Source organism: Chiroxiphia lanceolata, chromosome 5 (genome assembly GCF_009829145.1).
Source record: "Chiroxiphia lanceolata isolate bChiLan1 chromosome 5, bChiLan1.pri, whole genome shotgun sequence".
In the NCBI taxonomy this organism is placed as follows: Eukaryota; Metazoa; Chordata; class Aves; order Passeriformes; family Pipridae; genus Chiroxiphia; species Chiroxiphia lanceolata.
Window position 1 is genome coordinate 3,661,218 of NC_045641.1, and position 70,789 is coordinate 3,732,006.

The 70,789-nt window shown below is 44.3% G+C and overlaps 4 protein-coding genes and 1 long non-coding RNA gene across 7 annotated transcripts in view; 4 read left to right on the forward strand and 1 right to left on the reverse strand.

The window, feature by feature from the left end:
- The first annotated feature begins 3,024 nt into the window (after nt 1-3,024).
- Nucleotides 3,025-14,007, forward strand: LOC116787591. Of its 2 annotated transcripts, none has more exons than XR_004357341.1 (2): nt 3,025-3,037; nt 13,356-14,007. It is a non-coding gene; the product is annotated as an uncharacterized LOC116787591 (long non-coding RNA). The 2 variants fall into 2 exon arrangements; XR_004357342.1 differs by having other exon boundaries at nt 13,364-14,007.
- Nucleotides 9,702-12,683, forward strand: LOC116787590 (endonuclease domain-containing 1 protein-like). The gene is given in 3 exon segments (XM_032689337.1): nt 9,702-9,870; nt 9,873-9,982; nt 12,011-12,683. Coding segments are annotated over 3 exon segments (822 nt in total). The 3' UTR covers nt 12,554-12,683.
- Nucleotides 14,008-22,620: 8,613 nt separating the features above from the next.
- Nucleotides 22,621-23,257, forward strand: LOC116786779 (nuclease EXOG, mitochondrial-like). The gene has a single exon (XM_032687744.1). The coding sequence runs from the start codon at nt 22,621-22,623 to the stop codon at nt 23,203-23,205; it is 585 nt and encodes a 194-aa protein (XP_032543635.1). The 3' UTR covers nt 23,206-23,257.
- A 7,232-nt stretch (nt 23,258-30,489) lies between these two features.
- On the reverse strand, nt 30,490-45,451 carry LOC116786781 (interleukin-2 receptor subunit alpha-like). The gene is made up of 6 exons (XM_032687745.1): nt 45,271-45,451; nt 36,435-36,620; nt 36,102-36,224; nt 35,221-35,448; nt 34,285-34,321; nt 30,490-30,502 (listed from the first exon to the last, which is right to left on the reverse strand). The coding sequence occupies exons 1-6, from the start codon at nt 45,344-45,346 to the stop codon at nt 30,490-30,492; spliced, it is 663 nt and encodes a 220-aa protein (XP_032543636.1). The 5' UTR covers nt 45,347-45,451.
- An 18,664-nt stretch (nt 45,452-64,115) lies between these two features.
- Nucleotides 64,116-70,789, forward strand: part of RBM17 (RNA binding motif protein 17) — a 13,597-nt gene continuing 6,923 nt past the window's right edge. Inside the window, exons 1-5 of one of the 2 annotated variants that reach the window (XM_032687539.1) lie at nt 64,116-64,220; nt 66,245-66,385; nt 67,555-67,671; nt 68,555-68,721; nt 70,561-70,658. In XM_032687539.1, coding sequence (XP_032543430.1) covers nt 66,263-66,385; nt 67,555-67,671; nt 68,555-68,721; nt 70,561-70,658 — 505 coding nt within the window. In that variant the 5' untranslated portion in view covers nt 64,116-64,220; nt 66,245-66,262. The remainder of the gene's footprint in view (nt 64,221-66,244; nt 66,386-67,554; nt 67,672-68,554; nt 68,722-70,560; nt 70,659-70,789) is intronic. The other variant, XM_032687540.1, reaches the window with a different exon arrangement.

A 70,789-nucleotide genomic window follows, 5' to 3' on the forward strand; every position in this document is an offset into this window, starting at 1 on the left:
GCCAACCGGCACTGATGTCAGTGCTTGTGCAGGGGGGTGTTATGAGGAGCAGCTGGAGCAATTGGTGGCAACACTTGGCATCTATCAGAAGGCAGAAGCTGTCGCTCCTTCCTGGAATGATTTTTTCAGGGAAGTGGTAACCTGCAGCACAAAACCAGCCTCAGCTGCTGAGTTTAGGAAGAGAATTAGATTGGTCAGACATACTGTCAAGTTTCCTTGTGTTCTTTTGACTTTTTTCTTTGCCTTCTGGAAACAGAATAAAGCAGCCCAGTCTAATGTTGAAAGCTGCAGTTGCTGTGTGTCCAACTGAGACTACCGGCTGCTGTCTTGTGCCTTGTGGAAGTGAAGACGATAGGGAGAACTCTGGGATGACAGCCTGTTCTGTGTCTCTCCCCACTGGGTGCTCTCCCCTCCCCCGTCCCTTTGTGGCAGCGGCAGAAACACTGGGAGAGACCAGAAGTGGGAGTCAGAGTTTTACTGAGAAAAACAAAAATGCCTCACAATAGAACACAATAATAGAGAGGAAATGGTTGATCCACAAAGAGGGGAATCCACCAGCTGCTTCCTGTTGGGAACACCCGGCTTGGATTCCCCACCTGGCCTGGGAGAACAAAGAAGCCAAGTGGCAAACCCTCCTCAACCAGGTAAACAATGGCAAAACAGGGACAACGCAAAACGTGGAAAACTATTTCATCCAAAAGGAATTTTGCTGCCGAGAGGCTGGTTCCAGGTTCTGGCATTAGTGGTTGTGATTGTTTTTGGATTTGGGGCATCGCCAACAGTGACTGGGATTTGTGGAGCAGCTCCAGCAGTGGCTGGGACTTGTGGAGCAGTTCCAACAGCAGCTGGGACTTGTGGAGCAGCTCCAGCAGTGGCTGGGACTTGTGGAGCAGTTCCAACAGTGGCTGGGACTTGTGGAGCAGTTCCAACACTGGCTGGGACTTGTGGAGCAGTTCCAACATGCAGTGATGGGCAGCAGTGGCTCCCTCTCCTGGGAGCCAGGGAAAAGAATGGCCCCTTTCTGCTTCTACCTGTGGTTTTTTAAAAGGGGCCAGTCCACCCCTGTTTGAAGAAGGGAAGAAGAAAACCATTCTGCTTCCAATGCCTTTGAGTTCCCTGACAAACAAAAACTTCCTCCCCACAATGATAACGTGTGGATAATGGGTTGTGTGGATAATGGGTTGTGTGGAATAAACATCTCTCCAAACTCCACCCCTACTGTACCTAGGACATTATCCGCCCCTTATTCTACACCATCCACATCATGCCCAAATGTCATTCCTTTCAACTCTATACATATACATCTGTATACATATGACTAGACACAAGCACAGGTGTTACTTCAGGTGTCACTGACCCTCCCCCAAGATGTGTGTTGCGTTCCTTTAGTCCATGACTGGAGCAACCGGATGAGTCCGTACTCATTGTCCATGGTATTTCCTGGTTACAGTGGCAGTTTCATTCAGCAACCAGTATTAGATATGCAATCCACCCTTACAGATGGTTCTCACCCAAAATCAAATCCCCCTGAGGTACACATCGCGTTTCCCCCACTTTCCCCAAGTGCACTCAGGTCCTTGAGCAAAAACAATCCCACAGGTGGGTTTGCCTTTGCCTGAGGCAGGACTAATCCAAACTGTCTTTCCTAATGCATTTCTCATAAGCACCACAGGGACTTTGTCTCCAGTAAATAAGGGTTGTGTTTGGGTAGGGCCAGCTCGATTGGTAGGTATTGCAATGTTGTTCCGTAGCCCGACTCCTCGGTCCATGTGCATCTCCCTGACATACTTTCACAGGCAACATCTCTTCCTGGGCAGTGATGTCTTCCCATAATTCAGAATATGCTGTCCTTAACATGCAGAGGGAATTCAGTGTTCTCAAAAACTGTCATAGCAGACCTGAAGGAAGAGAAGGGGGTGAAAGGCTGGGAAAAATTGTCCTTTCCTGTTCTCCCCACAGACTGGGGGAGATTGGTTAGTAAATCCCTAGAGGCAGCAGTCAAGGCAAGGGCAGGAGAACAACACTGAATACACAACCCCAGTGACCCCCATTACCTTTGATGTTATAATGTCATGGACTGTCATCACAGGGGACCTGAGTAAAGCAATCCTGACTCCACTGCCTGCTGTGGAAAAAAGCATTGTGAGGAACACATAGTTGCAGGAAAAGGTTGGATCCCAAGGAGAAGAGTCAGCCCAGAGGACGCATAAACTTTTGACTTGCTCAGTTGCGTTGTCATGGTTTGAGAACCCCAAAAATCTAATTCCCTAGTCCAAGCCCCCTCCCACATCTCAACCCAATGTGAGATGGTTTTTCCAGACATCACACGAGACTCAAAATGGGGGAAAGGGAATATATATGACAGTGACAAGGGGCGTTATCACCATGTCATATCACAAAGCGCAGGGGGCTTTGTGACGGTCCTTATCTTCAGGGGATTCAAGTTCCCTACAGAGCTCTGTACTCTGCCTCAAGCAGTGGGGGGGGCCAAGGTCACCCTCTCCGCATTCCTTTGGCCGTCCCGGTCCAGCTTTCCAGGGTGCTTTGAGCTTTTCAGCTCCTCTGCAGTGCTGTAGCACTTCAAGACTCTTTCAAGTAAGAGTTCATCATCTTCCTCCTTTCTCGGAGGTCTCAGAGGGGTATGGGGTTTTATTTCAGTTCTTACCCCAACTTTCTCTCTCTCTCTGCTGGCTCTCCCTCAGCTCTCTCAGACAACTCTGTGTCTTCCTTGCTCAGCTGCATGTTCGTTTCTGCTGCTTCTCCAGTTCAGTTCTTATCTGTTGGCTTTTAGCCGTAGCCTCTGTTCACTGCTGCCTCTGCCGCTGCTCCGTTTGCCCACTCACGGTGGAGAAAACTTCTTTAGCTTTCAGCCACAGGTACTTAGCCCAGCATTACGCTGTTCCAAGTCCCTGTAGTCCCTGGCTGGGGGCTGGTGGGGCCCAACCCCCAGTGGGGCTGCTGCTGTTTCTCCTCGTGGCTCCTACAACATGGCTACTTCTCCTACAACAAAACTACAACTACCTTCTCTTCCGTTCTGGTTGTGATATGTTTATATTTTGCAGAAGCGCTCATTGGCTAAAACCTCAAAACTTCAAGGGTCACCACCCCCTGGGGTTTTACCATTTTATAACTGCAGGGGGAAAACTTTTTCCCCCCACCACAACTCTCCACCCCCCGCTTTTGCGAAATATCAACATATCACAACAATTTAAAAAACTCTAATCAACATACAATCTTCAACAAACTAAAAATATAATCAAAATCTCTCTACTACATGTCAATGTAACATCATCATAAACTTAATTCTACTCTTAGTACTTAACTTACATTACTATAGTCTTACTTTCTCTACAACGGTACAGTCTGTGTTTTGTCTGGAAAACTCTTTCTGTTATAAAGAGCATCATGGCTCTTATCTCTTTTTATCTCGATGGATCACAACCATCCTCTGCTACCAAATACATACTTATGTCATGGTGGAGATAATTAAGATTGTATATAATGTATTGTAGTATTTATTTTGTACAGTCATTGTAATATATTCCCTTTCCCCCATTTTGAGTCTCGTGTGGTTGTCTGGAAAAACCATCTCACATTAGGTTGAGATGTGGGAGGGGGCTTAGACTAGGGAATTGAATTTTGGAGCTCTCAAACCATGACAGCATCCATGAGCTGGCCCTTGGTCTAGCAGGAGGTCTGACTGAGAGAGAGTCACCTGCACAAAGAGCTTTTGACTGCACTGCTCAGGAACCAGAATTTGAATCTAGCCCATGACTAGTTTACCTGAGCTCATCTTCATGCCAGGTGATCTTTGGTGCCAGCAGCCCTTTGGGGATTGAGTAAGACGTAGAGCACAACTGTAACCCCAGCCAACCCTGTCAAGAAGTAGGAGAAATAATCTCTGATCCTCACCGCCTATTGTCTTTTACAAGCACATCAAACACCTGGATGTGAGATCATTAAGACAGAATTGCATGAACTGCATCCTTCCCTTCTGTTCTTGCTACATTGATTATTTATCTGTTGTTCTCTCAGGAAAACATCCTCCCACACAGGGAAGGTGCTGTGACTGCAGCAGGTTAGGACATTCCCTTGAAATTCCTGCTGGATTGACAGGTCAAGGTCATGACAATGAATGGGGAGAGGATGTTTGCATCAGAGGCCTGCCCATGAGGAAGGGAATTGGCAAAGGATGGCTTTTGTATTTTGATGGTATGCTTTCTCTGAGTAATGGAATACAGACATCTTGGGTGTAGGGATGTCAACACAGAGTGGGACTCACCTCGTGTAATCTGAGAGGTGTCAAGCAGAGCTTGTCCCTCTGGGAATCCTTATGGTCATCAGAGAGAAATGAACACTTCTGTAGTGTAATTGCCTTCATCTGCCTGGTGGCAGCTGTGCCCTGGACGTGTGTATTCCTCTTGTCTTGACTGCACAGGGAGTGCTGAGAACCAGCTCTTAACAGGGCAAATCCTGCTTAACCAAAACCAGAGCTGCTGGGACTTCAAGTCCTTTTGATGGGGGGAGGTAGGAGGGACTTCTTACAACTGTTTTCTGTGTTAGTCTGTCTCCAAGAGCCAGTTTCTTGTGAATGCAGTTTAATTTTGGCATGTTCCTGATCAGGCCAGGCTTTGAGTCCTGGCTGCTTTCTTCACCCACACATTGTGATGCAGCAGTGGGCCTCAGTGTCTGGGAGTCATCTGTCTATTCCACTGGTGCTCAGCTTTATTCCAGATGTGAATTTTAGGTAATAGGTTTTGTTGTGTTTAGGTGTATCCACTGTCTCTAACGTTTACATCCTTGAAATGCACTTGGAAAACATTACCATGTCTTGGGCATTCAAAATGCAAAGGGTTTCCCACTGACCTCCCACCGTACCTACCCAGCTGAAGTGGTTGGCTCATGTCCTTGTCCACTGTAAGACAAACCATCATCCTGCAGTTGGGGAGCACAGACTGTTTGCTCCTGCTCTGTCAGACACAGATCCTGACTTAAACTTACTAAGTTTTCCAATGAACTCCTAAGATCATCTCAGTGCCATTTTAGCACTTCACACCCAGTGGTGTTATCACCATCCCAAAAGGTTTTATCTCAGGAATCACTGAGGGTGAGCATTTTCCAAGATTCAGGAACGGAGGATCTGTTTACTCAGTGTTCTGGATTTTTCAGGAGTGACGAGAAAATCCAAATCCACAAAATGACAGAACACCTCCTCACAAAGATGGTGAAGGGTGTAGAGGGGAAGCTGTATGAGGTCTCTTGGCTTGTTCAGCCTGGGGAAGAGGAGGCTGAGAGAAAACCTCAACCTCACTGTGCTCTGCAGCTTCCTCATGAGGGGCAGTGGAGGGGCAGGCACTGATCTCTTCTGTCTTGTGACCAGTGACAGGACCCGAGGGAATGACCTGAAACTGGGAAGTTTAGGTTGGATATTAGCGAACGATTCCTCACTCAGAGAGTGGTTGAGCACTGGAACAGTCTCCCCAGGGGAGTGGTGACAGCAGCAAGCCTGTCAGAGTTCAGGGAGCATTTAGAAAACACTCTCAGGCATGTGGTGGGATTGTTGGATTTTCCCATGTAGGGACAAGAGTGACTTGAGGATCCTTGTGGGTCGCTCCCAGCTCAGGCTGTTCTATGATTTTAGGATTACACTTAATGGGAACAAGGGCTCTCCTGTCAATTTCAGCATCTCCAAGTGCTTTCTCTTAAACCACAGTTTGAGTCTCTTAACAGAAGGTGATGGCTGTGTATCAGCAGGATCAGCCACCTCCTACCACGCAGCATTGTCACCTCTCTCCTGGCTGGAGGCAGTGAGCACTGAATGAGTAGAGTTGACCCATTCAGAGGTGAAGGGTAGATCAGTGTTGCCCATGGCAGACAGCTGACCCAAGGCACAGCCCCTGATCACAAGGGCTGCTCTTCCTCAGGAGCAACGAGGCCCTTCCTCTGGAGTCTGGTCTGACATATTTCCACTTGCAATCAACCACCTCATTTCCATATGGAGTGAGACAACAGATAAACAGGAAATCATATTAATGTGACTGCTAATTACCCTTAGCATAATTAATGTCCACTAGCAAACAAAGCCTGTATATATTGAAGCGTGGCTCTTCCAGCAGTGTGGCTTTCCAAAGAAGCGGGTTGGTGCATCCAACGGGATCCATCTCTCCTTGTGGAAGAGACGAGCTGCTGGGATCTCATCTAGCAGTCTGAACCAGGATTCTGGGAGTGTGTCTTCCTCTTGCCTGTCTGAGGTATGTGGTGTATTTTTTGTGGCTTTGGGCTGTAGAAAGACTTAAATGTACAATTCTCAGGATCAGAGAATGGGGTAGAAATTCACTGCATGGTGGAAAGAAAAGGAAATTTCGCAAATCCAGGCTGCAGAGTTGTTTCAGTGTCTTGGGCCTTCCACTTACCTTGGGAATAACTGCAGGGTTTGAGACACTTTGCAGTCAAACCTACTAGCCTTTGAATTCCCTTGCTGCCAACAAGACCAGCAGTCAACTGGAGCAGTGCATCATCTTGCTGCTGCTGCAGCTTTTCTGCAGGTAAAGTTTTCCCCTTGGTGCAGATGCTGCCTGTAAAGGTGAGCAGAGCCTGGAGGAGGAGGAAGGGGCTGTTCTCCAAGCTTGCAGGGAAAGTGCAATTGCTTCCCATAAGAAAGATTTAAAAGTTTCAGTGTGCTTATTCCCAGTCCACTTACTGAGGATCCGATACAAGAAGGAATCTCTCAGCATTGAGGAGTAACTTTGAGAAGTGTTCCCTTCTCAAGGGGAGATGTGTTGTGAGTGACAGTGGGACTTTAGAGAAAGTTTATTAGAGAAGCCCTCCCGCTGAGTCATGAGGTGCAGAGAGAACCTCCTTAATTTCTAAACCCCTTCTGTGAGAGGAACCTGGATGGGGCTGAATCCAATCTCAGCCCCAGACTTTGTCAATGGTTTTCAATACAACTTTGTCCCACAGAGTTCAAGATGTCCACCTGGGTATACTTATATAAAATTCATTCTTTATTATGACAAATGATCAGACAAAGGATCTTAATCAGAACTATTTGCTACGCAGTATAAAAGCTGAAACTACCAGTAGTGGATAGGATAGGATAGGATAGGATAGGATAGGATAGGATAGGATAGGATAGGATAGGATAGGATAGGATAGGATAGGATAGGGTAGGATAGGATAGGATAGGATAGGATAGGATAGGATAGGATAGGATAGGATAGACTGGGATAGGCTAGGCTAGGCTAGGCTAGGCTAGGATACCACACAATACTAAAGCAATTATATTACAGTAATTATATTATAGCAATTATATCACTGCAATTGAGTTAAGACTAGCAAGAAGAAACAATCATTAATTAGGGATTGGTGTAACTCACCATACCAACACTTGTGGACAGATCTCTATCTCTTAACCTCAAGGAGTAACCTCAAAGGGGCATCTCCACTTCAAGAGAGAATCTCCACACACTCCAAGAAGAGGATGTTAGAAGAATCTGATGGCATGAAAGTGGGACTGGGCTTCTAGAGTAGAAGTATATTGACTGCCAGTCATATGTCTCCAGGTCAGCTTAGCAGCTTATCTGCCAAATCTCTGCTTGACTATCAGGATGTTAATTTGGGGGTGATGTGTCACACTGGTTTTAGCATAATTGAACACCAAAACCAGTACATGATGCCCCCTCTCAGCCCACCCTGACAGCTTGTAAAATAGGGTATTGTTTGGGTTGTTTGACCACACTGTAAAGGTAAAGTATCCTGCTACAAGACCCTGGTACACAGCCTGCAGCAGGCCCTGAACTGTCCACTGTTTCTGGAGTGAGACAATTAACTTACAGACACATTTGCATACTGACTACAGATTTTAGTTTCTTCCCAACTTGTCTTGAGCCGGACTTCGACTGTGGCTAGGTGGGCACGTTGCTCAAATCAGCCCCTGGCTATTGTGTTATCTGCCTTCCCTGAATCCACCCTGAGTCAGTGTATTCATCACGACCAAACCATCACTGGTGGTTGTCACTTGAGTAGAGTTATGGGAAAGAAAGGTCAGTTTTAGGGGGAACTCCCCATCACAACAGGCTGGAGTTGACTCTTTTGGGTACAGCAGCAAACCACCGCACTGCTAAGTAGAATGAGGGAGTCCTATGAGAGAGAAGCAAACAGGAGGGATGGAAGAAAAGGGTCTCCCGAGTCCTAGAAAATGCAAAAGGCAGATCTGGGTTCTGACCTCCTCTGTGGTGGTGATCTTTGATGACCCACACCATGGGAGAAGGCACTGCTGGGATGATCTAGTCCCGAGTGATCTCTGTTAACTGATGGGAAAGTGCATGGTCCCACCTTTTCCTCTCACTACCCCTCCCTCATCCCTCAGCCCCCAACCCTCACCTCACTGACAGGGTCTCCCCATCAGTTCAACACTTGCCTTTTTCAGTGCAGCACCATAAAATCAGTGGGAAGCCAGCCCTCCCATCCTGAGTGACAGCACTGAGCTTCTTGAACTTTGAGCAAAGTAATCTTTTTCTGTGGGGAAACCCATCTGCCTGACCTAAGCTGGACTGCATCTGCACCCCCTTTAGTCCACAAGAGGTGTTAAGGTGCAGAAATTCTCTGCTGATTTCCATATCACAGTGCAAGAAGTGAGCTTCTTCCTGGGTCTATGGGAAAGAGGTGCTCCAACCTAAAGAGGCACCTGTAAGCAAGCTATCAGCTTTGAGTGTCTTCATACACAAACTCGTTTCCGGAGTCAGCTTTTTCTCTCCTGTGAATGTAAAGGGCAGGTTTGGAAATTCTACTCTCCTGTAAGGGTTCAAAATCCCCCTGTTCCACTACTGCCATGACAAGAGGTTTTTCCATTTCCCTGCATTTGTTCAGCTACCTCCAAGTTTGCCCCGCTTTGAGCATGAGGTTGGACTGCTGCCTTTAGCATCTGATAAAAAGAAAATTAAGGCAGAAATCAGGAGAACCTTGACATGGAGAAGCCACATCTGGACAGGGAAGAGCTGCCCCTCAGTATTTGCACTGCAGCAGCCACAGTGCAAATAAGATAAAGGTGTTCTCCCTCGGGTTTGCTTCTCCCCTCTGCTTGGCCCCTTCATTTTCTGTATCAATGTGTCTACAAGTTCATAGTCTGGGGCTGGATACCGTGACAATGCAAGCTGAGCAGCAGGACAGGTTTCCCAATGTCAGCTGAGTGTCTGCTGTGAGAAGGTCCTCAGAGCAGAAGGGAGAGAGATGATGTTCAGAAAGAGGGGCTTCCAGGCTCTGGGTTGTTTCAGGCTTTTTTCTCCACTGCCAGTGCAAAAGCTGAGCTCTTGACTAACTCAGGTAGGCTGAAAAATGTGACCTTGTCCCACTGCTGTGCCTCAGTTTCAGATAACTTGGCTGTGAGAGCTGATTGGATACAGGGTAGGTTTGGATCCCTCCTCAGATAAGATGAATCTTCTGATAAGATAGGATGAATCTGCTGCCTCCTGTAGGCACCTTAACCCTATTTTAGATTTCACCCTGTTTGCCCTGGTGATTTTTCCTCAACCAGGAGGACAGAAGTTATCCCCTCCTTGGTCTCTCATAGTCTTCTCCTCTGCCAGCTCTTTCCCACCAGCACAAAAATGACTGCAGGCCGTGGTCAGTTCTCTCCAAGTTCAGTGTCCCTCTGCATTTGCCTTCCAGGGGAGCAAGAGCCCATCTCCTGAAATCCTCCTATGATGCTGTGGCTGCTGCTACTGCAGGTCTGGGTGAGCTGCCTCTGGCTGGGACACGGCGAGGTGGTGAATTCCTTTGCAAGTTGTCCTCAGTTCTTCTATGGTGACACCCCCCCAGATGCAGCAATGAAGCCACAGAACCCAGCCTGGATCTGCCAGACCTTAAAGGGCGAGCGTTTCTTGCCACCTTGTACGACAAAGACAGGCGTATTCCCATGTACTCTGCTTACAAATACGAGCCTAAAAATCACACTACAAACCACACATGGACAGTTGAGCCCCAGGTGAGTGTCCTCTCTTACAGCATTTCACTCTGCAGTCATTACAAGATGAACTGCAGCATTTAACCAAACATCTCTATTTTCTCCCACCCCCATACACACACATGCAAATGGACCCACTGGGTGGGATTCATCTCATCTCACTTCAAACACCTGCACCACTTGATTCCTCTGATGCATTTCAAACAGTAGCAGGAGGAGCAGGAGTGCTATCCCAAAGGTGTCCAGTTTTCTGCATTGACCTGAGAGCAACATCAAGGCAAATTCCATTCCATTCCAAAGTCAAATGACTTCCCTGTCTGTGCCCTGCTATGGTGGGAGACCCAGTGATGGGGAAAAGGCATCCAACAGCAGCTAAATTTGGGGGACCAAGAGTCCTGCTGGATTCCGATCTCCACTTTGCCTTGAGCTGTTTTGCATCCCTGACAGAGTTTAATTTCTCACAGTTAAGATTCTGTTTTTGTTAGTGACCTGAGAGAAGTGAGGAGAAACTCAGAATTGGGTCAGATGGCCCAGGGAAAAAGCCTTGGCACAGGCACTGAGTGGTGAGAGGGTTTGGTGAACCCTGGGGAATGTATTGAGTGATATTTCAGGCAGTGAAAAGTGAGGAGCATCAGTGTCAGTCCAGTCAGAAGGGGGTGATCTCCAGCCATGGCCAGTTGCCCCTGAGCACTGTTGCCTCAGGCTTGGTTCAGAAGGATCCACCAGACACTCAGATCTCCACAAACAACAGAGATCTCCCAAATGTCCTTCAGACCTCCAGTGAAAAAGACCAAGGGAATTATGGAACAGAAAGAGAGGAAGTTCAAGTCATTGCTAAGGACAAAGCAGCAGGGTGGAATTGAGGTGTTCATGAGTGACAGAAGAAAGCCATCTGCCCTGTTCCAGAGGGAGAAGAAATATGTGTTTCCAAAGATGAACAGAAAGGTGTTGGAGTTACAAAAAAAACCCAACAAACCCAAAACATATGCACTTTGCACTTATTGGAACTCAAGGAACTAATATGATATTGCACCACTGCAGTCTCCACATTTGGAGCTGAGATAAAAGCTGCCCTCTTTTCATGGAATCATAGACTCATAGAGGGGTCTGTGTTGGAAAGAACATCAAAGATCACCTCAATTCAACCCCCCTGCCATGGGAAGGGACACCCACCACTAAGACCTGGTTGCTCAGAGCCCCATCCAACCTGTCCCTTTCCCTTCTGGACCACGGAGCCAGGCCACCTGCAAACTCTTTGATTTTGGTAACTTTCTCCAGAGGTCCTTTTTCAGTACTTGGGTTCCTCAGGACTCTTTATGGATTATGAGCTCCTGGAAGAGGCTGATCATTTTTAACTTCTTTGCAGTGAGGCTGCTGAAGATGCTCCCTAGCCCAGATCAACTCTGAGACACATTATTAGGACTGCAGTAGCAGATCCCATTTGCATTGAGGTGGTTTTGATTAATGAACAAAGAACTTTCATCCTTGCAGTGATCTGTTGCCTCCCCCTTGGGAAACCTCACCTCTAGGACTGGTTTCTCAACACATCTCCCTGTGTCTGGGGTTACAGAAGGCAAACCCTGGTGTTCCAGGAGTGTGGTACACCTGTAGCAGCCACAGATGGAATCAGAGAAAGACAGACTGGGGGTGGGAGGATGTGGGGTAGAAGTGGGTTTGGAGACAGGTTGAAAGGGAACCAGCTGTGTCAGGGAAGGTTTCTCAACAAAGATCTCTCTTTTTTCAAAGCCAGAGTGGAAAATGCTCAGTATTTCATGTATCCAGCCACACTCCCAGCACAGGCTGCAGGCTGGATCACAAAAGTCACAAGTCAAAAGGAGAGCAGTCACATTCTGAGCTTCTTTTGTCTTAAAAACTGTTGTGTCCATCCAGGAGGGGCAGCTATAGATTTCTCTCAGATTCGTATATTTACATAGACTGAGAAGAGAAAAACTGTGTTCTTGACACCTGGAGACTTCTGCTCCAGGCAAACCTACTCCATTACTCCCATCCCCAATACTAACAACTTTTCTCTTTCTTTCCTCTGTCAAGCTGATACGTTCAAATTTGCCCAAAGAGATGTACACAATGAGGACCCTTGAACGTCAATACAACATCAGCAAAGCTGAAATCATGCAAAGCCAGGCTGTCTACACAGACTATACCAACAGCAGTTTCTACCGTGGCCATTTGAACCCCAATGGCCACCACGACACCCCGGACAGCAGGAATGCGACCTTCACCCTCACCAACATAGTGCCCATGAATGCAACACTCAACCAAGGTGCCTGGAAAAAGTACAATCAGCAAACGATGGCCAATAAAAGCAAGGACTGTCAAACCACCTACGTCATTGTGGGGGCTGTACCTGGGAACTCCTCCATTGCCAATGGGAGGGTTAATGTACCCAGCCACATCTGGTCTGGTGCCTGCTGCAAGACCAAGAACAACACCGTGAGTGCTTGGGGGGCCATTGCCCGGAACGACCAGAACCAGGTTGACGAACTCACTCTGGGGGACCTGGAGAAGAGGTTGGCCCAGCTGTATGGAATGCAAAATGTTTCTCTCTTCCATGACGACTGTCCCCGTACATAAGCCTCTCATCCTGGGCGTAAAAGGCTTGGTGGCTTTTCCCACAGATCACAGAATCACAGAATGCTTTGAGTTGGAATGGACCTCAAAGATCATCCAGTTCCAAATCCCCCTGCAATATAGCAGGGACACTTTCCACTAGACCAGGTTGCTCAGAGCCATGTCCATCCTGGCCTTGAACACTTCCAGGGATGGGGCAGACACAGCTTCTCTGGGCAGCCTGTATCAGTGTTTCGCCACTTCACAGGGAAAAATTTCTTTCTGATATATAGCCTGACCCTGTCCTCTGTCAGCTTAAATCCCCCTTCTCCTGTCACTCTATGCCCTTCTTCAAAGTCCCCGTCCAACTCTTCAGGAGACCCTTCAGGTACTGGAATGGGATCTCAGTTCTCCTCGGAGCCTTCTCCAGCTCAACACCCCCAGCTCTCTCAGCCTGTCTCCAGAGCAGAGGTGATCCAGCTCTCAGAGTACCTTCGTGGCCTCCTCTGGACTCCACCCCAACAGGTTGGTGTCCTTCTCATGTTGTGGGCCCAGAGCTGGAGGCAGCACTGCAGGTGGGGTCTCAGGAGAGCAAAGGAGAGGGGGAAAAATGTCCTGTGCAGTGTCCATCCTGCTCCCTTCTCTGGTGGGTTTCCAGCTCTGTCCCTCAGGGCAACTCCTCCTCCTGCTCTGATAAAAGGGAGAAGGAGGTGGGCAGAGCCTCCAGCTGGTTTGCTTTGCTGCCCATGCTGGCAGAGAGCTCTTAGGGGTGAGTCCTTGCCCTGGCAGTCTGGAGGGAACAGCTGGAGAAGAGCCCATGGACAAGGAAATGAGAGTTTCTCACTGAGACCAGAAGGGCTTTGCCTTGTTTCCCTTTTGCTCCATGCCCAGAGACGGGTCTTAGTTCCTTCCTCTCCTCATTAGCTGTCCCTCACAGTGTGCTGCTTTGTCCCTCACCTCCTTAGGAAGGCTGTGGGACGAGGGTGGCTCAGGTTGCCCACAGGTGTTGTAGAGTCTCCATTGCTGGAGAGGCTCAAGCCCCAAGTGGACATGATCCTGGACAACCTGCTCCAGCTGAGCCTGCTTGACCAGGGCTCTGGACTAGGAGATCTTGAGAGGTCCCTCCAAGCCTTAACAATTCAGTGATTCTGTGATCCTGGGACAAGGCTTTTTTTGCTTGCTTTTGAAATGTGCACCTTGTAGAAGCAGGAGCTGAGGTCTGAGATAGGCAGGCTCAGGCATCAGATCTACAGGAAACTTTGACCAGTCAGAGATAAATTTCTGTCTGTGATACACTGCTTGGATAACTTCATTTTCTGCTCTGCTTCTGAACTTTTTCTGCAGATTTATGGCTAAATGATTTCATAAAATGTATTCAGTGTATTCAATATAATCAATGTAATCAATGTGTCAATCAAAAGATCAGTGTGTGCTAGATCATGTAGTTCCTGAGTAGTTCACAATAAAAATCATTTGCTCCAGTACTGGATTGCAGAGTCATCTTATATATAAACCACAAGTTGCTTCTTGCTGAAACTTCCACAACAAGTGATGTCACAGTATTCAGAGCATCCTTGCAGGAGGAGGGGTGCTGCTCCAGCCCCACGAGCATCCTCCCAGGCAGCTTCCATCTGTGGTTTCCTCTGTTTTCTGCTGCCCCTGGTTGTGAATGGGGAATAATGATTCAGCCCTTTCATGAGCCCAAAGCCAGTCCATGCCCCCAGTGGTGCTGGGAAGCACCTCCATCCACTGAGAAGATGCAGCTGTGCTGACACGGGAAGGTAATTTTGCAGTTTGTTCTGTGCCTGTGCATCTCTGGGGAGAGTTGTGGACACTGGTGTGTGTCACATAAAAGTGGGGGGAGTTCGCCTGAACCTTAGAGAGGGGAGATTTTCTTGACCCACAGAGATTTATTTGTCTGTTAATGCCCCAGGGAAAACAAAACCATGGATATCCAACAAGTCTGTCAAGTATCCCGTAAGGGGACTCTTCACCAAACACTCTTCACAGGATGGGGGATGATTTGGTTGCCCTTTTCAGGGGGCTACCACCCAACAGCATAAGGGAGAACCCCTCAGTAGGCCTGCCAGCATATTATTCCACCGCCAGCAATCTGTCAAACCTTATAAAAGACTCACTTTAACAGTTTACAGAATAATATTCTTTATTCATACAAATTGTGACAGGTTAATAAGGTTTGTAGGTCGTTGGTGATAGTGTCTAACTGCAAAAATGTGTTTAAAGCAATCTAAACATACTACAAAGAAAACACAAACACAAACTCTAATACAAAACAATCTACCAACAGATTATGGAGCAAAAGCAAGCTCTAGTCCTGAAAGCAACACATAGAACAAATTTGTCACCTGATAGGCATCCCTAAAGCAGGGAGGGAAGACAGGTTCAGCTTGTCAGCCAATCCCAGTAGTTGAGGTGGAATCTTCCTCCAATTTCTCCCCATTTCCAATTTCCTTTCTGATTATTTCTTTAGATTTAGGTGGAGCTTCAGTGACTCTAGTCACAAGTATGTAATTGGGTAGTTGTCCTGGCATCTATCTTTCTTGGTGGGCACGGTCAAAGTGTCACCATGTTGCCCTCCCTGCAGGATGTTTCTGAAGGGAGGCTGCAGTACCTTCATGTTGCTCCCCTCTCTGTTGCCTCTCCCATAACAGGTGCTTAGGAAACCTCTGTGGGGCATTGTGACTGTGTTCCACGTGGGAAGCAGCAGCTGGGTCTCTTCCGTAATCCTTATTCTCCTTTAACTTCCAACCCTATCCATTATTCCACAGTGTGTCACTGGGATTTTAGACAGAAAGGAAAAATGATTTTGCCCGGGAGCTGTGAGGAGATGCTGGGAGCTAAACCCACTGCACTGCCAAGAGCTGGGCCATGCAGTTTGCTTAGTCCTTTTCCAAAAACACCAATGGTCCAGATTCCATGTTGGCACGTGCTGTTCCAAAAGAGAAGGAAACGAGAAAATCCAGACAGTACCATCTTCTGTCCTGTGCTTGAGAAAGCAGCTGGGCAAAACTCCTTTGCTCCGTGCAGGAGCACCTCTGGCTGCCACGTGGGGAAGGCAGGCTGGGAACTGCTTTACTGCAGTTTTGGCATCTCCTGGGCAAAGGAGATGCCATCTCCATCTGCTGGGTTGTACACTGGCAATTTCCTGTCTTCAGTTAAATGGTAATCTAGAAAAAGAAAAGAAAATGTTACTTCCATTCATCTAAGTCCTTGATCTTGCTGGGAGTTATTAGAAGAAGGAATGTTGCGTTTATCAAAAACCAATCATCTCAATTTTCACGTGTTATTTTCACACCCAGAGTTAGACTAAGAAATCAGGTCAATATTAGAGGTTTGTTTAACCAACTTAGCCTCTGCATACAAAGGCCAAACTTTCCTGTTATACTAGTTTTATAAGTCGACACCTTCAGTTTCTGAGGAACTGCTTATCTGCTGTGTATCTGGATAGGATTCTCTGAAGTTACACTCCACGTACACAAGAACCAGCAAAACTTTTCAGACAAATTGCGCAGTGGGAGAATTTCCCTACTTATTTTTTTACTGGTGCTCTTGGTTATTGTGTAGGTTCCCCTCCAATGGGATTTATGCACTCAGCTTTCACACAGCAACTGTGCAAACAGTGGTGCTCCAACAGGAACAAAAATTCCCAAGCATATGAAGTCTTTTGCAATTTCAAACATCTCTTTCCCTAGTGGATGGAATTCCATTTAAGAGCAGCTCATGAAAAACTCTACAGATAATTAGTAATGTCTGTGTAAACATCAGACCTGTTCTAAGCCCAGTACAATATGAGCTGCTTTAGACAATCCAGGTCACATTCAGGTTCCCTCTGAAAGCACCAACTACTTGAACAAACAAAATCTGATTTCACTTGAAATGATTCCCACGGAACTGCTAATTGGTGATTCATTGTAAACTCACAGCCTCGCAATGCTTCCTCATGCAAAGAACCTTCCAAAGAGGCAGATTAATTTAGTGAAAGGGAATTAAGAGAGAAAACACATTCAAGATCAACCTGACCTGTCTGAAGTGCCAGATGGATGGTTCTGCTGTGTCGGTGGATTTGAGGGGTTTTACATCAGAGGCTCAAGAAGTCCAGGAAATGCCAACCTTGTTCAGCAGCAGTGCAGTACCTTGGGAATGCAGGTTCAGCTTCCTCCCAACCCTTCCATGGCCCAAGGGAGGAGTCCTGACTGAGTTCCAGGCTGTGTAGATGGAATGCAGCTACACACTGTCTGCCAGACCTAAAGGTTTCCATCCCTTCTCCCAGGTTTTATTTCCCCACTGACTGCTATCACTTTGCCCTGCCAAAAGAGGTGGGAGATCCAGGTCCTACATGATTTGGATTTCCCCCAGATAAGCCATTTTAAGACAATAGAAATACTGGAGAAAACCATCTACCTTAAACGATCTCAGTCTCCTTCAGACATGGTCCTCACTTTATGTATCTGAAATGACTGGATATTTTAAAGAAAAACATCCTTTCTTTTTCATATGAGGTAACATTTTTCCCCTGGCAACACCCAAAGCTCAAAGTAAAGGAAACTGTGTGATATAAATAACACAGATAAACCTGCAAGCTCAAGAAGGCTGAACCAGTGATTTCTGAACTGGAAGTAAACAGGTTGCACTGCCTCCATCCATCAGAGAGTAAATGCTAGGAGAAGTGACTTTTCTCCATCCATTCCATGCTGGTTTATATGCAGGTGGAATTTGCTGACTAAGGCTACCCTCAAAGACTTGGTGTCTTTGCAAGTGTCTGGGTAAACTCTGGATCTTAGATATCTAAAAAGATTTGAAAGCAAGGGGTATTATCTTGCTTTTTGAACAAAAAAAATGGAGGCAAAAGAAAAAAACTGAGGAGAAGGTTTGGAGCTTCCTGTGTATTTGATGTGCTTGCTGTGGAGGGTAGAGCATTTCTGGGTAGTGACAGGGGTAAAGGTCCTGGGGAGTGCCCAGGGAGCTGATGGAGGTGGGACTCATAGGGGTGGTCAAGGAGCCAGTGGTTCAAGAGCCTGGAAAGCAGGTGCAGTGGAGCATGGGATGAGCAGTGGTGAGGATGAGAGTGGTCTCAAGACCCAGTAGGCATCAAGAGGAGGGTGAGCAAGTCAGAGGGAGCCCCATGAGGTACTCCAGAGATCCCATAGTGCCACCTCTATCAGCTCTGAGGGCTCTCCTTGATCCCTGGCAATAGCCAGAAATGCCCTCCCCTCCACAGCAAGCCTGTGAAATACACGGGAAGCCCAAACGAGGAAGGAATCAGCTTGGAGGTGCTAAAGGCGCAAATCCTCTTTTTGCAGTGCTGCAGTCACAAGCGGTTTTTCCATTTCCCTGCAGTTGCTCAGCTACACCCAGCTTGGCCTGCCTTGAGGATGAGATTGGACTGCCAGATCTGCTCCTTATCAGCCTTGTCCCTTATCTGCCTCAAAACCACTTTAAGAGGCCAGTCCCAGGTTATCAGGGAAAAAATAAACCACAGGACTCAATGACTTCCTTCAAACACACTTTGGTCTATCACCCTTCTTCTGGTCATTTCTACTTGTGACAACCAACTTGTTGTCCAGTATTCCTGGATGTTTGGAAGTGGATGAAAATGAGTCCAGTTTAGTAGTGAATGAATGATTATAGACTCATAGAAGACTCATTTTGAGTCTTGGAAGGGCCCTTAAGGATTATCTGGATCCAATCTGCTGCCATGGGCAGGGACACCTTCCACTAGACCAGGTTGCTCCAAGTCCCATCTAACCTGGCCTTGAACATTTCCAGGGATGAGGCAGCCACAGCTTCTCTGGGCAACCTGTGCCACTGTCTCACCACCCTCACAGCCAAGAGTTTCTTCCTCATATCCAAACTAAATCTACACTCCTTCAGCTCAAAGCCATTCCACCTGAGCCATCAACTCCAGGCCCTTGTGCAAAGTCTCTCTCCATCTCTCTTGCACACCCTTAAAGAACTGGAAGGGGCTCTAATGTGTTCCCAAGACCTTCTCTTTCCCAGGCTGGTGGCAGGAATAAGGGCTCTTACAAAGACTTGGCAATCCCGAAAGGGAAAATATGCAGCCTGGCCATATTAATTATCTCCTGAGAGGCTGCAGAAGAGCTGACTGTGGACATCTGGAGGTGCTCCGAGACAGGTTGGTCAAAGGCCACCAGAGATGTTCTACCAGGAACAGAAACCTGTGTGGGTTCTGCAGCAGCAGTGGCTGTGGCCCGTGGGGAATGAGGAAATGGAGAGGGATGTCAGCAGACCCAGTTAACTGCTCCTGACCTGTTGCTTCAAGTCAGCTACCTTTGGAGAAACCCAGAAGAAACTGCAAATACCAACTGTCACCCAATTTCTGTGCAAGAAGGAACAAATCTCCCCTGAGTAACAACAGAAAACTTCTCTTTTCTGTGGAATTCCCTGTTTATCAGATTTACAACTGGGCATATATTGCAGTGGGACTCCTGAGGGATCAGCCAACTGTTTCTCCAGGGAGAAGAGGCAAGGAGCGGTTCAGCTGCCTGTTCTGAGACTCTACTTCAAGGTAAGTTCTTGCTCCTTTCTCAGCATTGACTCCAATATTTCAAGTGTTTCCTTAGCTTTGGAATAAAGAGATCAGACAAAGCATAGGCTGGAGTTGCTGAGCTCCAACATTGGCCTTCCAAGGAGAAATGAGAGGTTATGCATGCACTGAATTGTGCAGCTCTTTAAGTTTTTGTATTAAGGAGGGCACAGAAGGATCCATTTGGGAGAGAAATTCAAACCAAGTCACCTGGAAAATTCACACCATAGTGTTAAATAAGAATGGAGGGAGAGGGGTGAGGTGTGGTGCCGAGCTTATGGAGTACCAAAATTCCACCCATGACCTTGCAAAAAACCTCTGGACAAACATAGGTGCGGGCTACACCCCTGGGCAAACTTAGTCTGAAACCTTTTGCGGGAGATGTTACAACTCTTCCTTCCAGGAGATCATATATAAAGAGCCAATCTCAGACTGCAGCAGAGACATTTCAAAGTCCTCTGCCACTCTGGGGCTGTGAGCAGAGTCCTGAGTCGATATTTCCCACGGTAAGTTGGTTTCTATCTATCTGATATTGAGTAAGTGGGATATATTTTAAGCTCATGGAGGGGTTGGTGCAAAAGGACCTTTAGGAACTTCCCTGCTTGATTTGGGGCAGAGATGGTCCTGCTCTGCAGAGCACTGTAAAAAGCCACAGCTTGTGGCTCATATTCTGAGTTTCCTCGTCACTGGTCCCCACGTTCCTGATCCAGGGCTGGTAAAGAGAAAAAGGACCAGATGTCTTGGGTGAGAGCAAGGGTGTGTGTAGCTCTATATCCTGAACTGATTGGATATGAAGAGATAAAAGTCAGAGCAAAGGGTCAGAAGAGAGCAAATGTGCAAGGTGCCTTGTCAAGTCTTCTGCAGTCCTCAGCCCAGACCCTTTTGCAGTGTCAGGTGGGCTGTGGCAGCTTTCTGTCCCATGAATCCTTCCAGCTGCCTCTCCTGCCTGCCTTCTTTCAAATGGTAGACAAAAGATGAATTCTCCCCCTGCTGCCTCCTGTAGTCACCTTAACCCTCTTTTAGATTTCACCCTGTTTGCCCTGACTGTTTTCCATATCCAGGAGGTCAGACAGCACCCTCTTCTTGGTCTCATAGACCTCTCGTCAGCCAGCTGTGTCCCACCAGCACAAAAATGACTGCAGGCCATGGTCAGCTCTCTCCAAGCTGAGTGTCCCTCTGCATTTGCCTTCCAGGGGAGCAAGAGCCCTTCACCTGAAATCCTCCCACGATGCTGTGGCTGCTGCTGCTGCAGGTCTGGGTGAGCTGCCTCTGGCTGGGACACGGCGAGGTGGTGGATTCCTTTGCAAGTTGTCGTCAGTTCTTCTACAGTAACAGTCCCCCAGATGCAGCAATGAAGCCACAGAACCCAGCCTGGATCTGCCAGACCTTCAAGAACCAGCCTTTCTATGCCACCTTGTACGACAAAGACAGGCGTATTCCCGTGTACTCTGCTTACAAATACGAGCCTGGAAAGATCCTCACAAACCACACATGGACAGTTGAGCCCCAGGTGAGTGTCCTCTCTTACAGCATTTCACTCTGCAGTCACTAAAAGATGAACAGCATTTAACCAAACATCTCTATTTCCTCCCACCCCCATACACACACATGCAAATGGACCCACTGGGTGGGATTCATCTCATCTCACTTCAAACACCTGCACCACATGATTCCTCTGATGCACTTCAAACAGCAGCAGGAGCAGGAGTCCTATCCCAAAGGTGTCCAGTTTTCTGCATTGACCTGACAGCAACATCCATTCCATTCCAAAGTCAAATGACCTCCCTGTCTGTGCCCTGCTGTGGTGGGAGACCCAGTGATGGGGAAAAGGCATCCAACAGCAGCGAAATTTGGGGGACCAAGAGTCCTACTGGATTCTGATCTCCGCTTTGCCCTGAGCTGTTTTGCATCCCTGACAGAGCTTAATTTCTCACAGTTAGGACTCCATTTGTCTTTGTAAGTGATGTGAGAGAAGTGAGAAACTCAGAATTGGGTGGGATGGCTCAGGGAAAAAGCCTTGGCACAGGCACTGAGTGGTGAGAAGGTTTGTTGAACCGTGGGGAATGTATTGAGTGATATTTCAGGCAGTGAAAAGTGAGGAGCATCAGTGTCAGTCCAGTCAGAAGAGGGTGATCTCCAGCCATGGCCAGTTGCCCCTGAGCACTGTTGCCTCAGGCTTGGTTCAGAAGGATCCACCAGACACTCAGATTTCCACAAAAAACAGAGATCTCCCAAATGTCCTTCAGACCTCCAGTGAAAAAGACCAAGGGAATTATGGAACAGAAAGAGAGGAAGTTCAGGTCATTGTTATGGACAGAGCAGCAGGATGGAATTGAGGTGTTCATGAGTGACAGAAGAAAGCCATCTGCCCTGTTCCAGAGGGAGAAGAAATATGTGTTTCCAAAGATGAACAGAAAGGTGTTGGAGGTCTAAAAAAAAACCCATTTGCACTTTGTACACATTGGAACTCAAACAACTAATATGATATTGCACCACTGCAGTCTCCTCATTTAGGGCTGGGATAAAAGTTTGTCTTGATTCATAGAATCATAGAATCATAGAGGGATTTCTGTTGGAAAGAACTTCAAAGATCATCTCAATTCAACCCCCCTGCCATGGGAAGGGCCACTTCCCACTAGACCTGGTTGCTCAGAACCCCATCCAACCTGGCCCTTTTCCTCCTGGACCACGGAGCCAGGCCTCCTGCAAACTCTTTGATTTGGTAACTTTCTCCAGAGGTCCTTTTTCAGTACTTGGGTTCCTCAGGACTCTTTATGGATTATGAGCTCCTGGAAGAGGCTGATCATTTCTAACTTCTTTTTAGTGAAGCTGCCAAAGATGCTCCCTGATCAGCTCTGGGACATGTTGTTAGGACTGCAGTAGCAGATCCTATTTGCATTGAGGTCTTTTTGATTAATGAACAAATGGGCTTCTATTTTGCAGTGACTTGTAGCCCCTCCTGGTAAACCTCACCTCTAGGACTGGTTTCTCTACACATCTCCCTGTGTCTGGGGTTAGAGGAGGCAAACCCTGGTGTTCCAGGAGTGTGGTACACCTGCAGCAGCCACAGATGAAATCAGAGAATGATAGAATGGGGGTGGGAGGATCTGTGGTAGAAGTGAGTTTGGAGACAGGTTGAGAGGGAACCAGCTGTGTCAGGGAAGGTTTCTCAACAAAGATCTCTCTTTTTTCAAAGCCAGAGTGGAAAATGCTCAGTATCTCATGTATCCAGCCACACTCCCAGCACAGGCTGCAGGCTGGATCACAAAGGTCACAAGTCAAAAGGAGAGCAGTCACATTCTGAGCTTCTTTTGTCTTAAAAGCTGTTGTGTTCATCCAGGAGGGGCAGCTATAGGATTTCTCTCAGATTCATATATTTACATAGACTGAGAAGAGAAAAACTGTGTTCTTGACACCTGGAGATTTCTGCTCCAGGCAAACCTGCTCCAGTCCTCCCATCCCCAATACTAACATCTTTTCCTCTTCCTTACCTGTCAAGCTGATACGTTCAAATTTGTCCAAAAACATGCAAACAGTGCAGACCCTTGAACGTCAATACAACATCAGCAAAGCGCAAATCATGCAAAGCCAGGCTGTCAACGCAGACTATGATCACAGCGGCTGGGACCGTGGCCATTTGAACCCCAATGGCCACCACAACACCTTGGACAGCAGGAATGCGACCTTCACCCTCACCAACATAGTGCCCATGAACGAAAAACTCAACCGAGGCACCTGGAAAAAGTACGAGCAGCAAACGATGGCCAATAAAAGCAAGGACTGTCAAACCACCTATGTCATTGTGGGGGCTGTGCCTGGGAACTCCTCCATCTCCAATGGGAGGGTTAATGTACCCAGCCACATCTGGTCTGGTGCCTGCTGCAAGACCAAGAACAACACCATGAGTGCTTGGGGGGCCATTGCCGAGAACAACCAGGACCAGGTCTGGGACCTCACTCTGGGACAGCTGGAGAACAGTTTGGCCCAGCTGTATGGAATGCAAAATATTTCTCTCTTCCACAGTTCCTGTCCCCGTACAAACCCCTCACATCCCGGGTGTAAAAGGCTCAGGGGCTTTTCCCACATATCACAGTATCACAGAATGCTTTGAGTTGGAATGGACCTCAAGGATCATCCAGTCCCAACCCTGCCTGCAATATAGCAGGGACACTAGACCAGGTTGCTCAGAGCCATGTCCAACCTGGCCTTGAACACTTCCAGGGATGGGGTAGATACAGTTTCTCTGGGCAACCTGTGCCATGTCCTCACCACCCTCAAAGGGAAGAATTTCTTCCTGATATGTATTCCGACCCTGCCCTCTGCCAGTTTAAAGCCATTCCACCTTCTCCTGTCACTCCACGCCCTTGTCCCTCTCCAACTGTCCTGGGGACCCTTTAGATACTGGAATGGGATCTAAATTCTCCTCAGAGCCTTCTCCAGTTGAACACCCCTAGCTCTCTCCAGCACCTGTCTCCAGAGCAGAGGTGATCCAGCTCTCAGAGTACCTTCGTGGCCTCCTCTGGACTCCACTCCAACAGGTTGGTGTCCTTCTCATGTTGTGGGCCCAGGGCTGGAGGCAGCACTGCAGGTGGGGTCTCAGGAGAGCAAAGGAGAGGGGGACAAATGTCCTGTGCAGTGACCATCCTGCTCCCTTCTCTGGTGGGTTTCCAACTCTGTCCCTCAGGGCAACTCCTCCTCCTGCTCTGATAAAAGGGAGAAGGAGGTGGGCAGAGCCTCCATCTGGTTTGCTTTGCTTCCCATGCTGTCAGAGAGCTCTTAGGGGTGAGTCCTTGCCCTGGCAGTCTGGAGGGAACAGCTGGAGAAAGGCCATAGACAAGGAAATGAGAGCTTCTCACTGAGACCAGAAGGGCTTTGCCTTGTTTCCCTTTTGTTCCATCCCCAGAGACAGGTCTTAGTTCCTTCCTCTCCTCATTAGCTGTCCCTCAGAGTGTGCTGCTGACTTGTTCCTCACCTCCTTAGGAAGGTTGTGGGACGAGGGTGGCTCAGGTTGCCCACAGGTGTTGTGGAGTCTCCATTGCTGGAGAGGCTCAAACCCCAAGTGGACATGATCCTGGACAACCTGCTCCAGCTGAGCCTGTTTGACCAGGGCTCTGGACTAGAAGATCTTGGGAGGTCCCTCCAAACCTCAACAATGCAGTGATTCTGTGATGCTGGGAACCAGATTTTGTTTGCTTGCTTTTGAAACGTGCACCTTGTAGAAGCAGGAGCTGAGGTCTGAGATAGGCAGGCTCAGACATCACATATACAAGAAGCTTTGACCAGTCAGAGATAAATTTCTGTCTGTGATACACTGCTTGGATAACTTCATTCTCTGCTATGCTTCTGAACCTTTTCTGCAGATTTATGGCTAAATGATTTTGTGACATTTATTCAGTGTATTCAATATAATCACTGTATTCAATGTGCCAATCAAAAGATCAGTGTGTGCTAGATCATGTAGTTCCTGAATAGTTCACAATAAAAATCATTTGCTCCAGTGCTGGATTGCAGAGTCATCTTATATAGAAACCACAAGTTGCTTCTTGCTGAAATTTCCACCGCTGGTGATGTCGCAGTACTCAGAGCATCCTTGCAGGAGGAGGGGTGTCCAAATCCACCCTGAAGATGCCATCACACCTACAATAGTATCCGCCTGATCACACTCTTCACACCCAGAGTTAGACTAAGAAATCAGGTCAGTATTAGAGGTTTGTTTAACCAACTTAGCCTCTGCATACAAAGGCCAAACTTTCCAGTTATACAAGTTTTATACGTCAACACCTTCAGTTTCTGAGGAACTACTGTGTATCTGGATAGGATCCTCTGAAGTTACACTCCACGTACACAAGAACCAGCAAAACTTTTTAGACAAATTATTTTTTTTTTTTTTTTTTTTTTTTTACTGGTGCTCTTGGTTATTGTGTGGGTTCCCCTCCAATGGGATTTATGCACTCAGCTTTCACACAGCAACTGTGCAAATAGTGGTGCTCCGACAGGAACAAAAATTCCCAAGCATATGAAGTCTTTTGCAATTTCAAATATCTCTTTCCCTAGTGGATGGAATTCCATTTAAGAGCAGCTCATGAAAAACTCTACAGATAATTAGTAATGTCTGTGTGAACATCAGATCTGTTCTAAGGTCAGTACAATATGAGCTGCTTTAGACAATCCAGGTCACATTCAGGTTCCCTCTGAAAGCACCAACTACTTGAACAAAGAAAGTCTGATTTTACTTGAAATGATTTCCAGGAAACTGCTGATTGGTGATTCATTGTAAACTCACAGCCTCGCAATGCTTCCTCATGCAAAGAACCTTCCAAAGAGGCAGATTAATTTAGTGAAAGGGAATTAAGAGAGAAAACACATTCAAGATCAACCTGACATATCTGAAGTGCCAGACGGATGGTTCTGCTGTGTCGGTGGATTTGAGGGGTTTTACATCAGAGGCTCAAGAAGCCCAGGAAATGCCAACCTTGTTCAGCAGCAGTGCAGTACCTTGGGAATGCAGGTTCAGCTTCCTCCCAACCCTTCCATGGCCCAAGGGAGGAGGAGTCCTGACTGAGTTCCAGGCTGTGTAGATGGAATGCAGCTACACACTGTCTGCCAGACCTAAAGGTTTCCATCCCTTCTCCCAAGTTTTATTTCCCCAGTGACTGCTATCACTTTGCCCTACCAAAAGAGGTGGGAGATCCAGGTCCTACATGATTTGGATTTCCCCCAGATAAGCCATTTTAAGACAACAGAAATATTGGAGAAAACCATCTGCCTTAAACGATCTCAGTCTCATTCAGACATGGTCCTCACTTTATGTATCTGAAATGACTGGATGTTTTAAAGAAAAACATCCTTTCTTTTTCATGTGAGGTAACATTTTTCCCCAGGCAAGACCCAAAGCCCAAAGTAAAGGAAACTGTGTGATATAAATATGATAGGTAAACCTGCAAGCTCAAGAAGGCTGAACCAGTGATTTCTGAGCTGGAAGTAAACAGGTTGCACTGCCTCCATCCATCAGAGAGTAAATGCTAGGAGAAGTGACTTTTCTCCATCCATTCCATGCTGGCTTATATGCAGGTGGAATTTGCTGACTAAGGCTACCCACAAAGACTTGATGTCTTTGCAAGTGTCTGGGTAAACTCTGGATCTTAGATATCTAAAAAGACTTGAAAGCAAGGGGTATTATCTTGCTTTTTGAGCAAAAAAAAAGAGGTAAAAGAAAAAAATTGAGGAGAAGGTTTTGCTGCTGTCTTCCAGTTTCAAACATGACAAGTGTTCAGAAAACTGCAGTTCTGGAGTATCAGACAGCTGGTGATTAACAGAGAGCACAGGTAAGGATGGCAGAACACAAGCTGTTGATCACTTAGCTTGGGGATATATAAGTCAGCTCTTGTGAATACAGATAGAGATATTCCATGTTGATACATCACCTCTTCTTTATTTTTCTTTTTTTTTTTAACAGTTGCAGAAAAGTTGTTTGAGCAACTGTACCACTATGGGAAAGAGGAAAAAGGAAGATACAAGGGTCTCACTCCCTGGGGCTTCACTGACTCACAGAATTTTTTGGGTTGAAAGGGACCTGAAATATCATCCAGTTCCAACACCCTGGCCTAAGACAGGCACACCTTCCTCTAGACCAGGTTTCTCCAAGCCCCATCCAACCTGGCCTTGGACACTTCCAGGGATGGGGCATCCACAGCTTCTCTGGGCAACCTGTGCCAGTGCCCCACCACCCTCATAGCCAAGAATTGATCCCTCATACCTAATCTAACCCTACCCTCTGTCAGTTTAAAGCTATTTCCCTTTGTCCTGTGTAGTGGGTTGTCCCTGCCTGGATGCCAGGTACCCACCAAAGTTGCTCCATCACTTCCCTCTTCAACTGGACAGGAGAGAGAAATATAACAAAGGACTCATGAGTTGATAAAACAGCCAGAAGAGATCACTCACCAAATAGTGTCACGGGCAAAAAAGACTCAACTTGGGGATATTAATTGAATTTATTACTAACAAAATCAGAGCAGGATAATGAGAAGTAAAATAAATCCTAAAACCAGCTTACCCCCAGGCCTCCCTACTTCATGGATTTTACCTCCTCTTCCTCCAGCAACAGAGGGAGATGGGGAGAGGGAGTTATGATCAGTTCATCACATGTTGTTCCTGCCTCTGCTCTGGGAGAGGAGTCCTCCCCCTGCTCCAGTGTGAGGTCCCTCCACGGGAGACCATCTTCCATGAAGTCCAAAACATGGGTCAATCCCACAGTCAACAGTTCTTCACAAACTGCTGCAACGTGGGTCTCTTTTCCATGGGGTGCGGTCCTTCAGGCACAGGGTGTTCCAGTGTGGGTCCACACAGGGCCACAAGTCCTACCAGGAAAACCTACTCCAGCATGGGCTCCTCTTTCCACGGGTCAGCAGGTCCCTGCCAAGACCCTGCTCCAGCATGGGTTTCCCATGAGTTCACAGCCTCCTTCAGGCATTCACTTGCTCCAGCAGGGGCTCCTCCATGGGCTGCAGGTGGGTCTCTGCACCCCTGTGGTCCTCCATGGGCTGCAGAGGCACAGCTGCCTCACCATGGGCTGCACCACGGGCTGCAGGGGAACCTGAGCTCCAGCGCCTGGAGCACCTCCTGCCCCTCCTTCTGCACTGACCTTGGTGTCTGCATTAGTGTTCACATGTTCTCACTTTGGCCACAATTACATCTGCTCAATAACTTTTGTTTTAACCTCTTAAATATGTTATCCCAGAGGTGTTACTGTCATTCCTGATTCTCTCAGCCTTGGCCAGTGGTGGGTCCATCCTGGAGCTGGCTGGCATTGGCTCTACCAGACATGGGGGAAGCTTCCAGCAGCTTCTCACAGAATCCACCCCTGTAGCCCCCACACTATCAAAACCTGGCTACACAAATCCAATATATCCTGTCATTCCATATCCTTGTCAAAAGATCCTCTCCAGCTCTGCTGAAGCCTCTGCAGGTACTGGAAGAGGCTTTAAGGTCTCCCTGGAGCCTTCTCTTCTCCAGGCTGAATACCCCCAACTCTCTCAGCTTGTGTCCTGGCATATGGCTGCAAACAGAGGATCCAAAACTGCCCATCCTTCAGCCCCATGAAGTGCAGTCAGTAACACAGATCACTCCAGCACACAGTTCCTACTCGTGTGGCACAGGAGGAGCACTCCTACATATTGCACATAAAAATTTCTCAGTGTCAATGATGGTGCCAGAATTTTCTTTATGAAACCGTTATATAACAGATAAGACTCATAAAATGGAAATCTGTGAACTAGTCTGAGCACACACCTCTCTTTGCAAAGCACACATCAAGCTTACAGGTACTTTCACATCTAACATAAATTAAAAGCCCTCTTTTGAAACCAAGTTATGTTTTCATGTTTCCAAGTCATGCAGAAGACAGCACTGTCAAATGGAGAGTTTCCTTCTGAATACCCACTGCCTGTGGGAATGGCTACTCCCCACATTTCCAACAACACTGACCTCTTTGGAGCTTGTCTCCTTTTATGCCATCCATGCCTGTGGACCTTCTCAGAAGAAAAGGGATGCCTGAAGAGGAAAATGGCTTTCTTTACCCTTGCTTCCTCTACTTTTCTCTTCAAACCTTCCTTCTCATTCAGAGTGAAGGGCCATATCAGAGAATTACAGAACCACAGAATCAATTTGTTTAGAAAAGACCTCCAAGATGATCAAGTCCAACCTTTGAACAATCACCACCTTGTCAACGAGACCACAGCGCTAAGTAACATGTCCAGTCATTTCTTGAATACCTCCAGGGATAGTGACTCCACTATCTCTCTGGGCAGCCTGTTCCAGTGTTTAATGGCCCTTTCTGTGAAGAAATTCTTCCTGAGGTTCGATCTGAACCTCCCCTGGGGCAGCTTGAGACTGTGTCCTCTCATCCTGTCACTGGTTGACTGGGAGAAGAGGCCAACACCCACCTGGATACAACCTCCTGTCAGGGAGTTGTAGAGAGCTATAAGATCTCCACTGAGCCTCCTTTTCTTCAGGCTAAACAACCCCAGCTCCCACAGCAACTCCTCACAGGACATACCCTCTCAACACTTCACCAGCTTTGTTACCCTTCCCTGGACTTGCCACAGCACCTCAATGTCCTTTTTGCAGTGAGGGGCCCAGAATTGGACTCAGCACTCGAGGTGTGGCCTCACCAGTGCCGAGTACAGGGGGACAATCATTTCCCTAGTCCTGCTGGTCACACTGTCGCTGATACAAGCCAGGATGCCATTGGCCTTCTTGCCCACCTGGGCACATCTGGGCTCATGTTCAGCTGCTGTTGACCAGAACCCCCAGGTCTTTTTCCACTGGGCCAATTTCCAGCCACTCTGTCCCCAGCCTGCAGTGCTGCACAGGGTTATTGTGGTCAAAGTGTAGGACCCACCCCTTGGTCTTGTTGAACCTCGTCCAATTAGTCTTGGCCTGCCAATCCAGCTTGTCCAGATCCCTCTGCAGAACCTTCCCACCCTCCAGCAGATCAACACTCCCACCCAACTTAGTGCAATCCGCGACCTGACTGAGCGTTTACTCGGTAAAAGACGTATTACAAATAAGTCCTATTCCAACAGGAATAAAAAAAAGCCATGGGAAATATAAATATCAAGGCTATAGAGTGAGAATAAGTCAACAGGAATACAAACCAGTAAAAGAATGACATATACATTTTATCTTAAAATAAAAAACTACACCAAGACCTCATGCCTTCTGAATTATAAAGCATTTGGCTTTTGTCATATGACATGTAAGCATTTATAGTTAATCTGGTCAATCCGGGATCGTTCAAGTCAATGTAGAGAAATAGGTGTCAGTAGACCACAAATAATTTTATCTGTATATCTATAGCTATATCTATATATCTGTGTGTGCATAGGTGTCTGTGTGTATACGTGGCCTAAATAAAGAAATATGCACATATATATATTACATAATAATATATTTATTATTATAATATATAATACATATTTACTATTACATATATTTAGGCAATAGGATGAGACAAACTGCTCTGTAAAGGGACTTGTTCCTTCCCATTGCCTACCTCAGACACAGACACTTGCAGTCAGCCAGATGAAACCCGTCTTATCACGCTGAGGTGGCTAAAAAAAGGCAGAAGAACAATTCAGGCTTCACCAATTCCCAGTAATACAAGTACATGTCAAGTATTGTGTGTGTTTGAGCCTGTCCTCAAATGCCTTTGCTCTGGGTTCTCTCGCTCTCTGTGGCTACGAAAGGAGCTGTCAGATTAATCAGCTGCCACAATCTGCAGCATCCTTGTCTGAGCTGGAGCAATAACGTAGTAACTGTTGTGGAAGGGACTAGCCCAAAACAGTTGGAAAGAGGGGGGTGATGATGAATGGATGTGAACTATGAGTGAATCCAGTCAGATCTTCAGCCTGTGTGCAGGGGGGTAAATGGGTTTAATTTCCGAGAGGAACAGTTTGAGAAGGAGAAAAGCGTGACTGCATTTGACCCATCTGAGTAGGGAAGGGAGTGGAGGGGATAGCAGGTGTCTGTCAAAGCAGGCCTGTTTGTAGAGAAGGTATTGTGTGAGCTGAGAGTGCCACCATCTAATGTGCTTGGTCAAGTGGTCCATATGTACTCCTGGTCGCTTGGGAGGGGCTGCAGTTATGTTACCAATGCATCTGCTATATGCCAGGACAGGGAGAAGTGTTTTTGGGAAGCAGTTTCAGGCAGGGGTCTTTCCTCATCTGTCAGTGATGGGGTGCACTCCTTCAACCAGTACTCTGTAGGTGGAAAGTCACTCTATCCCAACAAGAATTAAGCTGCAATATTTTCTGCCTCCTTCACACACTGGATTTGAGTGTCCAGGCTTCCTCCTCTTTTGCCACTGGTGGTCTTGGAGTTGCTGCACCAACCTGTTTTCTTCTGTGACAAGTCATCAATTTCACGAGTTTGCATCTGAATACCCCAATTCCCTGAGAAGTCTTCCCTACAATGGGAAAAATACTTTACTACAGGAGGGAAGAAGTAAGTTTTCTGTGGCTTCTTCTATATTTACTGTGAGAAACCATAGAGTACTTTTTGCAGAAGACACACTTAGGATTTCAGTTCCTGTTTCATTTATTACTCAGTTACTGTCTTGTCTGATATCAGCAATTTCATCACTTCTTCCACCACAGAGCCAGTAAAATGTAGATAATTCTTGACACTTTTTCACTTACTATATTTTCAGAAATCATACAATGGCCCCAAATCCTACGATCTGCACCATGCTTGACCATCTTCACTAAAGCATGCTTCGAAATATTGTCTACACTTTATATGGCTTCATCCTGTCGTGAATTGGCAAAAATCCACTGCTGATGTGGTTTCACAAGGTCCTCCCTTCCTTCTTTTTAAGAAAAATCCTCATTCAGCTAAGAAGAAGAACAACCAGTTATTAGTAAGGAACATGAAGAGAAATGGGGAGGAGGATTAGCAAAGAGGGAGAAGAGAAGAACTCTCAAATGTCAGATAGGGGCATCTTGGCTTAATAAGGCTGAGGAGCCTGTGAACAGGAACAGCCTTGGTGCATCTCAGTGTAGTAACAGAAACAGCCAGGAGGTCAGACTAAAATAGGTCTGAAGCCCAAAGTTGTCATGACACGACTCAGAAATCAGGGGGATGAGGGAAACAGAATTACGTGGTTGTGATGACAGATGCTCCTCAGACTTCCCACAGGTTAGTTAGCCAGGGAGAGAAAGATTGACTGTGGAAACTTATCTGAAACCAACGTATTTGCATAATTAGCCCTAACTTCCCCATGGGGTTAATTTTCTGCCCATTGTTTGAACTGTCATTCTCACTTTCACACTGGATGGGACAAAGCATGCTTTTTAGAATCATAGAATCACTGATTTGGGATGGAAGGGACCTTTAAAGGTAATATAGTTCCAATCCCCCCTGCCTTGGGCAGGGATATCTTTCCACTAGACCAGGCTACTCAGAGCCCCATCCAGCCTGGCCTTGAACACTTCCAGGTATGAGGAGCCCACAACCTCTCTGGGTAAACCATTCCAAAGTTTTTTGATTTCAAAAGCTTGCTTCCTCCTTTCCTTGTGCCTGTGCTTGATAGCTGAACCAGACAACCCAAAACCCAGGGTCACTTATTTAATACCAAAGAAGGTATTCAGAAACCTAAGCAGTGCAATAGGGAGGTGGCTGATCTGTCAATAACTCTTCCACTGCTGGGGATTTTTTGTTTAGATTTCACATTCCTTGTTCCATCCCACTTACCGTGTTGTCTGCTTGGCGAGTCACACAAAGACAGCAAGAATGACAAGCAGGACAAAACAGATAGCTGTTAGAACAGAAAATCAATACGGTTAGCATCTGGTGTTATCTTAATAATTGCAGAATTTTTCCATGTTGCCCCATTGCTTTGCTCCCTGGGGCAAACAGGACCTAGCCAGAGGTGACTTGGGCAACTAGAGATCGACCACAGCCAAATGGTCAGGGACTACTCATGTTGTGGTCTCTGGAGTAATTTGCAATATCCTTCCTTCCTTTACGTCACACCATTGTTCCTCCTCATTATAACGTGCACCACAGTCGTTGGCAGACTCCAGCTGGAATCAAGAGCCCTTGTGCAAAGTCTTGAGCACGGGCACAGTAAGAGACTATTTCTATTTCAGAGGCTAATGGCTGAATGGAAGATGAGGAAGGGGGAGAAGAAAATCTCTGCAGACTGATCTAAATGTATCAGTTTAGCTATGAGAAAATGTTTTGTTTGACCATCTTTTTTTTTTATTCCTTTGAAAATGTGAAAGGAACACATCATTGAAATATTTACCTTTTTTTCCCTGCTTTTTTCCAGTTGAAAGGTTTCACTGAATTCACAGAAAGTCTCAGAGAAGAATCTGAAAATGGCTTCATTTAAAAACTAGACTTTTGGTTGATCTGTTTTCTTTTACATTCCTTATGAGTCTAAGAAATCTTCTTTATAAAAAGTTTAAGTGCTTAAATAATCTGTTTATGCTGTCTCTAGTAACTTGCCCAATACATGGACATAGGTTTGTCTTGAAGTATATTTACTTGCTTTTCTAACAGAAATAGAGCTGGTTGGTAGAACAGCAAATTGAAAGGCAAAATAACTGCTCTGGGTGATTGAGCGAAGTCTTTAACAAAATGACATAACTGTCACTGGCAGTGTCACTGAGGAGGAAAGGGATGGATGAGTCAAACCTATGAAGAGAGAGAAGTTCTTGATTTTTGTGTCAATTTTCTCTTCTGACAAACAGCATCAGAGCAGTGATGAGGACACAGTCAGGCAAAGAACCAGCTTGCTCCAGCATCAAAGCAGTGGTGAGGGTAGACTCTGATGGCTCCCCCTCTGCACAGAAGACTTAATAATTGCCATGTTTGTTTCTCAGCCATCAGTAGATGTTTCCAGCCTGGATATCAACATATGTGATGATATGATATCTATTAATGGTGGGCACAAAGTGAACTGGAATGGGATCCATCTAAGATCTCTATTTCGTATGAGATTGGGAAGGATGACTTTCAGAGTGCCAAGCTAGGATTTGCAAACATGGTTTCAAACAGGACATATTTTTGCCCAGAAATATAAGCCAGAACTTCCCTGGTGCAAAAAATTCATCGGATTTCTCTCTTATCCCTGAAAGGAATCTCTGAACTTGTGCCAGTATGAGATATGGAGGTTTTTAACAAGAGGTTCTGTAAGAGTGGTCTTTTGATAAATCTCTGTGCTGAGTACTGGGGGAAGAACTGAGAAAAGGGAGGATATTCCTTATCAAGCCTCACTGAAGACATCACATCATAACAAATAGAAAGGCAACACTTCAGGGGAATAAATGTTTGGTGCTCTAACTACAAGGACCTGACCTTGCTTAGGTTTGAGTGCATTTTGCAGAAAACTGGAATTATTGTTCTGCTGAATTAAAAGCTGAGGGCTTATTTCATTTTCCAGTTTCATGTTTTTCATTCATAATACTAATTTTAAAATTTTAAAGTATTTGTAATTTTAAAATACTTATAATTTCTGACCATTCCATAGGCTGTATCATTTTCTAGGACTGGTGTGTTGGTGGATTAGCAACATACAGCAAGAAGTGCTTTCGCCCTGATAGTACCAAGTGAAATTTTCAGTGGAAAAAATATTACTGTTGTGATGGAAGAGGAAAGACCAGACAACACATTGTTACTGATGTACCTGGAACACTCTGGGCACCACACGGAAACAGAGGGATCTATGAAATAGGGGAGAAAGTCCTGGGTTAATGCTGAAAGAGAGTGTCAGGTGAGTCAGGCCATTCATTCTTACAATCAGAGTAGCAACGAGAGCCAGCAATGCCCAAGTGTCACCTGAGAGGTCACTCTGCAAACAAAAGGACCTGCCCAAACCATCCTGCTTTACCACATGGTCTGGTTACAAAGGCTGGAATTCCTCTCACCTACTGTTCTGTGTGGCCTCTGAGATAGTCCTCCAGGTTGAGCTATAGTCACTGGGGAGAAACAAGCCTTGGCAAGGGGTAATTCGTCTAAAATAGATGTGAAATAGGACAGCTAACAGAGTACCACCAACACCTATCCCCTCTGTTGGTTATAAAGGCAGTCCAACTCAGATGTGGGCACCTATGCAGTAGACATCTACAGTTCTGCAAGATTATTTTCCTCTTAAAGCTCAAAGTACTGGTGAAACCTTTTTTTTTTTTTCTCTCCAGTCTGTTGGTAGGAAAAGTCCTCTCATGTTGTCCTTGCATTGGCTCCCACCTCATTAAAATTCATTTCACTTCACTGACTCAGAAGAGGGTAATAGAAGCCTGTGGACTGTAGAGGGTGTGCACAGCTGGGTCTGTCCACCTTCAGTAGCTGTGCTTGATGCCCAGAGAGAGCCCCTCAGTGCAGTCACAGATGCAATTTTGCAGTTAGTATGAAAGACAAAGTAGGATGCATCTCTGTCCTCCCCAGAGATGTCACCTCCAGCAGTCAGAAATGACATCTCCACGTCAGAGCTCTGAGTTCCCTGATCCCTCCATCCTGAACCCCCCAGCAGGTTGTTCCCTAGGACTGATACGCTGAGTTGGGTGGTCTAGACCCTGCATGAACAGGTCATGACAGTGATGTGGTGCAATAAAAACCATCTCACCTGGCTCAATAGTCTGTGGTGGCCACGCGTTGCTGTTGTTGGTGCATCGCACGTCGAGGGGGGTCCAGGTGATGTTGCCGTTCACCTTCTTGCAAGTGCTGGTGCCAGAGGTGGGGGGTCGCTTATCATAACCACTCTGGCATTTGAAATGTAGCACTTGTCCCATGTAATAGGGTTTCTTCAGTCTTATGGAGGCATGTGGAACAGTCTTGGGGGGACCACAAAAATCTGTGGGATCAGAAGGCAGCACATGGCTAAAGCAGATAGATTTTACATGCTGCTTTTGCTCTTGAAAATTATGATTTGTATTCTTACAAAGTACAGACAAGCAGGATATACCAAGCCTTCCTAATTCTTGGTTAGGATATAAAATACTCATTTGCTTACATCATATCACTTACTTGGCCAAGACATTACAGCAATTGGTTTTTTCCCCTCTGTCTGCAAAGTAGTTAAATATTACTCAGCATTCTTACACTGCTTCCATGGAAATCAGTGTGAGAAGTGTTACATTATTGAATAGGCTCTTATTCAAAATTTTGGGCAAACTCTGAAAAGTCTTCTTGCTTCTGGTGTGCAAGGCTCCTTGTTTTAATTTCTGGCTTCTGTGTAAATTCTAACTCCATTGTGGGAGCTGTTGGCAAAATTTTCTCATCTGTGCTAGAAGTTACACTTGCTGAATTACAGTAGGATGAATATCAGAGCAAAGCCAGAGCGCCCAAACTTTGAGGGGTGGGATAGAACTGTTTCAAGTTCTAACTTTCAAAGATAAGCACAGAAGATCATTTGTTAGGGCGGTGCCCAGCTCTGTCTTATATTAACTAACTCAATGGAAAAACACCTCTACAAGGTCTTACAGTAATGGATGGGCTCCTACTTACCTTTCTGATCAAACTCTGAAAAGTTTTCTTGCTTCTGGGGTGCAGGGCTTTGTGCTTTACTCTCTGGCTTCTGTTTAAAATGTGACTCAGTTGTGGGACCCGTTGACAGCAAAGTGCTCTTATCTGAGGAGAAATTACATTTGCTGAATTACAGTAGGACAAAGAGAAGAACAAAGCCAGAGCACCCAGACTTTCAGAGGTGGGATGGAACTGCTTCAAGTGCTAACTTGCAAAGGTAAGCACAAAAGATCATTTATTAATGCCTAACTGTGTTTTGTACCAACTAATGCATTGGAAAAACACCTCCAAGTATAGAAAAAGGACAACACTTACCAATGCATTCAAATCCACTGTAGTCCCAAAAGGTACCCTGCTGTCCACTGTTACACTGAATTCCTGGGTGATGGCCACTTTTTCTGTCATAGCCACTGTCACAAACATAGTACATCTTGGTCCCTGGCACATACATTTCAGCAGTAGCATCAGCAAATTCAGTCCTTGGAGGATCTGGGCAACCTTCTGCAAATGGAAAGCTCAAGAATCAGGACAGCCTGTCATTCTACTTTACCCATCTCACATCTTTCTGTCTTCTGAATACCAGACATGTCCAGCAGATGGGCAACACGAAACACTATCAACATTTTCTTGATGAAGCTGTACACAAACATATTGGAGAGCAGTTAGTGGGACCAGAGTGTGCAGCCCTGAGCCTATGGAGTGAGGTACAATGAACCAAACTAAGTCACTAATAGTTGCAATCATCTATAAGCAAACCCTGGGAATGGGTGTAGACTCACAGTTCTGTCTGAGTACAACAAAGAGCAGCTTACTGTGAAATAAGTTCGCAAACCAAAATATAACGTGTCCCAAAACAAGGACACGAAGTGTTGTGTCATCAGCAGATCACATCTAAATACACTTCTCAATAAGTTGGAATGAATTAAATTAGATCATTTCCGTGCACTTGAAAACCCCACTGAATCTGAGTTGGAGACCCAGAAGTTGATAAAGGCAGTACTTAATGATTATTTAAGGACTAAAGACTGAGAAATTATAAGATAAGATAGGCTGGTTACACCAGAGCTGGTGCTCTGCATCTTTAGGTGCATGATCTGTGGCCCTTTATGCTTATGCATTACAGTAACACCTATTATGAGTAAAATTTCTTAGTCATCTTTTCCTCACATTTTCTGCAGGAGTAATTAATGCAGCCTTAGCAACCACTGAGAATGACTGTGAAAGGTCCCTGAATCCCTGATAGCTGTTCAACATCTGGTATCTGCCCTTGACTCCCAAAGTGCCTTCTCCTTGAAAGACTAACAGCAACTGAACCTGCAACTCCCAGCCTTGCAATGCCCTTTTCTTTCATTTTCTCTCTTTGATCTTTTCTGCCCTTTTTACTTTTCATTATCTTGCTGCTTTAGTAAAAGTCACAAAGTTTCAAGAAGGCAGCAGTGAAAAACACATGAGCAGCTTTAAAACTAATCCTCATAAGGGATGTTTTAATCCCCTTGTATCTTCGTGCTATCAAAGGATTCGCTTTGTAAACTGCATCAGACTGTGGCTTTGAGAGAAGCAACTGCACGCGAAATAGTTAACCACATGGTTTACCACAGACTGTCAGGGTGATTAAAATTAAAGAGTTGTCAGATTAGCAGCAAGTTGAGATCATGTACTCTCACTTTCCCTGAAAGCCAAAAGCATGTTTCCCTCAAGACTTCAAAAGCCTCTTTGAAGCAGACTGCAGATGTGAATCTCAGCACGAGGCACTCAAACCTACCACTCATTAGTCTCTTCTTAAGAAAACCCACAACATTTAACCTACTCATCATAAAGGGCAAACACTGCTTTAGTTGATGATCAAATGAAGTTGGGTTCTTCTGAACTTGCACACATCAGACAAGGACTGTGCAGAAATGGTGCACATGGGAGACGGTGAGCAAAGCCCACTAGGCTGGATCAGCTCACCCACATTGCAACCTTCCTAGAATCCAGCCTTTTAATGCAATCCACATCACTCAGAAAAACCTCTTCTCACACCTAAACAGTTGCAGCATCTACTTCTTTGGCCTTTACCATATTCCTGTCTCTGATTCAGAAAGAATTTTGATAGATTAATTTCTTAGATCTCTTGTGACCTTCTTCTTGCCTCCCTTTGAGTTCTATCTGATTCACTCTCACGTCAAATATTTTGCTTTCACTTTCAAGAACCTTCTCCTTAGCAACCATCATAACCTTTCAAAACATTGGGTTCTCTTCACATGCTATTGCTCCTCACCAATGTGTTTGATATCAAAGTCACCAGCTTTTGGGGTTTTTGTTGTACCAGTCTTCACACTGGGAGGAGCTGTGCATGAATAATATGGATATTGCAAGATACCCATTGCCATTATTGCTCTTCACTGTCCCAAAGTATCTTATATATCTTCAGAGGTGCTTGTCTTTAAGTGGTCTTCTACTCATCTTTCGAGAACAGGTAGGCGCTCAACATGCAACCCATTCAACCTCCTGTCAGGTTGAAGTGATAAGGTCCTTTGATAAGTGATAAGAGACTTTTCTCCAGGTTGAGCCCCCCCATCTCCCTCAGACACTCCTCATCTGACCTGTGCTCCAGACTCTTCTCCAGCTCGATTGCCCTTCTCTGGACATGCTCCAGCCCATCAATGTCTTTCTTGTGTTTCATGCCATGGGACCTCCTGGCACAGTATGGGAAGACTGTGCAGAGAGGAAGCAGACCTGGTGAGGTCTTGTATCATGTTCCCTACACAGGATGATCTCTGGAGTGAAGCATGCCTAAAACTTCATTCTATCCTTGTGCCCAAGGAAACTGCATGGTTTGCTCCTAAAAAAATCAACATCTTTGCTGTGTGGGTGGTAAAAGAGCCAAGGAAGGGGAAGAAGGCAGGAAACTAAGGAATATAGATTTACTCCTTCACTAGCGTTCTGATTTTTAGGGGAAATTAACTTTGCTCTTTTTTTTGCTGTTTTGCACCTGGTTGGGAATTAGTCTGTCCATTTGTTTGAGTTGGTGTGACACAAAGATATTCATCTTACGAAAAACCAGCACACCTGGGCAGAACCTGCCTCACAGCCTGTGGTGGCTCAGTTTTGCACAGCCCAGTTTTCACTGGGTTCTGCATCCAACAGAGCTGCTCCAGGGCTGGACTCCTGCTAGTATTGGTTTAAAATACTGCCCCCCACATAGCCTTCATAGCTCTTGAGGTTCTGTTTGCTTCCTCATTTTCCCTGCCCACGTATTCTAATTTTTCATCCCCATGGTGAGGTGTTCAGTGTCACTAATTTTTTCTTTCAATCCCAATGCCCACTGTTCTCCCTTTCCTTAACTCACAAGATTCATCATCTCTCTACCTACCATTCTCATCTCCCACACCCCAAAAGTACCCTAGGAATCCATTTCTCTGAACTTAGAGGTACTGAATGGACCAGAGAGGTTGATGTAATTGTATTCATGGGATTTACCCCTTCTATCAGCTGCAGAATTGTGAAAACACATAGCTCTCCTGAGGCAGAGGGGAATTTCTGTTTCTCCCCGTATTAGTGGATTTTTAGTGCCTACAGCAACTCTGGAAATTCTGGAGATGGTTTCAACTATAATCATGAAGTAGATGGAGACAAACCCTTGGAATAAGAAGGAGAAGTCAGACAATAGTGAATTCAGACAATAATCCATGAAACATAAAAATTAAAAAGCATTTTTACCTCTCCTGGGGGTCAGAGAAGGTGATAAGTTTTTTGAGACCTACAAGCCTTGTCATCACAGCCAAAATATAGGTGGGATTCCTGCTATCCCTGCTTAAGCTACGAAGCCTGATGCTATTTGAGGTGTTTCAGAGCCCCTCAACCTCCACATCAGTTGTCTGGTATTACACAGGACTTAGTGGAGGGAAAGAAACCCAGTAGCTACATCAGCATTAGTTCTTTCAGCACTTGCATTTCTTCCCTGAGGATTCCCATTCACGTATGTTAAGGACCCAATCACAAAACTACTCTTAGTATTAGGGTTTATGGAAGCTCTCCTGCCTACTTTTTTCATGTCTGAGTTGGCAGAGCAACGATAGATGAGGCATCAGAACAACACCTTTTGTCCGTGAGAAGTGAACAGGGAAAATTTTGTAACAGGTATTTTTAGCATTAGGTAAAACACAGACAGTGAGTCACACCATGATAACCTGAACTCAGAATTTCCTCTGTCACGTGGCTGTGTGTCACCAGCACTGACATTATTCTGACGTGAAATTAAAATGTCAAGGTGTAGAAATAGGATGATTTTCCCCTACATATAAAGGCAGTAAGACAGGATCAGTAGGAAACTGGATGTTCTGAAGATTTGGGTAGAAGCAGTGGAAGAAACCAGGCACTTCACACACCTGCCCAGTTCAGAGAGGAAAAGCACCTCTCCCCAGAGAGAGCAAGAAATCAAACCAGGTCAAAATGAAGATATTTCCCCAGATGTGTCTGCCCCAGAGGCAGAACAACCCTGAGGATCCATGTGCTGTGTGAAACTGTGTGCTCTCTAAATGGCCTCTTGAAGATGAAACTGGTGTGAGTGAAGAGAAGGAATCGATACTGACAACTGGACCGAAATGGTAATGAAATTTTTCTAACTTCAAAACTTACTCCCCAGGGGTCTGTTAACAAGCCAGCCTCAGCTCTGCAGGATTCTTTCCCTTCTTATCAATGTCATTTACTGTTTATGTGGATTTGTAAGCTGGGAATAGATGCCAGCTGTGGGGCCAGAGTGCAGACCTCAAGTTTATGATAATTTGTCTGTGGGGTTTTAATTAGCTATACCTTAGATTACACAGATGTTATCTTATAAAATCATTTGACCAGGCACAAGTTTTAATGCAAAGAGTGAGGGAAGAGAGATCAGCCTTGTGGGGCAGGAGATGGGTTTGAATATTCCCAACAGTGGAGAGGAGGCACGTCCTGTCTTAAGGACTAGGCAGTTCAATGCCTGATGAGTTTGCTGTACAAATGTCTCTGTTGGAAAGGCAGTATAAGATAAACTGGACCATAAGCCAGCAGGAGCTGTCCATTAACTTCTTGTAGGACCACAGAAAACTAGGTTTGGGAGAAATGCATTTATATTATCTCCTGGCTTCATCATGCTGACCAGTTGTTTGCCACTGACCCAGGCAGTGGAATCTAATGCAAAAAAATTTCCATATACACCAAGGCCAGAATTGGTTGGACAGTGGACTAGGCTTTCTCATGCTAAGCATAATTTAGTCTCAGGAATCTGCCTTCTTAGCACCTTCTGTAAGAAGTGGAGCTGGGTAGACCTCTCTAGAGGACAGCAGACACCTAATTTAACTTCTCCAAAGCAAAGCTTAAAGGTGCTTCTCTGTTTTTATCAGCTACAGTGGGGAAGAACCCTCTTACATGCTCACATTGATAACTAGGGTCATTTACCTAATGCACTGATGAATCTCACTCCTGCCCTATCCAGTGAGGCCAAGTTGTGGATTTGGACTGAAAATGTGGAATTGAAAGAGCATTAGGAAAGAGGGAGAGTGCTTTCTAAAGCAGAGAGAGGGAGAAAAAGGAGCCTGAGCACGGAGTGCTGCATAGAAAATGTACTAAGCAAAGAATGGGGAACATTTGTGTTTGTTTCTGGGTGTTTATAACATCCTTGGCTCTGTGGTGAAGCCACAGAGATCAAACTCTTTAAAGGCAACCACGGCACATGGTTTGGTAGCAGAACACAGAGTCAGGTTTTGAGAATATTATACATGAAAGCCTTGTTTTGGTGTGCAACATTTGGGGTTTGAGTAGATTTGGCTACATTTTCGCTTAAATCTGCTACCTCAGTAAAACCCATGCCTTTATTGTCTTCATCTAAAAGGAAAAACAAATTACTGAGAAAGAAAATTGGCTTTTTAAGCAGTAGCAGAGATTCAGATTCTTTTCTTTGCCTGGAACTTTCTCAGTCTTGCCTTTTGTAGGACTGAAAGAACAGTAGAGAATATCCTTTCTGAAAATAATTGAATGGTCTGACAAGTGTGTGTCCCTGTCTTGGGTAACTGTGAAAAAATGTCTGGTGGAGCTCTTTTGATTTCACCTCATTTGACTTTTGGTCTTAGCATTGTTATGGAGCTTTTCACTGAAGCTCTGAAGATGGAAATTTCCTGCACATGTAGATGATTTTTCTGGCCTTGCATGAAACACTTTTCCACATAACAGGGGCCGTATATTCTTTATCTGAGGGCTTTACAAATCAAGAACATAAAGAAAAAGCAGCAGATGACAGAGTGCTGCTACCCTGGCAGGGCTGAGGAACAGGGAGTCAAGCGAGGAAAGCCATGGAAGGATTTTGGAATTGTGAGTTTTGGAGAAGCATGGAGGAGACAGAGCAGAGACTCAGTAATCCAGGTTGTTCCAAGACTCAGGACCAGGGTCAGGGAATGGAAAACATCGGTAGAAAATATCCGAAAGCTGGGCTTTTAATGCAACAGGGAAAACAGGAGAAACAAAGCTGTACATTGAGAAAGAAAGCAGGGAGAAAAAAATTGCAACACTCTGAAGGCAATAGCAAGCAAAGTCAATAGCAGTGGCTTTCCAGAAGTAGATAAAGAGTGGATTTTTTTCTGCAATAAAAGGAAGGGACATAACATCTCATCTCTGATGAGGTGGGAAGATAATTTCTCCAGATGAAGGAAGAAGTGGATACTGCAGGATCTCTCTCTGTAATACCTGCTTGTCCTCAGTAGCATCACAATATTTAACAATTTTTTTTAACCTTTGTTTTTTATTGAGACTGTATATTGGGCACTTTGCCACTGAGGGCCACTGTGGCTGAAAGGTTTATAAAGGTTTGTTCTTTGGTTGACCTTACAAGAAACACTTGTACATGTTTGACAACTTTAATGTATTCTGCATTGCATTTCAAATCCATGGGAGCCAGCACTAATATGCAAGTATAATGGGAAAGAAATTCCTCTCATTTAAATGACAGAGATCTGGTTCCCATCTTGTGTGAATGAAATTCACTTGAACAAAATTCTTTCTTTTGTGAGCTTTAATCCTTTCCAGGTTTAACTTGCAAATCTATTCAGTGTATTCCTGTGAGATGAACAGCAAGATGGAAAGGTTGTAGGAGCACAGACCAGCTTTTACCTTGTGTTTGACCCTAATCCATGCCTGCAGCTTCTACGTATTGCTGCTGTGCAGAGTAAAGGAGATAAATGTGAGGATCTTCACAAGAAAGTCGGCATTTCTCTTCTCTTTAACACTAAGGAATAGTTTAATTTTTATTAAATGAATGATCATCCCACACCTTAGTTTTCCCACTTTTCTGTCAGAGAACTTTGCCTTCTCAAAGCACTTTGAGATGGATTGGTGAAACTGTTACGTAAAACAAGGGCTTTTTATATTCTTTTCCCTCTAATTATGCTTATTCCTGGTAGTGGATTTTGCCAAACAACGTTTAGGGCAGGATCTATTTACAAACCTGAACATGCAATGCTGGGATGAGCTGAAAAGACTGAGGCAAAATAACAAGAAAAGCACTATATGTGCTGAGACATGGTTGATTTTTGACCACTTTGACCAGCCTATTACTTTTACTTTGCTTATATCTGTTCCCAGGTCTCCTTGTTGATCCTCCTAAGGAATTAAAAACAACAGGTCTTACAGCCAAAATACCTCAGGTGTCTCTAGAATTAAAAACCCTTAATTGGTAAAAGGCGGTATTTCTAACTTGGCATATTATTTGCAGGGAGATACCTATATAAATACACAAATATATATGTATGTTTTATAATTACAAATATATATATAAATATTATGTTTAAACATTGAGAGAGACATTGAAAATAAACACAGGAAGCTGAGGAAAGAAGCTTAGTAATACAGTGAAGAATGCAATGCTCTGCATTTATTCATTCACCAGCGAATTAAATCACATCAAACAGCATAAAATGCAACTGCTCTAACACCCCTCCATTTTTTTTTTTTTATTTCAAAAAAACCAGAAAGATTTCTGATAAACGAGACTTGCCAGCAGGAAATTTCACAACATGTTCCAGGCACAGTAATACAGAAAATGTGATCTGGGGAACCTGACTCATCCCAGAACTGATCCTACTGACGCATCTCTGGCTGAGCGTCTCGCAGTGATGCTCCTGTGCTCCCTGAAACACTTGCTGTGGGCACTGGCACTTCATTTGCCAGGGAAAATGCCCCGTGAAGGAGAAGGTACAGCATTTACTGGCAAAACACTTAAATGACAAAAAAAAAAAAAATCACCTGGGGGTTAAACATTTGTGAAGGTCCTTCCTGCGTTAATGAGTTTAGTCATTAGTAACACACTCTTCCCTTGGGATGGCAAGCCCCGAGTAAAATTCCCAGCCCTGCTAAAGATGATCCATCAGCAGTTACAGCACCAGCATATCTCAGAACCTGCCTTAGGCTGTATGTGCTCATACCTCTCAACTTGGACTCCATCATCACAGAATCACAGAATATGCAGGAAATATCACTTTTATGGAGTACTAAGAATGGAAGACTTTTCTTTCCCCCTTTGAACAAAATTCAAGTACACTAATATATATCACCAGGCTGTTTCTCAATGTACACACCTGTCACAATAAACAAGCCAAATATAAGCAGTATCACCATTTATAAATGTGTAAAATTAAGCTGAATGAATTAGCTGACTCCATTCACAGTTTATAGGTGCTACTGGTTGGGAGGCATGGTTGAAAAACATTTCATATCTATAGTTTTTGTAGCAAATTTGGATGGTGCCCTTTAACTAGTAGCATTGCCATCAATTTTACCTACAGAGGTACTGACATTTCAGTGTCTATTTTTATATTTGGTGAAGTTACAAGCAAAATGGAAAAAGCAAATTCAAAGAGCTACCTAAGGCTGCTTTGATCTGCCCACTGTTCCAATGATGAGTTGGAGGATACATACATTACTCAGACAAAAAATATCCTGTAAAGCTCTGGATTTTCTGCAGCTAATGGTTTGTGGCCACAAAACCCATTTCTCTCATTTCCTTAGAATAATAAATTCCTTAAGCTCTAAACATCTTTCCTTAGCTGAAAGGGGTCGGGATGTTGCCATCATCCCTCCAACACCCCCACAAAGAAACCCAAACCACATTTTCCCTCCCCAGGAGGCAAAAATAGTCTTTTACCTCGCTTGTTCCCCTTGATGAATCCAAACAAGAGCCACATCAAAAGGCACTTGAGCTCCATGGGGCTTGTCCACATCTCTTCCCTGCACCGCCGAGGACGTTGAAGTTCCTCAGAAGCGATGAGCTGCTGCCAACCAAGCCAAGGAGCCGGTCACGGCATGGTTAGAGCAGTGGGGAGCATCACCCCGTGTGTGCAGGGAGGACTTTGGTCAGAAAATAGTTGTTTTGCTGTCTGGCTCCACGGGAGAGAATAAAGGCTGCCTTCTGTTCAGGTATTAGTAGCTTTTATCCAGGAAATCAAGCTTTGTGCTCGGCGTGGCGGAGTGTGCCATCGCGAGTAGGAAGTGGTTTGACACATCAGAGCTGCTGACTCCAGAGCTGTTTCACTACAGCTGAGGTCAGTAGAAAGGGGTAAGATTTTGGTAGGTTTGTGCAGGCACTCAACTCCAAATCTGTGGCTGGATGGATATTGGAGAGGGACCATCGCTGAGGAATAGTTGTCTGATAGGTGTACGACGATGGAGCTCAGGCACCACCTGTGGGCTCTATCTACAAAGGAATTATTCCATGGGCTATATTTTTGGCTTTTTGGAGGTCTTCTGCTAATGATGATAAAGCCACATTGTGTTTATTTTTGTTGTAAGCATGTTTGCAGTTTCTCTGAATCACAGCTGAGGTTCTGAAGGATGGATAGTTTGATCAAACAAACAAAAAACCGCATGAGGATGAGGCTGGCAGGTAGGGAAAGGTTTTGCCTTGTTCCTAAATTATCTTTATGTGAAATGCTTCAGTGAAATTCTTCCAAATGCCAGTGAAAAACTGGAAATGATCAAGGAAGTATCAGACTTTGTGTAGGTTCTTTTTAGCCACTTCCACAGAAATTAGTTCTTGTTAGTATCTAGAGAAGTAATTGGGATAGACTATGGTAAAAGCAGATTTAAACTAACTGTGGTATTCCATCATGATTACTACATGCTAGGCATTTACTTCTGCCTTATAAATCCTTAATAAATTAAATCTTCTGAACAGGCATGCTAAGAAATTGATGTGAAACATTTTTAAATGCTGCTACAGCTGCATCCGTCAATCTCCTACCTCTCTCTGGATGAATCTCCCTTTGCCCTTTTCATGAAAGATTTTGTGCAGCTTCACTGATGCAGGTGACAAGTCCTCTTGGGGGGTTTGTCAGCTACGAGGCTTTGGTCAGGAGATTACCTCCCAAATCCAAATGCAACAGGGCATGGAGAACAAGCAAACCTTCTGAAGCAACTGCTGTGGGTAAAATGCTCTGCTCACCCCAAGGCTGCTTTGTGCTCCACAGATATTTACTGCCCTTGTTTTAGTATTAAATCATCTTCCTTATTTAACAGTATAATAGGAAAAGCTCATACCAAAGACCACTGAAGGATTTAGAGAGTTTTACTCCTGAAAAATATGTCTGAAAGTCTTAGACCCCAGTTCTCTACCTTTTTCCAAGATGCCTGGAAATATGCAACTGCCTGAACTCTGCGGCCATATGGATTAGTAAAACATGTTTGTTATGTTGCCCAGAAAGAAATCCTTAACTTTTAAGCACAATTTTTCCTTTCATCACTAAACATGGGGTCTGTTCTTTGGACGTGCAGGGATTTACTCCACAACATCTGTTTCTGTTTGTTGCCTGGCCAAACTATTTAATTTTCCGTACCTGTTTGCATGATGAAGACAGAGATAGGGGACCTTTTCTGCAGTCCTTTAGTTCAATCTGTCATGTAGCCGTTTGCTTTCAAGCTGCAAATCTCAGTGTAGGTGGGTAATAGCCATTTACGTTTTGTTAGAAAGGGTGAGTTTTTATCCAGGTCTGAACATGAAATGTGAGTTGTACTGGAAGGAACGGTGACCCCAGGTGGCTAATTGCTGCAAACGCAGTTTGCATGCGAAAGACCCGTAACTCGGCGTTTAAGCCCTTTGAAGGTCAGAAAAAAAACGTTTATGGCTTGTGAGAGGTATTAGTCAGGTCAGCTTTGTGAAGTAGGTCAGTTTGCTAAACGATTCCAGGAAAAAAAAAAAACAGTGGTGCTTCTGCAAGGAACTGACCCAAAACAGAGCGAGGCAGAGAAGGGCAGGGTGAGAACAGAGGGACCCAGCAAGGGGGAAAGGTATCCAGGCACAGAAAAAAACAGGGCTTATGAGAAAAAATCCTAGCTAGCATTATAATTTAGATGATAAACATGAGATATTAGCAACAGAATTAGGTGTGGCAATAAAGGAGGGGATGGACTGTGAAAACTCAGTGGATACCTGGAAAGTGGTGGAGGGAAACACAAAAAAAAGCATCTTGAGCTCTAGGAAGGTGTAGGAGGAAAAGAAGGTGCTGCTGTCTCTGTTGCTCATTGACTTTCTTCCGTTGATCACCAGAGTTTTGCTGCTGGGAGAAGTTCTCTGTTTCAGCAGAGAGCTGGGAGGAAAGGCGCCTCTCACGTAGCTCAGGCCACCACAGATAAGATTATAAAGATTATTTTTGTTCAGTGCCACAAGACCACAAAAGATGCACAAATGGAGTTGTCAGGGAGCAAACCACAGACACAGCTCACAGCTCCAGCTTTTTTTGGCCTAGGTTTAGCAAGGGCCTTCTGAAATCCTGCAAGTGCTTTTAAAACTCTAAGTGCACAAACTCTTTTGGTCTGGAGGTCTGTCCTTTCTTTAAACTGTTTTCTAAGCTAACTTGAAGAAAGGACAACACTGTGATCTTACTGCAGCTCTTCTCATTTCAAAGCAGTGGTAAACATCCACATAATTCACTAAAATAAACAAGCTTTGTGTTTTCTTCTACTTTTTTTTTATGTGAATCACTCTTACACAAATATTCTGTTCAAGGGAATAACATTTTATACCAACCTTCCTAGGGAAGGGTCTGGGGGTGGTTTTAATAGCTAAATAAACTCTGTAATCAGTATTGCTTATATGTCCTTAAAATTATGGTAATGGTGGTTGTGATTCACAGGATGCACAATGGCCACACACAGGGCCCTTCCCAAGCTGCACAGCAGCATCCAGCTCTGCTGCAAAGCAGAGGAATGGGGAAGCCTCAGTTATACCAAGTCCCTGAAATGATCATCAGAAATTTTTCATCCAACCTAATTATTTGTAATGGTCAAACTGGTTTTAATCACTTTTTCTTTCCCATAAAAGTGAGGCTGACATGAGGCACACAAATTTCTCATCTTAAATGAAGGGTATTTGCAAGGATTTGGGTTCAATTCAAGAAGGAGTTCTACAGTCAGCACAGTTGTCAAAGTTCCCCCTTGAGTCAATGGAGAGTCAACAAGAGCATCTAGAGAGTGATTCACCTCCTCTTCTGGACATCCACATCCACCAGATGAATCAGTCTTCTCAACCTCTCTCCCTCCCTACCATCTGCAGACAATGGTTAAACCAGCATAACTAGGTTAAACCAAACATGGGTCTTTTAGGCAGCTTCAGCTGCACAAGACAAATCCACCCTGAAAACCCCTACTGAATTTGGAAATAGAATTTAAATTGCTTATTTAGTGACGGAGAACAGTCTTTCCTGTCAAACATTCTGGATGTGGTTCATTACACTCTTATTAATTATTCCTTTCACTGATTTCACTGAGTTCTGTGATAAATATTTGAGGACCATAACACTGAAAGGGGCCTTGCAAACCCAGTACTCAGTGTTGGGCTTAATTCATCAATCAAATCCTGCTTGGTTGGTGCCTGGGGTTAAACCACAAGATCGTCATTGTGTTGGGGTTATTTTGTCTGTTCTCCAAAATTATCAGGTTAGTATACAGCAACAGCCAAAAATCCCCCAGAAAGCAAACACCAAGCACATTATTATTACAATAAAATAGTGTCTAATGAGTGCATCTGGAGGAGACTGAATTTTTAGTCTCTTTCTCCTCAGACTTTGTGTCCAGCTGAACTCCTGGCTTATGTGAAAAAGTCTTGATATATTTAGTTTCCATGTAGTGAGTGCTGGCACAACTTCCTTAATATATCACTGCCTAGATTGGGTTCTTTAATATTTCCCCATGCAAGTACAACTGAATAGTACAGATAACTTCCTTCCTATTCTTACTTGCAATCACCAGCCCTTTGGCCTGAGCAGAAAAAAATCAGGAACTTAAACTGATAAAGGAAGCATATTATCGTATAATCATATCTGTTCCCTCTCTCCTCCTTTTTTATCATCAAGTATAGTTAATCAAGTATATTTAATGCTGTAAAGTGCACAAGTCTGAAGACAGCCTCTGCAGTGAGCTCCTTACCCAAGGCACCCTCTCTCTCTGCTTGATTTCAGTAAGAACTTTTACATTATCTGTGAAGTTATGGAAATATATCCTAGATGAATCATGAGGTGAGCACAAAAGTGATTGGAAAATCCCTGAAAAGAAAGTACCCTTACAATGGTTCAGAACTGTGTCGGATGGAAGAGAATATTGAGTGGCACTGATTAACCATCAGAAGAGAAGGATGCATTGAAAGGTGGTCCCCAGGATAGAATGTGGGTCTTTGGTTATTCAGTATTTTCAGTCACCTGGATGATGAATATAGACAAACTTCACTGCATTTGCAGAAGATGCTGGGTCAGGAGAAACTATAGAGGGTAGGAAAGAAATTCAAAGTGACCTAAATACATTGGACAAAAAATATTAGAATGCGGTTAAAGATTAAGTGCAAGTTTCATACACAGGCAGAATAAAACAGTGAAATGGAGTAGTGGCATCACTGATTAAATACCTGATCTTCAGTAAATGAACCAGGGCTTGCATGCAGAAGACCAACTCGCAGTGTCACACACCAAAAGCTTAAATCTAATTCTGAAATGTATAAAACACGCGAAGAAACCCCTTGTTCTGTTCTGGGACAATGAAGCCATGGATAGGGTGCTGTGCCTAGTTGTGGGCACTACAGGTTGACAAAAACATGGAGAAGCAGAAGACAGTTCAAAGGAAAGCAGTGAGAATGACAAGATAGTCTAGAAAACCTCTTCTAAAAGAAGAGGCTGAATACCTTGAGGCTGTCTGAGGAACGATGACAGAGAACAGGACTAGCTAAGAGCCTTAGCAGTGGTAGTGATGGAGTTGATCTAGACATGGACTAGATGACCCCTCAAGTCTTCTTCCAGCACTACAGTCTAGAGGCTGGTAAGGATTGTGCTCTTCCTCCTTTTTAGACTTGTAGCCCAGCAAGCTGCAACCAGTGCAAACACCTGAGCTGACTGTCTAGGCTCCCTTTATCAACAAAGAAGACAAGTAGGGCAGGGCTGTAACTTAAAAATTATTTAAATAAGCCAGATATCCTTTTCAGAGGCGTCAGAAATAGGGGGAGATGAACCTGATCTCCACCAAGTTTTAAATGACAAACTGTTACATTATATGACTCCCATCCCAACTTTCGCCCTTATATTACTAAGTGAGCTTCCAATGGTTGAAGACCACCATTAAAAATCTTTCTGTTGCCTGTCATAAGGCACCTTTCTACATCTTCTTTAGCTTCATGGGCTGGGTAGAGGCTTCTGTTTTGGAAGGCACTGAATGCTGGTTCAGTGAAGGCACAGTTGATCTTGGTTGTATGAATTTTGTTGAGTCAGCTCTGAATTTACCACCTCATAGGAAGTTGATGTAGATGTTCCAAGAACTCAGGCTAATTTCTCTACCACAGAAATTAGAGCAAACTGTTGAATTTCGGTTCTTAGATCTTAATCTACCTCCTTCCCTGGGAGTCAAAAAAGAGCTTCTGAACTGTACAGATTTTGAAGATTCCTTATAGAAATGCAAAAAAAAAGAAAAACTAAATGCAAATACTGCTCTTGGGAAATATTTTAAAAAATCCTCAAACCTGAAAAAACTTGGAAGTTTCTAGATCTAACCACTAACCAAGAAATGTTAGTGTTCAAGTGAGAAAATTGGTCTGGTACTCAGGCAAAAAGTACAGAGTACAAAAATGAAAACCTGAATGTAGAAAGTTCGGGATGCATTTTTCTTCAGCCAGGCTAAAGAAACAGAAAATAATAAGAGTTTCTCCTTCTTGAGCATAAATTATTAAAGCTGACCCTTTTATTCAGTGCAGAATAAGGGTTCATGCCTTGGTTTCTTTGCCCCTAATGAGGCTCAGGACTTTCTCCAACATCTTTTTGATGAGTCTCAAAGCCTCTTCTCACAGCATCAAGAACAATCCTTCAAATTATTGCCGGAGTAACTCAGGCTTTGTTACAAAAGTTAGACCTCATGATTGAGCACATCATTTCAAAATCATGATTTCCTGTGATTGCTGTAAGATTTTCTCTGTAGGCCAATTTTCTAATGTACATTCAGCTGTTCTCAAATACTGCAGTGACACCAGTGTTCAAGAGGTTGTAGATGAAGGTAAACTAAAATGGGACAATTAAGCATTGCCCTGAATATCAAGGAAGCACATTTGAAGACAGAAAATTATGGTTCAGATATTAAATGAACAGATAACTGGTGGGTATCCTTTTCCCTGTGTTAGATCTCCATGGTCCATTTTGTTGCTGTTACTCTAGTACCATTTTCATGGATTGAGCACTACTTGTGCAGTGGAGAAGGATAGGATTGGAATGGAGATTTTGGGATTAACAAATCGTAGAATTATAGAACCACAGAATGGTTTGGGTTGGAAGGGACCTGAAAGATCATCCAGTTCCAATCCTCCTGCCATGGATGGAGATGCCTTCCACTAGAACAGGCTCCTCAAAGCCCCATCCAACCTGGCCTTGAACACTTCCAGGGATGGGGAATCAACAGTCTCTCTGGGAAACCTGTTCCAGTGCCTCCCCACCCTCACAGTAAAGAATTTCTTCCTGATATCTAATCTGACTCTACCCTCCTTCAGTTTAAGGCCATTCCCCCTTGTCCTATCCCTCCATGCCCTCATGAAAAGTCCCTCTCCAGCCTTCTTGTAAGCTCCCTTTAGATACTGGAAGGCTGCTCTAAGGTCTCCCTGACCATGAGATGATGGATGTTTGAGGTGCAAAGCTCTGAGTAACTCAATAAGCCTGTGGAGGATTTCATAGCACTCCATGTCTTTGTCCTGAGGAAGTTTAACTGCTGAGACAAGAAGAGAATTTAGGATCAACAAGGTGTTTTTCACCTTTTCTCACTTAATATTAGGTGTTGGTGTAGACACAGACTTCTGAGCTGGTCACCTGCCCTCACAGTCAATGAAGAGCAGTAGGAGCAGCTCTGATGACCTATTTTAGGTGTCTGCATTGGGGTGAGATGAACTCCACTGTGAAGTGTCTGCTTCTCTGCACTGGCTACAAACAAGCAGAGCACCCAAATGTTGCAGATGTCACCAAACCTCCCACCTGTTTTTCAACTGTCTCAAACAAACTCCATCTGCTATAATTAGGAGCAAAAATTACCCTGTGTTGCCCTTGGTGTCTGTAACAGTCTCTCAGGGCTTAGGGACCTTGGCAGAAATAACCTATCTACCATCAGATTTATCCCCTTCCCTCAGATGAGCTAGATATTTGTCCAGTGTCCTGGATCCAGACCCTGTTTCCAACCCCACCATCCCTCTGCCTCTTGTGGTGTCGTGCACAGGTTATAAATGCTGGAGCACAGCAGGTTTGGGGCTGAGCTCTGGGCAACTTCATTCTTGAAGGGTAATGTGATTAAAGCAGAAAGCAATGAACTGCAGATGGCAAATCTGTAGTGTGGAAAGGTCCAAGATGTCCACACCAGTCCTAACACTTGTGCTGTTCAGGGCTTTGCTGATCAGTGCCTCTCTGGTGCATGGGAGAAGAAGGAAGGAGGAAGGTGACCTTAGACAGGATCAAGCTGACTGTAAAACATGTTAATGAAATTCAGGAGTTATTTCCATAAAGCAGTTTATATTTCATGCCCTGTAGCTGTTCTTCCAAGAAAACAGCAGCTGTTTATCAGGCTGTTCAACACAGGTACACTCACCCCAAGGAAGTTCCCCTCTGATCCCCATGAATTGAACTGTCCACACTTTGCAGCCAGACCTCATTTCACCATCTGCATCCATCCAGCCAAGGGAGCTGCCCAGTGACTGGCTTTGCAGGTTGCAGAGGAATCACTTGTGTGGGGCAAATAGCCTCAAACTTTCTCCCAGAGGTCAGGAACAACAGGAACAAAATTCATTACAACTCGAGAGCATTCAGTGCTGAAAAAAGGTCCTCACCCCAAAATGCTGAGCTCAGACAGTGAGTGCAATCAGCTTTGAATTTGATTGTTTTTACCAACTGCACAGGAGATGTGCAAATTTTGCTGGAGATCACCTTCATCCAGCAGAATCTCATCATGTGTGGGACGATCTTGTGCCTTGAAAGGGAATAGTGACACTCAGTGCAGGCAGGAAATCAGATGAAAAAAACAACGTGTGGGATCTTTTCTCTCTCTTCTGGATGTACATGCAGCCTCTTCACTATTGATGCCTCTGATAATCACAGTTCAGCCCTTCTGAAGTCCTGCCTACTTTGATCACTGCACGTTGATAACCAAAGAGAGCCCTATAGGAGAGTATAGTCCTGTGAAAAAAGCATTAAACAGTCTTACAATTTTAGGCTCTGCCCTAAGTGGAATGGTCCCAACTCCTAAAATCCTTTATTTCTAATTCCAGAGATCAGCATTTCCTCATCTGGAGGGTTTCACTAGCAACTGTATCTTACTTTTAATATAGGAAATTAGTAATTAAGTGAGAATATTTGGAGTAGAGGGGTTCACATGGCCTCATGTCACACACAGAGCCTGATGTCACATGTGTTGAAGCAGTAAAGAGAGGACTATTTCCAGGGCTGATTTACTTCCTATCAGCCAGACTCTAACTGCCCCTCACTCAGGTGCCCTCATGACCATCTTCATTATATCTTTCACCTGCATTGTACAAAGAGTAGCACTCAAAAAACATCTCATTAGCCGTTTTCATGGTGAGCAAATGGAAAACCTGAAATATTTGATGTGACTAATAAAAGCCATACACTGAGCCTCCTCAATTTGGAGTGTTTTGTCAGGTCATTTAAAATTAGAAGTGGAAAGCACTCCAGATGCTACACCAGATATGTGCAGCTCCAATGCTACAAAAAGAATAGACGGAAAATAATATAAAAATATAATTTGTAGCAGAATGATAGTATCTACCTGCTTGGCTGTTTAGGGTTAAAAGAGTATCCACCAAGATGATTATTTCTGTGTCATCTCTCTTCAGTGGGATAAAGAAGATTCAAAAATTAAATCTTTGCACAAAGACATTAATTGCATCTGTATTAATGGAAACTGGGTTGGCATTCTGGTTGCTGTGGCATCCCAAGAGGTCATGCACAGCCAAACCTCAGCTTCTCGTGGTCCCCAAAAAGTGACATTGTCAGAGCTGAGCTGCTGGTACTGACTCATCGTCACAAGCATTGCCATGGACTCCCCATGGTGTCACAGCCTGGGTCTGCCCTTGGAATGCTTCATCCCACCAACATCCAGCTCCAACATAGGGCTTTAAAATGAGAAATCATAACCAACAAATGTAGCTGGGAAACCAGATGAGTGGATCTGCTGCAAAAGGCAACAAGCATCAGAAGAATGAGCCCAGAGGAGATAGCTAAGCACCTCATCCTAGTTTTGGCTCTTTCTGTAACTCCAAATGTAGCTTGGGGAAGTCACTTCCTTGCCTTTCTCCTTGCCCTACACCTGTAAGCTCTTGATAACAACAAATTCCTGATAAAAATATTCATTTTAACTGCAGAGACGTCTCTGTGTTCTGTTGCTTGATGCCATGCAGTCTTTGAGCAAAGACAGGACTTTAACAGTCTTAGAATCACAGAATGGTTTCTGTTTGAAGGGACCTTAAAGATCATCCAGTTTCAACCTCCCTGCCATGGGCAGGGGCACCTTCTACTATCCCAGATTGCTCCAACCTGGCTTTGAACACTTCCAGGGATGGGGCAGCCACGGCAGCCCTGGAAAACCTATTCCAGGGCCTCACCACCCTCACATGGAAGAATTTCTTTGCACTATCCCTTCTAACCCTGCCCTCTGGCAGTGGGAAGCCATTCCCCCTCGTCCTGTCACTCCAGGCCCTTGTCCAAAGTCCCTCTCCAGCTCTCTTGGGGACCCTTTAGGCCCTGGAAGGGGCTCTAAGGTCTCCTCAGAGCCTTCTCTAGTCCAGGCCAAAGGATCATTCAAGGTATCTCCTCCAAATTCTGAATAGCTAGAAAACAACAGAGCACAAGCTTAGTCAAAATGTTTCTACCTTATCTTTAAAAAGAGAGAGAGAAGAGCTTCATTTGTTTTTGCTTCAGGAAGCTCTCTGCACCAACGGAGAAGAAAGTCCCTTTCTAAAATAACAAGAAATTCATTAGCACTTCTTGTACTTTTTTAAGGTCACCATTACAGATATTTTTGATAGCACATCCTTTTACGCACATGTGGTCTGCTCTGATGGTGGAGATAATGCTGTTTACCTGAAGAGCAGGTTTGGGTTGGGTTTTTTTAATGTCTTCCTTGTTTTTCAGGAACAGAAGGATGGGCAATGCTATTGGAAAGAGAGTAGAAGGAAAAACAAGGCACATGGTGAACATTGTCATATTTAAAAAGTTGAAAGCTCAGTGTTCAATTTTCACCATTTGCCTTCCATGACACAATGATCTGATCCATGGTGGGATCAGATAGTAAGGACTTTAAGGGACTCTGTCTCTGGCTACACTGCTTTTTTTTTAAGAAACAGAAGAGTTGACAGGCTGGGCAAGATTACCCATCAGTGTAGTTCGGTATCAGGACCTTTTCAATAATAAGGAGAATATCTGAAGGAAGACACAAAAAATCCTACCTAAACAAATGCAAAATAATCAGCTTTTGTCCTTAACCTTGTATTAACTTCTAGTTATTGGGTTGTTCTATAATATATAAAAGTTTTTTTTCTCTTTTATGAGATGTATACTCTGAATAAACACACAGCTCTTTGTTTCTTACTCCAGCAGTATCTTGTGAATTGCAAAGTTACCAAAAACCTCAAGGCACACAATGATTTTTTTTTTTCTTATAACGTGAAAAACTATGAACAAGAGTAAGTCCTGGGATATAAAATGGAATATGGAAAGTGTCCCAGCACATTTGGAAAGTGCTGTTCCAGGGACTGTTTTCCAGAGACATGCCACACACGTCACACACAGAGCCTGTGCTCGAAAATGTGCTGGGCATCTCAGTTTTAGAGAGCTAAAACTGGATGAGATTAATTATATTATAATTGTATAAGACATCATAGCTGATCTTAATTGTCCATATATCCAATATACACGGTCCTCTTATGAGATGGAAAGTGTAATTTTGAAACAGCTGTAAAATGCTGCCTGGGTCTGAATTCTAAACCAGAGTCGTATCACTTAGACCAGACTGGTCAAGGATGAGGATGTTCCAGTGTACCTGTCTCTGTTTGCACCACAAACTTTTGTGGCAGAGACAGTCTTGAAGGGCTGATGTGTAAGTCCTCCAGGACTACCCTAAACCAGGAGTCCTTCATTCAACAGATTCTGAACATCACAGCTTTTTTTTAGCTTCAAAAATTCACCTGGAATATCAATGCCATTGGACACGCTTGAGGGCCAAAGATGCTGCACACAAACCACGTGGGAAGGAATCCATAGAAAAAGACAGATGAGACCGTGCCCCAGCACAAAAGGCTGTATATGTGGAAAATAAGCTGAACTTCTGTTTAAGAGCTGGCAGTCCCTAATGGAGGAGCAGAATTCCTTTTGCAAATTTACCCAGTGATCAGAGCACTTGGTCGGTAATCCAGAGCAAGCCTGGATGGTAAATCTTCTCCTTCATCTGCCTGGAGAAATATAGCAAGTAACAAAGCCATAGAAATGGTCACAGACTCATCAAATAATTTGGACTGGAAAGATAAAGCTGGTTATGAGATCCCACCTGGATTTAATCAGTTGGGTCTTGCAAGCCTCCAAGAATGGAGACTGCACAACCTCTCTGGTCAACCTGGTACTGTCTGTGAACACCTCAGTGTCCATAAATGTGTTATTAACACCAAACAGTTCTATTTATGCCAGGAGTGTTGTGATGGCCACCATGACAGGACAGCAGAGAATTGTCTTTGAACCCAAAACTCTTAGATTCATCTGTTTTGGGCTGAAAACAGTTGTTCAGGAGAATTTGATAGAAATCTGCAGCAAGCGGAAGAATAACCTTCCCTGTCTGTGAATCATCAGTACAAATGCATTTCCATAGTGGTGTCACATGGCTTGGTAATAACCCACAGTTCTTAGAATTTAACCTCAAATCAGAATTTTATTTCAGTCCAAAAAATGTACCTGTAAATTTGGACAGAGCTTTCATTAACACATTTCAACGGATGGTGAAAATTGTTGCCTGAGATTCCTTTTCTTTTTGAGTACTCAAGTTGCTTTCATGGACAGAGAATAGATGACCAGAATCCTTCAAACAGGCTCAAGTTGGGATCTTAAACCCATAGGAAATGCTTTAAAGTCACTATTAAACCTGCAACAGGCTGAAGCAATATTTTAGGAAGGGGATAAATGATTCTAAAAGGGAACCAGCCCTTCTAAATTTAACCAATAGTCTTTCCCAGCATAAAATCTTCAAACCTGCAGAAAAGTCAAATAGCAAAGGATCTCCACTGTAACACTTAACACCACTCAACCTTTAAGAAAAAATAGAAGCTACTGAAATTGTTGGAAAAAAATAGTTCAGCCAATGTTTGGCTCCAATAGGAGTGAACTAAAGGGAAAATGGTAATGTTGAAATGGAAGTGCTCACTGCAGGCATGCACAGTAATGATTGGGAAGGAAGACAAGCCAGACTGTAAAGCTGATTTTCTCCTTCTCTTCCAAATCCTCCCTTGCTGTTTGCCTTGGTTTCCAAAATCTGTTATTAGTTCTAAAGCTGATGACCAGTGTAATGGAGGCTTAATGTTCCCCTGTCCCCTCTCATTTCCATAAAATCACAGAATCATGGAATATCTCAAGTTGGAAGGGACACATAAGGGTCATCAAGTCCAACTCCCAGCAAAGGTTCCACCCCAGAGGGTGATTGGGCACTGGAACAGGCTCCCCAGGCAAGTGGCCGTGGCACCAAGACTGACAGAGTCCAAGGAGCATTTGGACAATGCTCTCAGGTACATGGTGGGATTCTTGGGGTGGTCCTGTGCAGGGCCAGGAGTTGGACTTGATGATCCTTGTGGGTCCCTTTTAACACAGATTTCCGGGATTCTAGAAAGACAAACCTCCTGAAATCCCCCCAATTTACTGATACCCCAGACAGTGAGATTTTCAGCCTGTAGGAAACCTGCATTTTTGGCACAAAGACTCACTTTATGGCTAACACAGGAGGGTTCTGAATAACTTCTTATCCAAATCCTTCCTCTAGCAGAGCAGCACAACCATTTTTTTATCTCTCAGTGATGGCAGACATCCCATCTGTACTGAGTCTAGTCATGTGTAATATTTACACTGTTACGTTTTCACACATTTTCTCAGTTCTTCAAACTAGCTTGAGACAGTGAAAGTAGGACAAAATGGCCATTTCCTCATTTACAGCATTTTTTTTCCCATTGTTGACCAAACAAAAACACTCTACTGTGCAGTGTCAATAGAAATGGAGTTTCCTTTAGTTGTGATCAAATATATTGAAATATGTGTGTTGGAAACTTCATCTGTGATGAAATGCTTCTGTTCTGATTTCTTAATCATTTCTTACTCATTTCTTACTCATTTTAGTTATGGAACTCAGCCAAGTATGAAACTAGGTAGAAATGTGAAATAAGTAATGTAAGTGAAAAAAACCCCACAATTTTTGGGGGGTTTGGGTTATTCTATATATGGCAAAGAGACAAAGTTTCCGTCATTGCTTTCATAGTCACATTTTCAGCTATTCCCTTAGCAGAAGAATGGATATTTCAAATGCCTTTCTAACTATTTTCAATTCTTTCAGATTGCTACTTCATGGAGTAGCTTTTCAAGCCAGCAAACTTAAGTCAATCTTCCGAAGCCAGGTTGAATTTTCCCCTGGCATTTCCTCTTCATATTTCATTTTTGCCACGTGGGCAAAGCTGAGAAGATCATTGGGAAGAAGACAATGATAATCAAGCAAGTATTTTTGGGGGGGGGGGGGGGGGGGAAGAAGCAAATAAAGTGCTCTCATCAGTCCTGATATTTTGCTTTTGTGCCACATTGTGGTCCCCACCATTTCCCACCTGTGGGAGTGCGAGCTGCTCTGTTCTCCTGATGCTCAGAGGTTTTGAGGGGTGGTTTCCCGCAACCACGATTGCCACCGCAAAAAAACTCCAGTTAGGTTGCTATGCACTGCCCTCTAATGCCATTTTGGTATATTAGCAACCCTCACCCTCAAAGGGGATCTGTAACCTAGTACAGATGATCCACATCCACCAAACACTGCTATTGATGCTTCAGGAAAATTATAATAAATGAGGCTTTTACAGGCTGACTTTTTTGTGTTGTGGGGTTTTTTTGTTTGTTTGTTTTTGGGGTTTTTGTTTGGTTGTTTGGTTGTTTGGTTGTTTTGTTTGTTTGTGGTTTTTGTTTGGTTTTTTTTTTTGTTTGTTTTTTTCCCCTTCTGAATTGCTTCATTTTACATCTTCTTGAAGATCACCATCAGGGAGAAAAATGAGAGCTCCCCATTTACCTTTTCTGTGCCATTTTGGGTGCTTGATGCTCTCAGGGTCCCCTTCAGCTGCTTCTTTTCACCCAACACATCTGACTTCTTTGAGTTTTTGTATTGCACTGCTGCTTCTTGGAGGGGATGACATGCCCAGGAGTGCAGGTGGCCACTCAAAGGTGCATGTGCGTGTTGGATTTATGAGGATATTTTCCCCTTTTTTAAAATTTTAATGCTTCCTAGCAGCCTGTTTGCTTCCTTGCTTCCTTCAGAGCACTGAGTAGGCATTTCTAGAAAATTATCCACGATGAATGCAGCATCTCTTTCCCTAATGGAAGCAGCTGATTTAGAGCCTGCTGTTGTGTGTGTTTTGTCAGTGCTATTTTCTCCTGTGTGCATTGCTTTGCATTCATTAACTCTGGGTCCCATCTGCCATCTCATCACCCAGCCAGCGTCACACCATCCCTCTGCAACTTCCTTTCAGCTTTTGGCTGATTACTCTGAATAATTTGGGATCCACAGCAAATTTTATCACCTTGGTTCTTCACCTTTTCCGGGTTACCTGTTGGTACAATGAAGGGTCCCAATCAAGGCTGGTGGCTCTTCTCACAGTGGGAAAATTGGGAGTTTATTCATAGCTTTTTAATCCTGCCCATAACCTCATCTCCATAATCCCCCTCCTCTCCTCTCCCACGAGTTCAGGAGACCCAGCTGCACCAAACTCCTCTCAAACTGATGGGAAAATTGCTAAGCTGGGAGAAGGAACTGCAAGAAAAAGTGCAGACAGGGCCACATGAGATAAGAAAGGCAGGTACAGAGGTAGGACTGCTGACACAGCAACCATTAGTGGGATTCGAGAGGAAAAGCACCAAGGTGGAATGGTTTGAAATCCTAACAGAAAAAAATAAAGATAGTTGGAAAATCAGACTTCAGTACCATCAAGGGTCTGTTGGGGGCACGGAGCAGGTCAGTGCTGCCCCACCTCGGCAGATACAGCTGAAAAGGAGATTTCAGCCACAAATCCGTAGGCTTCAAGATGTGTAGTGCTGGGGGTGACCTCACAGATTTTTCCTCCATTTCCAGTCTACCTGGGACCGTCAGACTTGGCAGCTGGGTGAGATTTCTCTACCAGCCTTCAGCCTTCCTCAGTTTAACGAGCAGGATTCTGTTGGATCCTTTGCTCCTAAATGGGTGTGTACAAGTACCTGGTGGTTATTATCCCAAACAGCGATGAATCAATTTTGATCCATGCCTAATGCACTTTCCAGATCTAACCAAGAGCTGCTTCTCTTCTTGTGAATTATGATTCATGGCTTTAATAAGTAGTTATTTATGTGTCTAATAACTCAGCCTTTGCCCTCCCTGTTGTGACTTGTTCCAAGGAGGAACTGAAATCTCCTGCTGTTACCATGTTTTCCATTTTTGCAGACTCTAACCTCATTTTGATTTCTCCCAGTGACTGTCATTCTGTGCTATTGCTCTGTGACATTTCAATCCACAGTGATTTCTCTCAGTACTTTTTGATGCAATTAATTATTTGACTCCTTCCTTTAATATAGGATGCCGGTTCTTTTCCTAACAGGATTCTGACACTGTAAAATTAGTGTCTTGCTGATTTTTTTTCTTCCACAAGGTTACAGACTGTGAATTATATCCAGCCTTCCTTTAAAAAATGCAGGCACTGCTAAGGCAAGAAACCAAAGGAAAATACTTGGGAGATCCTCCATAAATAAAGTGAAACCAATTTCTTCTGGCATTTAAGAAGTTTTCACTGTTTTTATGAAAACAGACGTACCTGTAAATGTGTTTAGGAAGATTGTGTTAATAAAAAGCAGCATAAGTAGGAGAGGAAGTAGCATCTTTAGTTACTAGCACCATTTTTTCAGCTCCCCATGGGGAAATAAAGTGCACAGTAGCACAGCTGAAAGCAATGCTGGAGATAAGGACCTTCTGATTCATATAGAGATAGTGTCTGTAACATTTTGAGATTGAAGTGCCAGATCTATCTGCTTCAGGGTTGGAGGTTGTGCCTGGCTTTGCAGACAATCATGCATGTTTATCTGCTTTTTCATGTGGTGCAAGTGGCCAAAATTCTTAGAAAGCTCAGCTCACCTGATTTGACATGCTTGGTATGAGCAAAAACGAAAATCCATCCTTGCCACTGTCAAAGAGAAGACACTGAATAATTAGTGCAAGCTGTTGGGGTGGGAATTTGGTGTGGTTGGGTAAAATCCAGGCTCAGGCAGATACAAAATTTTAAGGATTGCTTCAGAAAACAAAAATTATTTCTGCAGACCAAATCAGTCTTTAAGCCCAAATGACATAGTGCAATAAATACATCCAAATAGCTAAATATTGTGCAACAACAATTACCCAGTGACCTCAGTATTAGTGGCAGTGATGGCAACAAACATACCAGAATAAGACAGGGATGTCTGATGAGAAAGAAATTTTCTTTCTTCACTTTCTCAGTACAACTGCATTGTCAAACTCAGAAGAGTCTCATATCATTGTCCCCATTTTTAACTCACAAATTTAAGATGTTCTTGTTAAGTAACTGGAAATGCTGAATGCCCAAGGAGACAAGATGTCAGATTACTCATTCAATAAGCTACCACCGATTTCTCAAGGAGTTAGAAACACTGTAGAAAATTGTGATATAACATACAAGGAAAGTAGTGTTGGGCATAAATACAGTCCTGCCCTCTGCCAGTCGAATTCCTAAATCAAACTCCAGTATAGTTCCAACTAATAAGGGTCAATGGCAGCTCATCATATGGCAGGGACATATCTCTAGACTCAAGTTTGTTTCCCCAAATCCTCACAATTCAGCTGTAATGATATTTCTTCCCTCCTCAGCAGCAACACGGGCTCTTAGATCTGAAAAGTCCTTAACAATAATTCAATTTCTGAGCGTGGGACTAAAGAGGGGTTTGTTATTGCTGTCACCAATGGGATTTGAAGTGTTTTTCTTTACCTGAGCTATATGGAGCATCCGAAAATATTTGCTGTTTGGCATTGAACCATCCCACCAAAATAAACTTTACTTTCTGTTTATTGTTGTTTGTCTCTAGCCTCGTGATTCCATACACCCCCTTTAAAAAGGTTATTGCAGGGAACACCGTAGAGACCTGATGAACGTCGTGTGCAGACTGTGCGAGGAATAACTTCCATCTCTTTTGATAGGACAAGGGGGAACATCTATAAACTGAAAGAGGTCAGGGTTAGATGAGATATTGGGAAGAAATTCTTGGCTGTGAGGGTGGTGAGGCACTGAAACAGGTTGCACAGAGAAGTTGTGCATCTGTCTTCCCTAGAAGTGTCCAAGGCCAGGTTGAACAGGACTTGGAGAACCTGGGATAGTGGAAGGTGTCCCTGTCCATGGCAGGGGTTGGAACTGGATGATCTTTAAGGTCCCTTCCAACCCAACCCACTCTGTGATTTTTTGAGAGCGCAGATCACACACCATGAGCACTGTGAAAACCCAAAGGAATTTGGGGTTTGCTATTCTTCTTTGGGTTCTCTCTGTCAAAACAATGTGCTGTGACATCTGAGGTGGGGGTGCCCTGAGCGGGGGCAGCTGAGGGGGGAGCAGCCTTCCCACTGCCTCCTCCACTGCCTCCATCTGGGGACCGCATCCTGCATCTCCCCTGGGCACTGGGCTCCCTCCCCAGTCCCATACTGGTTCATACTGGATGGAGGGTCCTGTACTGGTTTATACTGGGACAGAGTGTCCCATACTGGTTCATATAGGGATGGAGTGTCCTGTACTGGTTCATACTGGGACAGAGTGCCCTGTACTGGTTCATTCTGGACAGAGTGTCCTGTACTGGTTCATACTGGATGGAGTGCCCTATACTGGTTAATACTGGGACAGAGTGTCCCATACTGGTTCATATAGGGATGAAGTGTCCCGTACTGGCTCATATTGGGACGGGGTGCCCCGTACTGGTTCATGCAGGACAGAGTACTGGTTCATACTGGACGGAGTGCCCCATACTGGTTCATACAGGGAAGGAGTATCCCGTAATGGTTCATACAGGGACAGAGTGTCCCGTACCGGTTCATACTGGACAGAGTGTCCCGCACTGGTTCATACAGGAACAGAGTGTCCCGCACCGGTTCATACAGGGACAGAGTGTCCCGTACTGGTTCAGACTGGGACGGCGGGTGTGTGTGGGTAGGTCATCGGTGCCGCTCCCTCCTCCCGCCGCCAGGGGGCGGCAGCGCGGCGGCTGCGCGGGGCGCAGTGCGCATGCGCGGGACGGCCCTTCCCGGCGGCCTCAGCGCCGGCTCATGGCGGCGGCGGTGCCGGGACGGGTGAGCGGCGGGTTCGGGCCCGGCTCCAGCCTGGGCTGTGGGGAGGCGGCACCGGAGTCCGCGGGGTGTGGGGAGGCAGGACACGGCGGGAGGAGGGCGGATGTACCCCACTCAGCGACGCCTGGGAGGGGTCCAGGCCTGTGTGGAGCGTGGGGGGGTCAGGGCCTGCCCCCCCCGCCTCGGCCCCTATGTTCGTAGAGGGCTGGACATCACAGAAATCGCAGGCCAGCCTTTCTTTTAGCCTGCGTACAGCTCCTTTGTCGCTTCCCCGCGATGACTGCACCCTGCCCCCATCCATCCATCATTGTCCAGAGAAGGGAACGGAGCTGGGGAAGGGTCTGGAGCAGCAGGAGCGGCTGAGGGAGCTGGGGGGGCTCAGCCTGGAGAAAAGGAGGCTCAGGAGGGACCTTCTCGCTCTCTGCAACTCCCTGACAGGAGGGGGGAGCCCGGTGGGGGTCGGGCTCTGCTCACAGGGAACAAGGGACAGAATGAGAGGACAAAGCCTCAAGCTGCACCAGGGGACGTTTAGACTGAACATTTGGGGGAAATCTGTTCACAGAAAGAGTGATTAAACACTGGAAGGGGCTGCCCAGGGAGGTGGTGGAGTTCCCATCCCTGGAGGTGTTTAAGGAACAACTGGACATGGCACTCAGTGCTCTGGGCTGGGTGACAGGGTGGGGATCTGTCACAGGTTGGACTTGATGATTCCGGAGGTTTTTTTCCAGCCTAATTGATTCTGTGATTCCCCCCCAGTGCATCCTGTCTCCCCCAGAAGAGCAGCACTCCTGCTGCCTAAATCCTGCTCCCCTGTGGCAGGTGGGAACTCCTGCAGTGCCTTGTGCTCACCCTGTGTCCTGTAACCCCCTCTGTGTCTCATTCCCTGTGCCTATATATTTAATATCTCCAGGGAGTACAGCCACCTACTTTTCTTGCTCTAAACTCCCTTGTGCTGAACCTGGTTGTTCATATTCCACTGCAGGATTAAATTGTTGTGTTTTGTGGTTGTTTATTTTTTAAATTTGTGCTGAACTTGCCACGTTTTGGTATTGTAATTTATTTGGTATTTGCTGCCTCTGAGACTTTTTCCACAGGTTTAAATGCACGTAAGTTAAATCCACAGCAGTAGCCATCTCCTGTGTGTCAGGAGTTTCCCTCCCAAGTATCTGTCACATCTCTGGGAAAAGTATCTTCCTGATGAATTTATAAGCTTTCAATGCAGGCTGTTAATCAGTGATGCTTGTAAATTAAGAAGTTAAAGTTTTGGGGTGAAGGTGCTGCAATCCAGACCTGTCAGAGGCTAAATAATAAGCTTACAGGTTGTGCCACAGGTGACAGACCTCACATGACATTCAGATTTCTCTTCTTCCATCCATGTCAGATGCAATATCAGACAAAATGATATATTTCATGTCATGTTCTTGACATTACCTGCCTAATTTTTTTATATATATATATGTGTGTGTGTGTATATAAATTCTCTGTATTTGAGAAGTCTTTCGATGCTGTGGAAATTATTACTTAATACTACTCTGGCAAGTCTGTTTAGTATAAAAAATATACTCCTTTATGATGCAAAAAATAGTGAAATTTAAGAAGCTGATTGCAGTGGTTGCATGTTTGTGTGGACAGTTTTTTAAGGTCAGCAGAGATAATAATTTGTGTTTGATTCAGAAGTCTTGAGGCCCATGTGATGCATAATGTTGAATTTCTTTGTGAACCAGTGTTTGCTGTATAACTCCCTCAAAGCCTCAAATGATTGATATCCAATGGTACAAATGTAATTTTGGGAAGTTTCCAACACTTGTTAATGCTTGAACAGTTTTCATTACCTTTCAAACTCTTACTTTTTAATGCAGTTATGACTATTTGCTACCAGCCAGAAAAATGTTACTACTTTAAATTTTCCCTGGCTTCGAAAAAAATGCATGTAAAAATATGGTGTACCAACATATGTAAACTAGTAGCAAATAACCTGGAAGTAGGTTTGTTGTGTCATCTGGAGCTTTTTTCCTTTTGCCTTTCAGTTTTAATTTGAAGAGAAAATGTCACTTTACGATGACTTGGGAGTTGAGACCAGTGACTCTAAAACAGAAGGCTGGTCCAAGAACTTCAAACTGCTGCAGTCTCAGCTGCAGGTGAAGAAAGCAGCTCTCACACAAGCAAAGGTATAGTCCCTTTGTGATTTTGCTTTATTATTATTTATGATTATTGCATATTATTGATCAGTGCATTGTGTTTGTGACCTTAGAATACCAACTTGGGGTAATTTTGCTGGAACTTGTCTGTGAGTTTGTAGCAAGCCCAGCAAAACTGAGCAGGGGGAAAGGTGAGATGTGTGTTTCTTGAAGTCTGTTAGAGGGTTTCTTGCCAAATTAAAACTGAATGAAGAGCTGATGTACATGCTGCAAACCTCAGAGCTTTTAATGAACAGAGCCAAAAGCTGATCTTCAGATTTAACTATCAAAGGTAGTGAGATTAAGCTTTTTCCTTTGTTCTAAGAGTAAATAAGTGTCATGCTGTGATTGATAGTTGTCACTACTGGCTGTTAGTCATTCTTGGCATTTTGAATCGGATATTTACATGTTTGCATCAGTTTATGCTCCTTTTTAAAAGGCTTTCAGTGCTAAAGTGCAAGTCATCCTGCACTAGAAATTTTTACAGCAAGTATTTCCAGTGTACATGGGAAGGAGGAGTACAAGCAAATTCCTTGAGTTTAAACTCTGGCAGAACTGTTTTCTCTTTTTATTGCTGCAGTATTTCATCCTTTTTCTTTGAGCAGTGTTGATATTTTGGTTGAGGCAGGACACTGTGTTCTTTGTGGTGTGTAGGTTCTGTAGTGGGATTACTTAATTTAAAAAGTACTAGCCAAATACTTGAATAGGCACAGCATTTTTTCACTGGAATTACTCCTGATTTATGCTGGTGAAATTGAGGGCAGGATTTAGCTGATAATTGGAACAAAGTGCATGAATAAAATCCTAATGACTACTATATCAGTTATATTCTTTGTCCATGTAACTGTTGTACAGTGTATCCATAAACTAATGGAAGAATAGAATAGGATTAGAAAACTCAGAGTTCAGAATAGATTAATATATGTTATCAGATGATAAATGTGAAGAACAGTAGATCTTTGGAATAAAACTGAATCCCTTCTTAACAACCTGACTCGGTTTAAACTCATCTGAAGAGATGGTCTGAATTTTTAGTGTGTGTTTCTACTTCTAATCTGAACCTGGGACCACTCACCTACCACTGCAAAGTATATCAAGCTGCTTTTTAGAAAAGTGTTTTATCTTTTTTAGACATTTTGTGGTTTGGTGTTTTTTTGCAGAGTCAGAGAACAAAACAAAGCACAGTCCTTGCTCCAGTGATTGACCTGAAACGAGGGAACTCCTCTGATGAGAGGCAGATTGTGGACACGCCACCTCATGTAGCAGCTGGGTTAAAGGTAAGACCAAGGCAGCTAAAAAGTTACCAAATGTTTTGGAAATGGAATTCTTTGACTGCAGTCTCTATTTTTATTTTTTCATCATCTTTCCTAGTAGTCAGAGAAGTGATTGTTTTCTGAAAATGTCCTCCTCTGCTCAGAGTTCTTTAGTTAATGAGCATTTCAGTTTAATACAGACTTCCATGTGGTACAGCATGGAATTACCAAGGTTAATGTGCAGTTATAAAACAGTGTTCCTAGAGTATTTCTCCTGGACTTGGAGAAGTATTTCTCAAGTACTTGGCAAGACACCAATTTGATCGGGTAAATAATGACTAGTTGTGATTGCACCAGAGCTGGACCTGTAAAACAATCAACTGAAAAATGAAAGAAAAGCCACCTAGCCTTTTAAAATGGATTTCTCATGGTGAGGAATGTGGAGAAACTTTCTCCCTGAAGCTTTTTCAAAGGTGATAGTTCTGAAACAGTTCTTTCAGATGAGAGGAGAACAGCCTGTGTACCTCTGCTGGTATCATATTAATAGCAGCTGATGAAAAAAGCCTGATGAGATTGTGTGGGAGGACCCTGGCAGATGGCTGCAACAGCAAGAAACTTGTAATAATGAATTAATGGGGGTTGAAAAATTCTTGTCCATGAGGATTTGCTGCTGCTTTGTGTTTGGCAGGGGGAGGGGGTGATTTGTGTGAGGTAATGAGAGACTGGATGAAGTGTTAGTTTGAAGTAAAGCAAAGATTTCTTCTAGTCACAGTGGGATTAGGATGTTACCTCCCGTTATAGAAGTCAGGAATTGGAAGTGTTTGGTTCTTGGTTTCCAGCTGGATGTTGTTTTCAGATCTCAGCTGAACAAGCTCCTTTTTCCATTTTTTTTTTTTTTTTTTTAAAGGATCCCGTCCCTAGTGGTTTTTCTGCAGGAGATGTGTTGATTCCTCTGGCAGATGAGTATGATCCCATGTTCCCAAATGACTACGAAAAAGTGGTGAAACGCCAGAGGGAGGAACGACAGAGGCAGCGTGAGCTGGAGAGGCAAAAGGAGATTGAAGAAAGAGAAAAGTAAGGCTTTTGTGTGAACTCGTGGCATACTGACACTCAGACACATCAGTTTGTTTGGCTTTATCCCTCCAAACGATTTCAGGGAAATTCTGAAAGGTTTAGTGAGGAACACTGTGCTTGTGGAAACAAGTGCAGTGCTTTAATTAATATGTTTTAATGCTCTTGCTGAAGTCACCTAACAGTGCAAAAATTATGAGAATTCCCAAGCTTGCAGCCTCTTTGGCTGAAAGGTACGTATCAGGTTTCTAAACTTGACATTTCTGCATTCTAAATTTACTTTGTTTCAATAATAACAGCAATATTTGGGTACTTCATGCATCATTGTCAGACTTAGACCTTGCAGGTATTTTATAGTGTTAGATGTCAGTGTAACCAGAATGCAGAAAAACCTTTCAACACTCAGTGATAAAAATCCTTTCTGCTCCTAAATACTACAGACTGATCCAGGAATGCATTCAGTTTTGAAGATGTAATTAGCACAGGTTTTGAGAGTCATAGTTGCATTTCCTTTTTTTGATACTCTGCATTCAGTTTAAGTAAGTTAATTATGTGTTTATTACTCTTTTGTCTCTGCACAAAAAAAAAAATATACTTATCTTTGATTACCTTAATACCCTTTCCCTGCAGTAAGAAATCTTTCTAATCATATTAAGGAAGTTGAATGCAAATTCAGTGTCTGATTGAAATAAGTGGTAAAATATCTTCAGGCAGAAGATTATCTTTGCTTAATTTAAGTGAAATTAATAAACCATCTTCGTCACAGTACAAAGTTGGTGGAATTACAGATCTGTTGCCCTGTTTAGATTGTGAAAATTAATATTTCTAGTCATTTGGACTTCTCTGTCTTCTCTCTGTTATATGTTCATTGTTGTGATGGAGGAGGAAGCCTAAGGCTCTATCCCATGGGCATGCAAGACCTCAGAAATCTGGGATGTTATTCCCACAGCTTCAGCACTGATTGCTCTGTAGTCATGTTTGTACTTGTGTGTGGGCCAAGAGTCTTCATACATAACATTAGAGAAAGGAAGTGAAAAATGCATAATGCATTCTGACTTCAAATTGGGGAAGCAATCTCAGCCAAACCTGCATCAGATGTTGCTTTGGGACAACAGGCTGTACATTTGTTTTGCATTCACAGGGTAGAGATCCAGAAATTTTGTGTGGTTCCACAGTAGAGCTGTTTTTAGCATCCTGTAGCACAGTTCTGGTGGCTGTGCTAGGAGTGAGATCTGATTTATGCAGCAAGCTACGCTCTCAACTTTTGGGAAAAAATACTTTTCCTTTTTCTTCTGAAGTATTAAAACGAGTGAGTTCATGATCACATTAGATAACAGTTGAAGCGCAAACAATTCTTGAAGAATTCATCACTTAATTTTAGAAGTTATGCCTGAATCTTACTTTAATTGCTAAGGATGTTTAGGCATGATGATTTTTCTAATTGAGTAAATGATATGACTGTATAGCCTGTGGTGGAGAATTTATAAGGGATTCTGTCCAGACCAGGGTGATTAATTAATGTCTGTAGTCATTCAGTCAACTCTACTCTCTTTGAACTAGATTTATTCAGGTGCTTCCTCCTTTCCATACATTCTTCCTGGCTGACTTGTAAGTGGAAAACAATCTTGCTTTAGATCCATCTGGTGTTTTACCAAAAAATGCCCCATGAGGATAAAAGCAGAGAAACAAATAATAGAGTTGTTTACTTACACCTTCATGGGAAACATGGTAAAATACCAGTTGGAGTGGGGCAGAATAATTCACACTGCAGAGGTGGGATCATAAATTAAGGCACAGAGTTAACTTTGATGGTTTCTTATCCTAACTTACTGTGTTTCCTAGAAGACGTAAAGACAGACATGAAGCCAGTGGGTTTTCCAGGAGACCAGATCCAGATTCTGATGAAGATGAAGATTATGAAAGGGAGAGACGGAAAAGGAGTAAGGGAACTGCTTGTGGTTTTGATGGGGAGAGAGGGGAGGAGGAAAAAGAGGGGTGGGGGGAATGCACAATCTCATTCCTGTTTCATGGATTCTGTGTTTCTTTTCCTCGGATGAGTCCACAGTTGTTT

Coding starts and splice junctions, on each gene's coding strand:
- LOC116786779 (XM_032687744.1), top strand. CDS start 22,621: ATGCAAACAGTGCAGACCCTTGAACGTCAATACAACATCAGCAAAGCG.
- LOC116786781 (XM_032687745.1), bottom strand. CDS start 45,346: ATGTGGACAAGCCCCATGGAGCTCAAGTGCCTTTTGATGTGGCTCTTG. Junction 36,621..45,270: donor CATCAAGGGGAACAAGCGAG/GTAAAAGACTAT, acceptor TTCCATTTGCAG/AAGGTTGCCCAGATCCTCCA. Junction 35,449..36,101: donor TTCAGAGTTTGATCAGAAAG/GTAAGTAGGAGC, acceptor CTGATCCCACAG/ATTTTTGTGGTCCCCCCAAG.